This window comes from Phyllobates terribilis, unplaced genomic scaffold, assembly GCF_046119375.1.
Source record: "Phyllobates terribilis strain yellow unplaced genomic scaffold, ASM4611937v1 Scaffold_12__6_contigs__length_324123572, whole genome shotgun sequence".
Taxonomy (NCBI): Eukaryota; Metazoa; Chordata; class Amphibia; order Anura; family Dendrobatidae; genus Phyllobates; species Phyllobates terribilis.
This window is the reverse complement of record NW_027362772.1, coordinates 292579730-292651818: the sequence shown is the minus strand read 5'-3', so window position 1 is coordinate 292651818 and position 72089 is coordinate 292579730. Positions and strand designations below refer to the sequence as shown.

General features: G+C 47.4%; 1 pseudogene; it reads right to left on the bottom strand.

Annotated features, from left to right (window-relative positions):
- Positions 1-32077: 32077 nt before the first annotated feature.
- LOC141171813 (nicotinamide N-methyltransferase-like) lies at positions 32078-56560 on the bottom strand (annotated as a pseudogene).
- Positions 56561-72089: the final 15529 nt, after the last annotated feature.

Here is a 72089-nt window from a genome sequence, read left to right as displayed (position 1 = left end):
ATGGTAGCAGCCAAACTAGTGAGGAAGGTGCAGGAGCCCAGGAAGAAGTGGAGGACGAACTGATGGAAGACTCATCAGATGAGGGAGACCTTGATCACATTTCTGTTGTGCGAGGTTGGGGGGAGAGGACAGTGGAAGGAAGCATGATTGTTACCTCGCCACCAACACAACAGGGACTTGGTGCTCCTGGATGCGCAACACACATGAGTGCCTTCTTGCTGCACTACCTGCAACATGACCCTCGAATTGTGAGAATTAGAAATAATCCTGACTACTGGGTTGCCACACTGTTAGATCCCCGGTACAAAAGTAAATTTGCAGAAATTATTCCTGCCATAGAAAGGGATGCACGCATGCAGGAGTATCAGCAGAGACTGTTGCAGAATCTTACATGTGCTTTTCCACAAAATACCAGTAGTGCACGTAGTGAATCTCACAGTTCCAACTTGCCAACCGTGGGACCGTCAAGTGTTCAGCACTCAAACCGTAACAGAACCACAGTATCTGCTGGTAACATCAATTTTGCGGAATCATTTCACCACTTTTTTAGCCCATCCTTTGCAAGGCCACAGGAGACAAGAAGTCTGACACATAGTCAATGCCTAGAGACGATGGTACAGGAGTATCTCCAAGTAAACATTGAAGCCACGACTGTGTCACTGGACCCTTGCTCTTTTTGGGCTTCCAAATGGCCGGAGCTAGCCACTTACGCCTTGGAGATCTTGTCATGCCCCGCAGCCAGCGTTCTGTCTGAACGTGTGTTCAGCGCTGCTGGTGGTGTGCTGACAGATAAGCGCACGCGGCTCTCCACTGATAATGTAGACAGACTCACGTTCATAAAGAAATAAACGTTCATAAACAAATCATGGATCCGAAATGACTTTTCTACCCCTGTATCATCCTGGGGAGAGTAAAAGCTTGATGATTGGTTAAAATCACCCTACCAACCGTTTTAAGCTTTCAAATTACTAATCATGTTTATCTGTATCTTGGCTGGAAAATAATTTGGGCTTTGTAGCAGTGTGCAGCACTGATTCTATTAGGCCATCTATAATAAGCTCCACCAGATTTAAAATTACTAATCATGTTTATCTGTATCTTGACTGGAAAATAATTTGGGCTTTGTAGCAGTGTGCAGCACTGATCCTATTAGGCCATCTATACTAAAGCTTCACCAGATTTAAAATTAATAATAATTTTTAGCTGCATCTAGCCCGGAAAATAATTTTGGGGCTCCGAGATGCGCAAGACACATAAGTGCCTTCTTGCTACACTACCTGCAGCATGACCCTCATATTGCCAGAATTCGAAGTAATCATGACTACTGGGTTGCCACACTCTTGGATCCCCCAAACTTTTCGATCAACCTTTTAATTTTAATAAAGACCAAAAAAATGGTCATTTTTGAAATTATAAGCATTAGCAGGTTGTTAGAAACTGAAATCAAACAGTTTTCAACTCAAAACTTTATTCTAGGTGATGTTACATTTTCACATAGGACCCCTTGTTCGAAAGGAGCTTCTGAACTCTCTCGTCCATTGAATTTGTCAGGTTTTTGATGGTTTCTGCTTCAATTGTTTTGCATGAGGACAGAATACCCTCCCAGAGCTGTTGCTTAGATGTGAACTGCCTCCCGCCATCATAGACACTCCTTTTAATGATGCTCCAAATGTTCTGAATGGGGTAGAGGTCAGGGGAGCATGGGGGTCACACCATAAGTTTGTCCCCTTTTATGCCCATATCAGCCAGAGATGCAGATGTTTTATGTGCAGCATGAGATGGTGCATTATCATGCAGAAAAATGATCTTGCTGTGAAATACACGGTTCTTCTTCTTGAACCATGGCAGGAAGTGCTGTTTGAGAAAATCCACATACATTATGGAGTTCATCTTTAGCGCCTTCAGGGATCCTAAAGGGGCCGACAATCTCTCTCCCCATGATTCCAGCCCAAAACATTACTCCACCTCCTCCTTGTTGGCGCTGTAGCCGTGTTTGCGTGGGGTGTCCATCAACCAGCCATCCTCCACTCCATCCATCTGGACCATCGAGCGCTGCACGGCACTCATCCGTGAACAAAACAGTTTTGAAATCAGTCTTCATGTAATGTTTGGCCCACTGGAGCCGTTTCTGCTTGTGTGAAGTGGATAGAGGAGGTCGACAGGATGGCGTATGCACAGCTGCAAACCTCTGAAGGACCCTGCATCTTGTTGTTCGGGGGACGTTGGAGGCACCAGCAGCTTCAAAAACTTGTCTGCTGCTATGACAAGGCTTTTTTGCCGCTGCTCTTTCAACCTGACGTAATTGCCTGTAGGAAAGAGTCCTCAATTTGCCCTTATCAGCACGCACACGTGTGTATTGTGAATCAGCTACATACTTCTTGATTGCCAAGACACTTCATCCTGATCATCGCACAATGTTGATTGTAGTCATGCCTTGACCTAAACACTCCACAATTTGTTGCTTCTCAGCAGCCGACACATCCTTTTTCTTTCCCATTTTGGCAGAAAATGTAGGCTGCTTAATAATGTGAGACAGCCTTCTTAAGTAGTCTTGCCTTTCATTGGACACACCTGCCAAACTAATTAGCACAGGTGTCTGCAATTGCTTACAGTGATATAAAGAGCCCTGACACACATCACCATCAATGAGTTTAACTGACAAACAAACAAATTCTTCCCTTATCACTCCTAAACACTTTTTGCATAATAATTTGGAACACAGTGTACATGTGCTTTTCCACAAAACACCAGTGGTTCACGTAGTGAATCTTACAGTTCTAACTTGCCAACCGTGGTCTGTATGGAGTTGTTCAATAAAGGGCCCAAAATTAAGATAACATAGATGGGAGAGGTCTCTATGAATAGGAATTCCTAAGTATTTGATACCCTGTGAGGGCCAGGCAAAGGGAAAGTTGGACTGGATGGAATCCTATATGGATTTGGGGAGGGAGACATCGAGGGCCTCAGACTTCGCTGCATTGATTTTAAAATTTGACCATGTAACAAAGTGATCTATTTCAGCCATAACAGCATGGATGGATATATGTGATTGAGTGATATATACTAGGACATCATCAGCAAATAGAGAGCACTTGTACTCGGTGCCTCCCACCTCAATCCACCTAATATTGGGGTTATGGCGAATTGATGAGAGCAGGTGTTCCGTCACTAGGATGCATAAGAGAGGGGACAGAGAACATCCCTGCCTTGTCCCATTGGTGATTGTGAAAGGTGATGAAAATGTTCTGACGCGCCCCCTGGGCCTTGGGACACCCGGAGCCGGACCCTTTTTGGTGGATGCTGGTGGTTGTAGTCTCTGTGGCGGCAACCCGGTTCCGTGGCTCAGGGCGGTCAAACCAGTGGTGGAACTATTTATGTGGTTTTGATGTTTAAATGTCCGACTACACCACACGTGGATTGCGGTCAGAGTGAACCGCCGCTCCAGGGCAGACCGCTGAGGCTGGTGTTGTGGGTGCAGCAGAGCGTAGCATAACTCCCCACGGGAGGAGTATAGCCTCAGGGCAGTGTATGCGGAGGATGGGGGTGATGGTGCAGGGCAGCAGCAGTAATGACACGGAGTCAGTGATGCAGTCCAGGGCCTTTACTCACAGTTCTTATTATCCAGACCACGTCTGCAGGTAACGGCTGCCCACGTCGTACTGTGCTCACCAGGTGAGGGGCTCAGACAACTCCCAGATAACTTTGGAGTGCTTCACAGGACCCCCTTTGTGTGTCCTTTGTCTGGCCTTTCTTACCAACCCTTCTGTCCGGCTGCCTCGGGCCTCCTCTTGGTAAACTTGGCGCCAGTTTCCCTGACCCTATGTGGTGCCTTCCTAGCGGGTGTAGCGAGGGGCTGCGCCACATAAAATGTCACAGCCTCCTGTTTCTAGCTGAGGGTCATTTCCTGCCTCCACTAGTTTCGGGGACCGGTCTCCCCCTTTGGCCTGACCCCTCCACGCAGGTGGATTCGGGCGTGCGGTGGCGACTCGCCCGTCCGCACCCCTGAGATCCCTACATTCCTCGTTCCTGGAGCCTTCTCCGCTCCTCTTCCTTCCTTCTCCCTCTTCCAGGCCTGGGCCTCTGTTACTAGGCCCGCCTCCGGAGCAGAGCTCATGCAGAGCCCCTGCTCCCTGCCACTTCTGCTCAGACTTCTCTGCACTGAACTAAGATGGTGCCCACCTTTTATACTCCCTTCTCAATGCACCCAGGAACTGCTTCCTCCCTGCTCCTGCACTACAGGGTTCCCCTTCCTCAGTGTTCCCTCCCCCCACTCCAGCCAGGGACAGTGACTGTCGTGCCCATCTCAGGGGCATATTGGTCGCCCTGCCCCACGGCAATGTGGTGTAATGCATGCAGGTGTCGGGTCCTGATCCACACTACATCCTTACCTGATAGTGAGATATCACACCTCTGGGTGAGGTGCAATACCTCTGTAGCAACCGAGCCCTCAGGGTGCTACAGTTCCATTTATCTTCAGCCTAGGTGACGTATTGCGATACAGGGCCGTGATTTTGGCTATAAAAGGGTCCCCTAGACCCCTACCCCAAGCTTTTTAAGAGAATCATATATGGCGTGCCAGGAGACTCTATGGAATGCTTTCTCAGCATCCAACGAGAGTATCTAATTACAAATTTTTAACTGCATCTAGCCCAGGAAATACTTTGTGCCTAGTAGCAGGGTCTGCTAGTCAGCGGATTATCCCGGCTGTTAAGCAAGCTACACCACCTGTAGTTTGGACACTTCATTTTTTCAAAGGAAATGCTTCGGGACCACGGGATACTCAGTGAAGAGCATCAGGAGGCACCCCAAGGCATAGGGGCTCGGACTGGCAGTAGGATGCCTTGCGGTGGACAGCCGAGCTCGATCCTTATAAAAGCTTTTTAACTGTAGCAGCTTTAGTGGACGCTACTGGAGCTGGAATTACGCGGCTGCTGGCATGAGACTTGCCCTCCAATAGATCCTTGTAAATGGATTTAAAGTGTATTTATTCAAATTAGAGAGACAATTTAAATTAAAAAGCTTAGAGCTGCCTCCACCACAGGGGGGCTCGCTCGACCCACCAGCGGACAGGCACCAGTATTGGGAGAGGGGGGCTGGCCGTCAGGGTTCACCGCGGCTCTGGCACAAACCCGGCGACACGGAGGTGGCACGGGCAGGAGCGGACTGAACGTGTCGGCTTCTCACTTTTTGGATTTTAGAAGGGCATGACATGCCTATATCTGTGTCTCCCCCTCCTTTTACTCCTCCACCTCTTTTCTTTTCGCATGACTATATGTACTTGTCACTTTTCCATGTGTTAGTTGTGTCTTCTGAGCAGTTTGTCAGCTTTTGGACACCTTTGAAGGTGTTTTCTATGTGTTTCTATGTGTTTTTGTTTGCCTGCCATTGGTTTTAACGGTGTTCGAAGGTGTTCGACGAACAGTTCGACGAACAGTTCGGCGAACACACGGGTGTTTGACGAACCGAACCGAACTCGAACACTACGGGGGTGGCTCAACACTAGTAACATGGACCTCCAGGGTCCCTAGCATACACAGAGTAGTGATGAATATGTTGATGTTCTTCATCCCCTGTTGCATTTTGGTGATAGTTTTTTTCCAGGATAAATATGAGACGGATGACATCATGAATTCAACAGTTGTCCCAACTGACAAATTTTGACAAATTTCATTGTCTCTTTGAAGGATTTCAGTAGGCAATATGCATCCCTCACCAGCTGCCACTGGAAGATCTCAAAGTAGCCCATGCTCCAGTTTGACTGCTGCATGATATTGTCCTTCACACTTTATGCTGCTTGCACAGATGCTACACATGTTTTGCATTGAATTCAATCTTGTTGATTTTATTATTTGACTTGTATTTGCAAAATTATGATGTTGTTAGGATAACAGAGACATGACTGGACAAGAGCTATGACCGGGCTGGTAATTTACAAGGCTGTAGTCTGTACAGGAATTACCATACAAATAAGGGAGGTAGAGGGATTATCTTATATGTAAAATATTCCCTTAAACACATCCTGGGTGATAATATACTGTATGTGAAGCCTATAAAAATGTAGAGTCCCTGTGGGTGGAGATAAAGGGAGGGAGAAAGAATAATAAAATACTGATAAAACAAATAGATGAGGCAGTAGATCAGGGAGACGTCATAATTGTGGGGAACTTCAGCTATCCTGATAGAAATTGGGGAGCAGAAACCTGCAGGTCCAGTAAAGGAAACCAATAATAATAAGAGACAATTACCTATCAAAACTGGTGCAGTTCCCAACAAGAAGGGGCACATCTAGGGCACATCTAGATTTAATTTTAGCCAATAGGCCAGACAGAATATCAAATGTATGGGACAGAGGTCACTTGGGTAATAGTGATCACAAAATGCACTGCTGAAAAAACTAAAGGGAACACTTAAACAACACAATGTAACTCCAAGTCAATCACACTTTTGTGAAATCAACCTGTCCAGTTATGAAGCAACACTGATTGTGAATCAATTTCTCCTGCTGTTGTGCAAATTGAGCAGACAACAGGTAGAAATTATCGGCAATTAGCATGGCACCCCCTAATAAGGAGTGGTTGTGTAGGTGATGACCACAGGCCATTTGTCTGTTCTCATGCTTTTTGGCTGTTATTTTGGTCATTTTTTCATTTTGTCATTGCTCTCAATCCTAGAGGTACAGTAGCATGAGGCGGTGTCTACAGTACAATCCACAGAAGTTGCTCAGGTAGTGCATCTCATCCAGGATGGCATATCAAGCGAGCTGTTGCAAGAAGTGTAGCTGTGTCTGTCAGCAGAGTGTCCAGAGCATGGAGCAGATAATAGGAGACAGGCCAGTACATCTGGAGACGTAGAGAGGGCTGTAGGAGGGCAACAACTCACAAGCAGGACCATTACCTCCTCCTGACCTCCATCAGGCCACTAACATCCATGTGTCTGCTCAAACTGTCAGAAACAGACTCCATGAGGGTGGTATGAGGGCCCGACATCCACCTGTGGGTGTTGTGCATACAGCCCAACACTCTGCAGGGCAATTGGCATTTGCTAGAGAATACCAAGATTGGCAGATTACACATTGGCACCCAGTGATCTTCACGGATGAGAGCAGTTTCACACTGAGCACATGTGACAGACATGACAGAGTCTGAAGATGCCATGGAGAATGTTATGCTGCCTGCAACATCCTCCAGTATTACCAATTTGGCAGTGTGTCAGGAATGGTGTGGTGGAGGCATTTCTTTGGAGGGCCACACAGCCCTCCATGTGCTAGCCAGAGATACCCTGACTGCTATTAGGTCCCGGGATGAGATCCTGAGACCCATTGTGAGACCATATGCAGGTGCTTTTGGCCCTGGGTTCATTCTGATGCCTGACAATGCTAGGCCTCATGTGGCTGAAGTGTGTCAGCAGTTCCTTCATGATGAAAGTATTGATGCTTTGGACTGGCATGCCCATTCCTCAGACCTGAATCCAATCAAGAACATCAGGGACATCATATCTTGTTTAGTGGTGAACGAACGTGCTCGCCACTGCTCGGTACTTGCCCAAGCATCGCACTGCTCGAGATGCTCGGCGCTTGTCGAGTATTTCCAAGTTGCTCGGCGGGAGCTCGGGTCTCCTCCCTGCATGTTTGGCGCTCTTTAGAGAGCCAATGAAAATGCAGGGATTGCCTGCCATGCACTGTAATGCCGCAGCCATGTTGGTTGTGGGCATTAAAGTGATTGGCTAGCTACACAGCATCATCAGGTGTATATAAGACCGGGCGCTGCCATGCTCGTCACAGTCTACCCAGGAATCAGGCAGAGTAGTGAGAGATGCTGCTGCATCAGGGAGAGAATTGCTTGTCTAGAGTTAGTATAGGTATTCCACAACAAATATCTATACTATCCATCTGAACTAACAGTCCTTCTGAGGACTAATCCAGCTGCATCTCTTCAGTGGTGACAGCAGGGGTTAGGCAGGCTGGCAGTGTATGTGGCAGACTGCAGTGCATAAAGCAAGAGGGTCCATTGAACATCCTGTTATTCTAGGTATTCCACAATGTATATATATATATATATATATATATATATATATATATATATATATAAATAAATAAATATCAGAGCTAGGCAGGCAAGCAGTGTATGTGGCACACTGCAGTGTATAATACAGCACAAGAGGATGCACTCCAGTTCTGTCTGCTGCTGCTGTTATAGATACTTCTAGAAATAGACCCAGGTATCAGGGGTCAGGGATAATTTTTTTTTATCTTAATCCTGATTATTTGCTTAAAAAGCAATCCAGAGAGCACCGTTTTTCTGCTCCATTTTCTTGTTGCCACTGCAGAATACAGCCAGATTCTTTAAATATTACAGCGATAAAAATCCAGATATTTGTAGTGAACGTGGAAAATATTGGCCTCCATTTAAATTTTGTTGCAGTGTGTTAGTGAAGGTATTGACACCAGGTCACTGTGAAAGATAGTAACCTACAGGCCAGCCATTTAAAACTGTGGTTTTCCGTCACACGTATTTCATATAAGTTCACTCCAAATTCAGCCATTTCTGGCCTCCATTTAAATTTTGTTGCAGTGTGTTAGTGAAGTTATTGACACCAGGTTACTGTGAAATATAGTAACCTATAGGCCAGCTATTTAAAACTGTGGTTTTCTGTCACACGTATCACATATCACTGTGGTTAAAATCCAGTCATTTGTAGTGAACGTGGAAAATATTGTCCTCCAAGGCACGTGGCAAGGGACGGGGAAGTGGATGTGATGGTGATGGTGCATGCAGAGGACGAGGCAAAGGCTGCGGGAAAGCTGAAATCGTGCCACAACAAACACCCACATCTTGTCTCTCGACCTTCCTGTCACAATTAATAGGGGACAGCAGAAAACCACTATTGAACACAAAGCAGTTTCAAAAGGTTATTGGTTGAATAGCAGATAATGCTTCCAGTCACTTAGCCACCACCACCACCACCACCCTGTCTTCCACACGGTCAAGGCTCAGTAGCCGTGAGTCTGGACCGCATATTCCTCACCCTGATCCTTCATCCTCCCACCATGCCGAGTGCCCAGAGACAACTGATCCCACACTTGGACACTCTGAAGAGCTTTTCAATTTTCCATTTATAGATTCGGGAGTCTCACCCGGTACACTTGAAGCGGAGCAAGAGGAGAACGCATGTAGCGATGCCCAAATATTTGAGCAGCCACGGTCACACGAAGGTGAAGGTGGGAAAGTGTCACAAGAGGTGGATGATGATGACACACAGTTGTCAGAAAGTCATGAGGAGAACCAGGGTGCGGAAATGGAAGGCTATGTGGTGGATGATATAGTAACTGACCCAACCTGGCAGGGAGACTCACAGAGCAAGGACAGCAGCACACAGGGGGAGGGAGGCATAGCACTACAAGACGCAGGAAGATGCAGTGTGGTGGCCGCAGACACAACGCGGGAAAGTATTCCTCGTAAAGCCAACACAACAGAAGCTGCCAATACACCTGTTAGGTATTTTCGAGTCTGGTTATTTTTTAAAGACTCTGCCCATAACCCCAAAAAGGCCATTTGCACCACCTGCCAGGCCAGCATCAGCAGGGGTAGCAAAACTACCAGCCTGACCACCACCAGCATGATTAGGCACATAGCAGCAAAGCACACGACTAAGTGGGCTGAACCCCAGGGTCCAACAACAGTGTCTGCGGGTGACACCACTGCTTGTTCCACTGTTATGCGTGCATGCCAATACCCTGTCCATGGTGCATACCAAGATGCTTCTCACCTTGCATCTGTCATTGAACACTCTCAACTAGCACCATAAGCAAGCACATCCACGTCCTTGTCCAAGGGCAGCGTTCAGTTGAACCTACCCCAGTCTTTGGAACGCAAGCGCAAATATGCAGCTAACGCCCCACAGGTCACACTACTAAAATCACACATTTTGCAAATGCTTGCGCTCGAAATGTTGACTTTTAGGCTTGTGTAGCGATGAGCGAGCACTAAAATGCTCGGGTACTCGTTGCTCGAGTCGAGCAAATTGGAATACTCGGGTGCTCGACCAGAGCAACGAGCCAATTGTAAGTCTATGGGAAACTCAAGCATTTTTCAGGCGGCTCCCCCTGGCAGTCTGCAGAGGGCCTAAAAATTGCCCAAATCGATGGAAACAGTGCTCAAATGACATGGGAACAGCATGGGGAAGACCCGTGGAAGCATTTCTGACTCCAAGGTCACTGCTGTTAACAACGTTGTCAGAGTATTACGGCACTTTTACGGACTCACAATAAAACATACAAAAATGAAACCAAAATGGATTTTCCAGGGAAATATGTTAAGGAACATCCTTTCCAGGGTAATGACTTGTATAGAAGGCAAAATAAATAACCAAAACAAAAAATACTCCTCCACACCTTGGGCTATGTTCACACGTTGCGTTTTTGATGCGTTTTTGCACTTTTGCATTGATTTTAACCAAGACAAATGCATTCACCAGGAAATGTAATTTTAACATTTTACAACTTTATCTGGCCATGTGGTGTGTGACACATCATCAGACACATGCATACAGTGCTGAAAAGACATGGGAACAGCATGGGGAAGACCTCTGGAAGCATCTCTGACTTCCAGGACACTGCCTAAAAGTGTGCCCTTCATAAGTGATCCTTGGCGCATGCGAAGATGCCTCCCGCCATGCACCTGGCATTGCAGACTTGCAACAATCACCGTCCACGTCCTTGTCCCACTGCAGCGTTCAGTTGTCCCTACCCCATTCCTTGGAATGCAAGCGCAAGTATGCAGGCAGCCAGCCAAACACCCACAGCCTGCAATACTATACTGCCAAATTTTTGACAGCTTCTTGCACTTGAAATGTGGACTATTAAGCTCGTGGAGGCAGAAGCTTTTCACAACCTCATGCCGGCTGCGGCCGGGTGTCCATACTGGGTCCCCAGCCGCCACTATATTTCCCGATATCGCCTCCGCCTTCCACATGCAGGGGTCCCACAACATTTCCCGTGCCCTCCCCAGTGCACTTACTGGGAATGACCGCCTAACCACAAACACGTGGTCAGGTGAATGTAGCCAGGGACGGTATGGAGCCAGTCCGCAACTTTTTTTTGCTGACAGTTGTATTTAGCTCAGTGAAAGGACTGGCATAGAGGGAAACCCTATCTAACCTGCATGTCATTTCTCACAGGATGTCCCGTAATGCAGCTTGTTGCAGAAGCAATAGTAGCCCGTCCAACATCAACTCGCCCTTGTCGGTGGTGCTTTGACACACACACACATTTTTCTTTGCGCATTTAATTTCTTGAATACAGAGTTGGACCATGGCCTGATCTGTAATGTGGTTTGAGAAATAACATGCATAAGCATGGCCGATCCACATTAAAAAAGCAGCCATAGAGAGTCCGGGAACCTTCCCCCACACTTTTCTTAGCCAGGGCTGCTTTTCGGCAGGGTTGGACGGGCCTACCAGAGAACCGGAGATTCCTCCAGCGGGCCCTGGCTTCTCTTTCAGGAGAGTTCATAGCGCCGAGGTGAGGCCATGATGATGATAGAGGCCACCATCTGCTTAGTTTTCTTTTACTTGGAATGCAAGTGCAAGTATGCAGCCAGCTACCCACCCACAGGCTGCAACACTAACCTGCCAGATTTCTGGGCATATTTTTGTACTTGAATTATGGCCTTTTAAGCTCGTGGAGGCGGAAGCTTTTCACAACCTCATGCCGGCGACGGCCAGGTGTCCATACTCGGTCCCAAGCCGCCACTATATTTCCCGGTATCGCCTCCGCCTTCCACAAGCACGGGTCCCACAACATTACCCGTGCCCTCCCCAGTGCACTTACTGGGAAGGACCGCCTAACCACAAACACGTTGACAGGTGAATGTGGCCAAGGACGGTACGGAGCCAGTCCACAACTTTTTTTGCTTGACAGTTGTATTTAGCTCGGTGAAAGGACTGGCATAGAGGGAAACCCTATCTACCCTGCATGCCATTTCTCACAGGAAGTCCTGTAATGCAGCTTGTTGCAGAAGCAATGGCAGCCCGTCCAACATCAACTCGCCCTTATCGGTGGTGCTTTGACACACACACACACATCTTTCTTTGCGCATTTAATTTCTTGTATACAGAGTTGGACAATGGCCTGATCTGTAATGCTGTTTGAGAATTAACATGCATAATCATGGCCGATCCACATTAAAAAAGCAGCCATAGAGTGTCCGGGAAGCTTTCCACACACTTTTCTTAGCCAGGACTGCTTCTGACGCGCCCCTGGGCCTGTGTCGCGCTGCGTTGCGCACGCGGGAGCCTACCCGGAGCCGGATCAGTGGAGGGTTGTAGTCTCGTGGCGGTGACCCGGTCCGTGCCCAGGGAGTCAAACTAGACGGCAGTCTATTACTAGTAAATAGTTGATGACTACGCCACCCGTTGAGTGCAGCCAGGAAGCTGCTGCTGCAGGGCAGACCGCTGAGGCCGGTGGTAGGATTGTGCAGCGTGATAGTATAACCCCCAACGGGAGGGGTATGGCCTCAGGGCAGCCGACGTGGATGATGGGGGTAGCAGGAACCACTCAGAGATGGTACGGTGTAGTTCAGGGTCTTTACTGGTAACAACGACAGACCCTCCCGGAGTACTTGCTAGCAAACGGGGCCTGGTCAGTCTTTGAGCAGATGGGATCTCCCCTGGCCAGGCGTAGTTGTAGGCCTCCCAAACTGACTGTACTCTTCTGGCTACCTTGCTAGAAGCTGATGTAAGTAGCCCACGTCCCTGAGTGTACCGTGTGGTGCTCACCCGTATGGCCGGTGACTCGGGGCCTTCTAATGGCTTCCGCTCCACGATGGCGGTGCTGGTCCCACGCGTGTGACCGTTCCTTCGGGCTTCTGGGCCAGAGGACCTGAAATCCCCTGCCTGACGGATTCTGCTGCTGGGTAGGAGTTAGTCCCCACAGCCTCGGACTCCGGGTCCGGTAAAGAATCTTCTTAGTCAGGGCGAGCTCTGCAGCTGCCAGCCCCTGACTCCTTGTAACTCTGCTGTTTCCTATGCTGCTTCTTGTCTCCACTCTCCTTGTCTGACTCACCCTGCCTCAGCCCCGGGTTTATACAGGGGAAGTTCTTCCCCTCCCAAGACTGGGCAGGAGGTGTGGCATGCACAGGATCCCTGACCAAAGGACCTCCCACCTGCTCTCAGACATAACATTACATTACTGTGGAAAACCAGACCCCTGGGGTGCCACATTCCCCCCTAGTGAAATTTAGTACTCCGGGACTAAACACATTTAGAAAAACATAACAAAGTATAACAATACCAATACTATAAGAAAAACACATAAGATGGTTACGGCGTGTCCGCAACCGGATGCAGTCTTTGAAGAAAAGCAAAGGTGTCCATTTCACCAACACAGGGAGACGTAACCAGGTAGGGGTCTGTCCTACCCCGAGTCCTTAACAGTCTCTAGTCCATCCTGGGTTACGCTCCAACTATATACAAGGATTCCCGGTAAATCCACCAAGGTTTCCTAAAAATAACTAGAAACACAAAATTATACACAAGCAACAATACACAGATAAACATAAATAAAACTATTTTTACACTTCAAATTCTCCAGCGTGCGGGTAACTGGCCTCTAGTGGCCCTAGTGGACCTACGGAGCTGACTGTCTGGCCCTGAACTACAGGGTGTAGGAGCTGTCAAGGGTAAACTGGGCAGCTGTCTACCGGCTCTTTGTCTCACTAGGGGTACGGCAGGCTCACTATAAGCAGAGGGTTGATTCTCCTGTTCTACTCGTGTGGAGTCTTCTGCCTCCTGGACCGGCTGTTCTTCCAGCTCTACCCGTTGCTCCGTAGGTTCTTGGGATGATGGTTGGAGGAAGGTGAGTACGGGTACCACAACTGCACCATTGACTTGAGTCCAAGACCGAGGGAAGTCCCCGAGCACGGTACTAACCATATCTTCCCTTTCTCCCACGGGTCGATGGTCTTCTTGTTCCTCTTCAGGGTTCCTCAGTTGTTCGGGACACTTCTTCAGGTGGTCCCGGGATACAATGGCTGTGGTTTCCCCTCCGTCTTTACTGATGGTACAGACCTTCGGGTTCTCGTGGCTTGAGGGCAGTACGGTGTACGGGTCCTTCTCCCACTGGTCATCCAACTTGTGGAGCCGTCTTTTTCTCTTCAAGACCTGCTCTCCGGGTACCAGGGGAACAGCGGGAGCATACTGGTTGTAAGTCTTCTCTTGTCTTTCCCTAGCCTGACAGAGACTTCGCTCCACGCTCTCTTGTACTCTCCGGTACTGCTGCTGCCTCTCTGTGTCCCAGTCTGTTTCTGGTGAAGTGTCCTCAGGTGTCAGGACTCCCATTTCCAGGTCAACAGGTAACTTACCAGGTCTCGCCCTCATTAGGTAAGCCGGGGTACAGTTGGTGGAACCTACCGGGATGTGGTTGTATAGGTCCACCAGATCGGGCAACTTCTCAGGCCACAGACTGCGTTCTTCCAGGGGCAATGTTTTTAGGAGATCCATTACCACCTGGTTCATTTTTTCACAAAGTCCATTAGTTTGCGGATGGTAGGGTGTCGTCCTTATCTTCCGGCAGCCATACAGATTGCAGAATTCCTGGAAGACCTCCGCTTCAAAGGCAGGTCCCTGGTCCGTCAGCACTTGGTCCGGGTACCCGTGTGGACGGCAGAAGTGCTGCTGGAAGGCTCTAGCTGCTGTTTGAGCCGTTAAGTCCTTGACGGGGACGACAACCAAGAACCGGGAGTAATGATCCACGATGGTTAACGCGTAGACGTAGCCACTTCTGCTTGGGGTCAGTTTTACATGATCCAAGGCTACCAGTTCCAACGGTTGCCGGGTGACGATGGACTGCAGGGGAGTCTTCTGGCTGGCCCGGTCCTTCCTTCTCAGATTGCACGGGCCACAGTCTCTGCACCACTTCTCGATGGTTCCCCTCATGCCTACCCAGTGGAACCGCTCGCGCAGCAGGAACTCCAGCTTTTTCCACCCGAAGTGTCCTGCTCCGTCGTGGTATGCCTCCATCACCATGGCTGCGTCTCTTCGTGGCACCACTACTTGCCAGAGTAGTTCATGCGTCCGGGAGTTGACCATTCTGCGGCACAACTTCCCCTTGTAAAGGAATAGTCGACTCTTCTCCGCCCATAGTTGTTTGGCTTCCTCCGGAGCGTCTGGTTCAAGGCGAGCCTCCGGCCGAGTCAGCATCTCCTTCACCAGTCGGACGGCAGGGTCGCTGTCTTGCGTTTCCGCCCAGTTGTAGTGGGGTAAGGGGTTCAACGTAGCAGCCTGCTTACCCCTTACCCGGTGGGAATACTGGATAGTCCCATGACGGTGGAACGCAGGGAGTTCAACTTCTTCCAGTCCCTCCGGATCTTCTCCTTCGTCCGGCAGGTTGGGCATCCTGGACAGGGCATGCGCGTTAGTATTGGAGCGTCCTGCCCGGTATTTGATTGTGAACTCGTAGTTGGACAGACGGGCCATCCACCTCTGCTCCAGGGCACCGAGTCTTGCCGTGTCCAGGTGTGTCAACGGGTTGTTATCCGTGTATACGGTGAACCGGGAAGAAGCGAGGTAATGCCTAAAGCGCTCGGTGACTGCCCATACCACGGCCAGGAACTCTAGCTTAAATGAGCTGTAATTCTCGGGGTTCCTTTCGGTGGGTCGCAGTTTTCGGCTGGCATAGGAGATTACTCGTTCTCTCCCCTGCTGAATCTGGGACAGTACGGCTCCTAGCCCGATGTTACTGGCGTCGGTGTAGAGGATGAAGGGCTGGCTATAGTCCGGGTACGCCAAGATTTCATCCCCCGTGAGGGCCATCTTCAGCTGGCGGAAGGACTCTTCTTCTAGCTCTTCCCATTTGAAGGGCGGCTTCTGGTTCTTGGCCTTTCGGGACTGGCCTATCAGGAGGTCCTGCATAGGCGCTGCCTTTTTGGTGAAACCGGGAATAAACCTTCGGTAGTAGCCTACCAACCCTAGGAACTACCGCACTTCTTTTACGCTGGAGGGGCTTGGCCATCCCTTAATTGCGGTGATCTTATCGGGGTCGGGAGCCACTCCGTCAGCGCTCACCACGTGTCCCAGGTATTGCACCTTTGGTTTCAGGAGGTGACACTTGGAGGGTTTCACCTTTAGGCCGTAACTCGCCAGAGCTTCGAACACCTCCGCCAGGTGTTTCAGGTGGTCCTCATAAGTTTTGGAGTATACGATGACATCGTCCAGGTACAACAGGACCGTTTCGAAGTTTCTGTGGCCCAGACAGCACTCCATTAATCGTTGGAAGGTTCCTGGGGCGTTGCAGAGTCCGAACGGCATGCAGGTGAACTCGCTAAGTCCCATCGGGGTGGTGAATGCGGTCTTCTCCCGGTCCGCCTCTGCTACAGGAACCTGCCAGTACCCGCTAGTGAGATCCAAGGTAGAGAAGAAGTTAGCAGATCTTAAAGCAGCCAATGACTCCTCTATCCTTGGTAAGGGGTACGCATCCTTGTGTGTGATACGGTTGATTTTCCGGTAATCTACACACATCCTCATGGTGTTGTCTTTCTTTTTGACTAAAACTAGTGGGGCTGCCCAGGGGCTACAGCTATCCCGGATTACCCCAGCCTCCTTCATGTCTCTAAGCATCCCCTTGGCGTGTTGGTAATGTGCAGGGGGTACGGGTCGATACCTCTCTTTTATGGGAAGATGATCTCCCGTGGGGATGCGGTGTTCTACCCCCTTGACTCGCCCGAAGTCTAACGGGTGTTTACTAAACACTCTCTCATACTCTTGAACCACCCGATAGACTCCTTGTTTCTGATGTGAGGGAGTGGAATCAGTACCCAAATGTAGTTGCTGACACCAGTCCTCCATGTCTTTCTTAGAGCCGTTACCTTCCTCCGGGTGAGATGGAGGCAAGGGTTCCACAGATTGTATAGAATTTTGATTAGTGGTATATAATTTGGCTAGCGTGGCATACCGGGGCAGGTACACTTCCCTCTCCCCGATATTTATTATGCGAATGGGCACCCTCCCATGGCGTACATTGACCACCCCCCGTGCTGTCAAAATGGTGGGCCTACTGTCTGAGTAAACTGGTTCTACCATTGCCTGGTAATCTCTACCTCTCAGACCAATAGCTGCCCGGCACCAAATCATCATTTCACTTTTTGGGGGCATGGCAATAGGAAAAGGGTCACACATTCTTACGCTACCAATCTCACCGCCGGAGAGTTCCACTTGTTGCCGTTGCATCAGTGCCCGGATCTCTTTCTGGAGCACCCGCTGCTCGCCGGAGCTGGCGTTCTTGGCAACCTGCTGTAAAAGGAAAATCACCTCTGCAAGACAATTTTCAATTACGTTAGTTCCTAGAGTTATTTTTGGGTGACTCTCATGTTTATCAATATCTACAATGATCAGTCCCTGTGCGGCCAGTTCGACTCTACCGATTTTGAGGGTCACCTCTTTAAATCCGATCTGTGGCACGGGCTGGCCATTGCTGGCGATGATACTCAAGTCGTCGTCAGGGTAGCGGGTAATATCCGAGTCATTCCAGTACTGCTTGAAGAGCACGTACGGGATGGTGGTGACCTGTGACCCGGTATCCAGTAGGGCACTCATGGGAATGCCATCCAGTACCACAGGCAAGACTGGACGTCCTCCCACATATCTGTCGCGCCAGTTCGATGGGCCTGGTGATCTTTTTCCTGGGGGTTGGCCCTCTACCCCAGGTTGTGCCCGTTTAAAGAACAGTACCTTTCCATATGTCCGGGTTGATTGCAACGGCGGCAGATGGGTCGTCCGTCCTCGCTGTATCGGTCACTGGGTCTTCCTCTGGCCGGTGGGGTCCTCCTTGGTCGACGCCACGGGATGTCCTCCGGTCCGGATGCCAGCTGGATCTTCCCTGGGGTGGAAACCTGTAAAGACTGCACAGTTCGGGTTAGCGCAGCAACGCTCTTAGCTAGCTCTTGGACCTGATGGTGTAGGTCTGGAGCCGGGTCATTGTCCAATGCCTGCGCATCAGCTCCCACAGGCCCTGCCGACAAGGGCGCCGCCTCCTGGTGGTAAGTGATAGCTGGGCGCCTGTGGGTAACAACGCCACCCGGTGCTGGTTCTCGGAGCACCCGGATAGCTCTATCCTTGAACTGTGCAAAGTCCAGATGGGGATCCTGTAAGGCCATTGCCCGCAACTGGGTTCGGTGGGCATTGCAATATAAACCCTCTATAAATTGTTCAGTCAATAGCCTGTCCTCGTTTCCCACCCCATCAGGGTCGGTCTGCTTTATGGCCCTCAGGGCCTCTTGTAGGTTTAGTGCATAGTCCCTTATACTCTCATGCGCTCGCTGCTTGCACCCGTAGAATCTAAGCTTAATCTCGGCTGAGGTGCGGGTATCAAAGGTGTCCTTCAGCCGGGTTAGTATCCCTGCGACAGTCTTCCTCCCAGGTGGCCAGGATTTTACTTCCCTTTTGGCTGCCCCGGTTAGTTGGGCCACCAGGATGCTCACTTTTTGCTCGTCTGTGAGGGGGTACACCTGGAAGAGGCTATCCAGCTTTTCTCTAAAGTCATGCAGGGTATGTGACTCCCCTGAGTACTGGGGTAGCCAAGCTGCTCCCGGGATATAGGGCATGGTGAAGGGCATAACTGCAGCAGCGGTAGCGCTGGCGGGGGTTGAGGCAGTGAAGCTCTCCTCCGTATCCGACATCTTCCTCCCCCCTAGTGGACCGTGGCCTACCTTGCGATGATCCTCTTCCGTAGGCCGCGGCTCCGCAGTGGATCGTCAGGGTTGAGGACCTTCCGTCGCGCTCCTGTGACGTCGGCGTCTGCTGGGCTCCTTCCAGGACCTTACGCAACGTCCGGACGTGAGGCGGGGCTTCAGTTCTCGCGCGCTTTCGGAGTCCACGCCCCTCTTCTTCCCGCGCGGCGTCCTCAAGATGGCGTCCAATGGCGGGAAAACTCCACGGATGGCGGGAAGAAGGTAGAAGATGGCGCCGGATGGCGGGAAACTTCACCGATGGCGGGAAGAAGGCTGAAGATGGCGCCGGATGGCGGGAATCTTCACCACAGGTAAGTTTGAAAAGTCTCTTTTTCAGGCACGCAGTACCCGGTGGTTGCGGGCACGAAATCCTGCCGACTACGCCAAAGTTGACGCGCCCCTGGGCCTGTGTCGCGCTGCGTTGCGCACGCGGGAGCCTACCCGGAGCCGGATCAGTGGAGGGTTGTAGTCTCGTGGCGGTGACCCGGTCCGTGCCCAGGGAGTCAAACTAGACGGCAGTCTATTAGTAGTAAATAGTTGATGACTACGCCACCCGTTGAGTGCAGCCAGGAAGCTGCTGCTGCAGGGCAGACCGCTGAGGCCGGTGGTAGGATTGTGCAGCGTGATAGTATAACCCCCAACGGGAGGGGTATGGCCTCAGGGCAGCCGACGTGGATGATGGGGGTAGCAGGAACCACTCAGAGACGGTACGGTGTAGTTCAGGGTCTTTACTGGTAACAACGACAGACCCTCCCGGAGTACTTGCTAGCAAACGGGGCCTGGTCAGTCTTTGAGCAGATGGGATCTCCCCTGGCCAGGCGTAGTTGTAGGCCTCCCAAACTGACTGTACTCTTCTGGCTACCTTGCTAGAAGCTGATGTAAGTAGCCCACGTCCCTGAGTGTACCGTGTGGTGCTCACCCGTATGGCCGGTGACTCGGGGCCTTCTAATGGCTTCCGCTCCACGATGGCGGTGCTGGTCCCACGCGTGTGACCGTGCCTTCGGGCTTCTGGGCCAGAGGACCTGAAATCCCCTGCCTGACGGATTCTGCTGCTGGGTAGGAGTTAGTCCCCACAGCCTCGGACTCCGGGTCCGGTAAAGAATCTTCTTAGTCAGGGCGAGCTCTGCAGCTGCTAGCCCCTGACTCCTTGTAACTCTGCTGTTTCCTATGCTGCTTCTTGTCTCCACTCTCCTTGTCTGACTCACCCTGCCTCAGCCCCGGGTTTATACAGGGGAAGTTCTTCCCCTCCCAAGACTGGGCAGGAGGTGTGGCATGCACAGGATCCCTGACCAAAGGACCTCCCACCTGCTCTCAGACATAACATTACATTACTGTGGAAAACCAGACCCCTGGGGTGCCACACTTCTCAGCAGGGTTGGGCAGTCCCACCAGAGAATCTTTGGGTGGGCCTTGGCTTCTACCTCAGGAAAGTTCATGATAGCTTTAACTTTGCAGCTTCTATGGGGCTCTTGAGCGGGGGAGAAAGGTTAGCCCTCAGAATCAAATCCTCTGGTGGGCACAATGTTTTTCAATCTGAAACAGCTTCTCAGTGGCAGTTGTATTTCACCACAGCCATATTCTTTAGCTTGGTGAAAGGACTGGCATAGAGGGAAACCGTATCTACCCCGACTGTCATTTCTCCGTCACCAGGTTCCGCCCATTGTCACACACGACCATGCCTGGCTGTATGTTCAGCGGTGAGAGCCACAGATCAGACTGCTGTGTTACAGCTTTCAACAACTCTGCAGCGCTGGGCGGTTTGTCAATTAATCATTAAGCATGTTATCTTCAGCACAGCATGTTGCCGCTTGGCCAAGGCAGTGCTGCAGTGCTTTCAGCTTGTGACTGATGTGGTCATTTCGGAGATGGATGAGGAGGTGCATGAGCTGAACAATGTGATTACATTGTTATTAAATTGGTGATGCTGTTTTTTATTCTAAAGAAAGATCCTATTGTTTTTTTTTTTTACGTTTTTTTCTAAGACAAATGCATTCACCGGGAAATGTAATTTTAACATTTTACAACCTTAGCTGGCAATGTGGTGCGTGACGCATCATCAGACACTTCCTATTTTATTTATGATGGAGGGACTCTGAAAGTCATAAAGCCTATTTTTATAGGGACATCAGATGGCCCTTACTATTCTAAAAAAGCCAGCAGTCGGCCCTAGCTATTATTAGAGAGCCATCAGCCGACTATGCTTTGTTGTTCCCATTATTAACAAGTGGGTCTCCTATACTGCTATTGCGTATCCAGTGACTGCAAGGGCTGCCAAAAATTTGGACGCAACCCAATGCCGCTTTGAAGAGACATAGAGGAGGGTCTCGGTAAAAAAAATGTTCCCATTATAAAGGAGCAGGTCTCCTGTAAGTGGTAATGCCCATGCTGTGACTGCAAGGGCTGCCAAAATTTGGGAAAAACCTCACTAAGAATTTAAAGTCACATAGAGCAGGGCCACAGTAACGACAAATTCCCATAAGAAAGGAGAGAGTCTGCTATACAGTTATATGGTATGCAGTGAGTCCAAAGGCTGACCAATTTTAGGAAAAACCCCGCTAAGAATTTAAAGACACATAGAGCAGGGCCACAGTAACAAGGTACGACATGTTCCCATTAGAAAGAAAAGAGATTGCAATACAGTTATAGGGTATGCAGTGAGTCCAATGGCTGACAATTTTAGGAATAACCCACTTAGAATTTAAAGACACATGGAGCAGGGCCACATTAACAAGTACGACATGTTCCCATTAGAAAGGAGAGAGTCTGCCATACAGTTATAGGGTATGCAGTGAGTCCAACGGCTGACAATTTTAGGAAAAACCCCACTAAGAATTTAAAGACACACAGAGCATGGCCACAGTAACAAGGTACGACATGTTCCCATTAGAAAGGAGAGAGTTTGCTATACATTTATAGGTTATGCAGTGAGTCCAACGGCTGACAATTTTAGGAAATACCCCACTAAGAATTTAAAGACACATGGAGCAGGGCCACAGTAACAAGTACGACATGTTCCCATTAGAAAGGAGAGAGTCTGCTATACAGTTATAGGGTATGCAGTGAGTCCAACGGCTGACAATTTTAGGAAAAACCCCACTAAGAATTTAAAGACACACAGAGCAGGGCCACAGTAACAAGGTACGACATGTTCCCATTAGAAAGGAGAGAGTCTGCTATACTGTCATAGGGTATGCAGTGAGTCCAACGGCTGACAATTTTAGGAAAAACCCCACTAAGAATTTAAAGACATACAGAACAGGGCCACAGTAACAAGGTACGACATGTTCCCATTAGAAAGGAGAGAGTCTGCTCTAAAGTTATAGGGTTTGCAGTGAGTCTAACAGCTGACAATTTTAGGAAAAACCCCACTAAGAATTTAAGGACACAAAGAGCAGGGCCACAGTAACAAGGTACGACATGTTCCCATTAGAAAGGAAAGAGTCTGCTATACAGTTAAAGGGTATGCAGTGAGTCCAGCGGCTGACAATTTTAGGAAAAACCCCACTAAGAATTTAAAGATACACAGAGCATGGCCACAGTAACAAGGTACGACATGTTCCCATTAGAAAGGAGAGAGTTTGCTATACATTTATAGGTTAAGAAGTGAGTCCAACGTCTGACAATTTTAGGAAATACCCCACTAAGAATTTAAAGACACATGGAGCAGGGCCACAGTAACGAGTACGACATGTTCCCATTAGAAAGGAGAGAGTCTGCTATACAGTTATAGGGTATGCAGTGAGTCCAACGGCTGACAATTTTAGGAAAAACCCCAATAAGAATTTAAAGACACACAGAGCAGGGCCACAGTAACAAGGTATGACATGTTCCCATTAGAAAGGAGAGAGTCTGCTATACAGTTATAGGGTATGCAGTGAGTCCAACGGCTGCCAATTTTAGGAAAAACCCGACTAAGAATTTAAAGACATACAGAGCAGGGCCACAGTAACAAGGTACAACATGTTCCCATTAGAAAGGAGAGAGTCTGCTATAAAGTTATAGGGTTTGCAGTGAGTCTAACGGCTGACAATTTTAGGAAAAACCCCACAAAGAATTTAAAGACACACAGAACAGAGCCACAGTAACAAGGTACGGCATGTTCCCATTAGAAAGGAAAGAGTCTGCTATACAGTTAAAGGGTTTGCAGTGAGTCCAATGGCTGACAATTTTAGGAAAAACCCCACTAAGAATTTAAAGACACATAGAGCAGGGCCACAGTAACGACAAATTCCCATTAGAAAGGAGAGAGTCTCCCATAGTGTTGGCCTATGCAGTGAATGCAAGGGCTGCCAAAAATTTGGAGGCACTTCAATGCCCCTTGGAAGAGACATGGAGGAGGGCCTCATAAAAAAATGTTTCCATTAGAAAGGAGCGGGCCTCCTATACTTTTAATGCCCATGCACTAAGTGTATGGGCTGACAAACATTTACCCCTGGGGGGTATACATGAACATACTGTATCAAAAAAATTTTTTTACGGGCATCATAAACACCCTTTAAAAAAATTAGATGGGTGTTGCATCACGGACCACTGTCACCTTGGTGATATGGTGGTGGAGGATGAGGAGAAGGAGGAGGACAAGAGCAAATAGCCAAAATCAGGAAAAGTATACCCATGAAAAGGTGCATGGGAATACACCTCTCAAGAAAAGACACTGGATTGGAGTTTATGTTACGCTGCTATCATTCGGTGGTGTTGAGAAGTCTGACCCAATCCAGCCCTTGTTTATTTTTATAAGAGTCAGCCTGTCAGCATTGTCAGTTGACAGGCGGATGCGCTTATCAGTTATAATTCCAAAAACAGCACTAAAAACCCGCTCTGATAAAACGCTGGTGGCAGGGCAGGCCAGGACCTCCAAGGCATAGAGAGTCAGTACATCCACATATCCAGCTTGGATGCCCAATAATTATAAGGCACAGTGGAATCACGGAGGACGTTGGTACGGTCGGCAAGGTAATCCCTCAGCATCTTCCCAAACTTTGCACTCCTTGTGAGAGTACTCCGCGCCTCAGGGCCTGTCCGATGGGAGGGTCTGAGAAAACTCTCCCTGAACTTTGACAGTGTTCCCCTGCCTCTGCTGTATTGAAGTTGTGTCTCTCTCGCCTGTACTCCTTGGTTGTCCAATGAAGTGTGCCCTCTGCCGCCAGCGTTTTCAGATGGGAAATTTTTTAATAGTTCCGCAACAAGGGCCTTCTGGTACAGCCCCATTTTTGTAGATCTGTCCGCCTCAGGAATAAGAAATATAAAGTTCTCCCTGTATCGTGGGTCTAGAAGTGTTACCAACCAGTAATGGCTGTCACCCAAAATTTGGAGAACACGAGGGTCATGGGAAAGGCAGCGTAACATAAACTGAGACATGCGTGCCAGACTACTAACAGGCAAGACTTCCGTGTCCTCACCAAGAGGATGACTGACCATGCTCTCCTCCTCCTCCATCTCCTCCTCCTCTCTGTCCTCTGGCCATGCACGCTGAACAGACGGTATGACAGCTGTGCAGGTAGTACCATCTATAGTGCATGAAACTAGCTCCTGTCTTTCCTCCTCCTCCTCATCCTCCTCTTCCTCATTGTCACCCAATCCATGTTGGGATGAGATAAGACTTGGCTGTGTGTAATCACCCTGTATGGTTCCTTGCTCCATCTCATCGTGCTCTGCCTGCAAAGCATCCTCTTTGATTGCGAACAGTGAGCGTTTCAGAAGACAGAGAAGCCGGATGGTGATGCTAATTATGTCGTCATCGCAGCTCACCATCTTGGTGGAGTCCTCAAAATTTTGGAGGATGGTACATATGTCTGACATCCATGTACACTCCTGAATACCGACGGCCTTGTTGATGCTGTTACTCAACAACTGCCCTCTTCTACTCACAAATCCTTCCCAACATCTGCAGTGTAGAGTTCCAATGCGTGGGGACATCACATACCAGTCTGTGAGCCGGAAGCTGCAAACACTTCTGAAACACTACAAGGGCGGCGGAAGCTGTAGCTGACTTTCTAAAATAGGCACAGAGGCGGCGTACTTTAACAAGCAGATCCGGCAGCTCCAGCTAGGTTTTGAGAAACCGCTGAACCACGAGGTTAAGCACATGGCCAGGCATGGTATGTGTGTGAGCTCGGCTCACCTCAGAGCCGCCACCATGTTCCGGCCATTGTCACACACGACCATGCCTCGCTGTAGGTTCAGCGCTGTGAGCCACAGATCTGCCTGCTCCTTCAGAGCTGTCCACAACTCTTCAGCATTGTGCAGTTTTTCACCTAAGCATATTTTAGCTTAAGCACAGCCTGTTGCCACTTGGCCGAGGCAGTGCTGCAGTGCTTCCAGCTTGTGACTGATGTGGTCATTTCGAAGATGGAGGCTGAAGAGGAGGAGCAGGCTGAGGAGGATGAGGTGCAGGAGCTGTAGACCATGGGGGCAACCCTGATTGACATAGGGCCCGCAATCCTTGGCGTCGGGAGGACGTGTTCCGTCCCAAGGTCCGACTGGGTTCCGGCTTCCACTGTGTTAACCCAGTGTGCCGTCAGCGAGATGTACCGTCCCTGCCCACAAGCACCTGTCCACGTGTCCGTGGTTAGGTGGACTTTGCCGGTAACTGCGTTGTTGAGAGCACGGCTAATGTTTTGGGACACGTGCTTGTGTAATGCGGGGATGGCACACCAGGAGAAATAGTGGCAGCTGGGGATCGAGTACCGAGGTACGGCTGCCGCCATCAGGTTGCGGAATGCTTTCGTCTCCTCGAGCCTAAAAGGCAACATTTCGAGCGCAAGCAGTTGTGAAATGTGAGAATTTAGTAGTGTGGCCTGTGGGGCGTTGGCTGCATATTTGCACTTGCGTTCCCAGGACTGGGGTATGGACAACTGAACACTGCGCTGGGACAAGGACATGGACATGCTTCCTGATGCTGCTACTTGAGAGTGTGCAACGACAGGTTAAGGGTAGGAGGCATCTTTGCATGCACCATGGACAGGTGATTGGCTTGCATCCCCAACAGCGGAAGAAGCAATGGTGCCACCCGCAGACACTGTTCCTGAACCCTGGGGTTCAGCCCACAAAGTCGGGTGCTTTGCTGCCATGTGCCTGATCATGCTGGTGGTGGTCAGGCTGGTTGTTTTGCCACCCCTGTTGATGATGGCCTGGCAGGTGGTGCAAATGGCCTTTTTTGAGGTTATTGGCAGAGTCTTTAAAAAACAACCAGACTCGGGAAGACCTAACAGTTGTACTGGCAACTTCCTTCGTGTTGGCGTTAAGGTGAACGGTTGCCTGCCTTCTGTCAGCGGCCACCACACTGCTTCTTCCTGCCTTTTGAGGTGCTCTGCCTGCCTCCCCCTGTGTGCTGCTGTCCTCGCTCTGCATGTCTTCCTGCCCTGTTGGGTCAGTTACCACCACCTCGTCTTCCACTTCCACATCCTGGTCCTCCCCCTGACTTTCTGGCAATTGTGTCTCATCATCGTCCACCTCTTGTGACACTTTCCCACCATCGCCTTCGTGTCACCGTGGCTGCTCAAATATTTGGGCATCGCTACACGCGATCGTCTCTTGCCCCTCTTCAAGTGGACCGGGCGAGAGGCCCGAATCTATAAATGGAAAAGTAAACAGCTCTTCGGAGTGTCCAAGTGTGGGATCAGTTGTCTCTGGGTACTCGGCATGGTGGGAGGAAGGAGGATCAGGGTGAGGAATATGCAGTCCAGACTCATGGCTACTGAGACTTGACCGTGTGGAAGACAGGGTGGTGGTGGTGGCGGCTAAGTAACTGGAAGCATTATCCGCTATCCAACCAATAACCTTTTGACACTGCTCTGTGTTCAATAGTGGTGTGCTGCGGTCCCCTAGAAATTGGTACCGGAAGGTCAGGCGAGAAGATATGGGTGTTTGCTGTGGCACAATTTCGGCTTGCCCACGGCCTTGTCCTCGGTCTCTGCAAGCATCATTACCATCATGTCCAGTTCCCCGTCCCTTGCCACGTGCCTTGCCCATTTTAAATGGAGGACAGTATCTTCCACGCTCACTACAAATGACTGAGTTTGGAGCGAACTTATATGTGAGCCGTTTGACGGAGAAAACACAGTTTTAAATACCTGGCCTGTAGGTAACTGTTTTGAACAGCAAACCAGTGTCAAAAACTTTGCTGACACACTGAAAGGCCAGAAATGGCAGTATTTTCTGACAACGTATATGAGTCGTGTGACGGAGAAAACACAGTTTTAAATACCTTGCCTGTAGGTAACTATTTTGAACAGCAATCTGGTGTCAATTGCTTCACTGACACACTGAATTTTTTTTTTAATGGAGGCCAGAAAGGGCAGTATTTTGTGAAAACGTACATGTAATCCGTTTGACAGAGAAAACACAGTTTTAAATACCTGGCCTGTAGGTAAGTAGTTTAAACAGCAATCTGGTGTCAATTGCTTCACTGACACACTGCAAATTTTTTTTAATGGGGGCCAGAAATGGCAGTATTTTCTGAAAAAGTATATGTGATCCGTGTGACGGAGAAAACACAGTTTTAAATAGCTGGATTTTTAGCGCTGTAATATGGAAAGGACCTGGCTGTATTCTGCAGTGCCAACAAGCAAATGGCGCAGAAAAACCGTGTTCTCTGGATTGCTTTTTAAGCAAATTATGAGGATTAGAATGCAAAAAAAAATATTCCTGGCCCCTGAGACCTGGGCCTATTTCTAGAAATATAACAGCAGCAGAAGGCAGAACTGGAATGGAGCCTCTTGTCCTATGTGCACTGCAGTCTATTACTGTATATACCCTGCCTGCCTGCCTATACACACTACCTGCCTGATATCTCTTCAGATGGACTAGCTAGTCCTCAAAAGGACTGTTTGTTAAGATGGATATGTGTAATGTACAGTTTTTCTCCCTACACTGCCTAATACACGATTAAATCTCTCCCTGACACAGCAGCACCTCTCCCTACACTGTCTGATCCAGAGTAACTGTGACGAGCATAGCGGCGCCAGGTCTTATATAGACCTGATGATGCTGTGCGGCCAGCCAATCACTGTAATGCCCACAACCAACATGGCTATGGCATTACAGTACATGTTCATTGGCTCTCTAAAGAGCGCTAATGATGAGCGAGTATGTTTTGTTAACCCTTTCGCCGAGTATACTCGGCCGAGCACCGAGTGTTTATAGCATGCTCGGGCTTTAATTTTTCGTCGCTCCGTGAACATGATTTGCGACTGTTTGACAGATTTAATACATGTGAGGAATGCCTGTTTTAACAAAACATACTCGCTCATCACGAAAGAGCGCCAAACATGCAGGGAGGCGACTTGAGTTCCCGCCCGAGCAACCCGGAAATACTCACCGAGCGCCGAGCTTGTCGAGCACCATGATGCTCGTGCAAGTACCGAGTAGTGGGGAGCGCATTCGCTCATCACTAGGCTTGTGGAGACGGAAGCTTTCTGCAACCTGATGTCAGCGGCTGTCCCTTGGTACTCAGTTCCCAGTCGCCACTATTTCTCCCGATGTGCCGTCCCTGATAGACGCATCCGCCTGTCAACTGAAAATGCTGACAGGCTGACTCTTATAAAAATGAACGAGGTCTGGATAAGGCCACACTTCTCAGCACCACCGAATGATAGCAGCGTAACATAAACTCAAATACAGTGTCTTTTTTGGGGAGGTCTAACTCTATTCCCAGGCACCTCTGTCTTCACCCCCAGACATGGGTATACGCTTCCGTCTATTAGCTCTTGTCCTCCTCCCTCTCCGCATCCTCATCCTCCACCACCATATCACCACCATATGTACTATATCAACATATCTACGTCTCTTGCAAGGGGCATTAGAGTTCCTCCAAATTTTTGGCAGCTGTTGCTTGACTGCATAGGCAAACATTATGGGAGACCCACTTCCTAATAATGGGAACATTGTTTTAAGGAGGCTCTCTGTCCTCTACGTCTCTTCCAAGGGGCATTGGAGTACTCTCAACTGTTCTCTTCTTAATATTCCAATGGTCAATGATAAAACCTTCTCCAACCAGAGCTTTCCTGACAAAATCCTCATCATATCTGAAAACAGGGTCTGACTGGGCTGGCGGGGTACCGGGAATTTTCCCGGTGGGCCCCGCCCCCTGCTGCAAAGGAGAGGGGGAGAAGAGAACGAAAAAAAACCCAAAAACCTGTGATTTTAAAGGGGCACGGGCCCTTTAAAAGTGCAGGTACAGTGTATGCAGGGACGAGCGCACGCTTTGTTCATTACCTGAACTGCCGCGGCGCACGTCCTAGTGAAGCAGCTATAGCTGCGCGTCTCCCTTCGCCAGCCGGCGTATGATGTCATTGTCATGCGTCTGCTGTGAAGGAGGCGCGCAACTCAGCCGCCGGAGAAGGAGGACACTGCACGGGAGCGCAGGAAGGTAAGAGGTATCTGTGTGTGTGTGTGTGTATATATATATATATATATATATATATATACATATATATATGAGTGGATGCAGAATGGAATGGGACCCTGGCTGGAAACACAAGGGGGAACCCTGGCTGGACGCGCAAGCTGGACCCTGGCTGGATACACAAGTGGGGGCCTTGGCTGGACACACAAGGGGGGACCCTGGCTGGACACACAAGGTGGAACCCTGGCTGGACACACAAGGGGGAACCCTGGCTGGACACACAAGGGGGAACCCTGGCTGGATACACAAGGGGGGCCCTGGCTGGACACACAAGGGGGGATCCTGGCTGGACACACAAGGGGGGACCCTGGCTGGACACATAAGGGGGGACCCTGGCTGGACACACAAGGGGGTACCCTGGCTGGACACACAAGAGGGGGCCCTGGCTGGACACAAAAGGGGAACTCAGGCTGGACACACAAGGGGGAGCCCTGGATGGACACACAAGGGGGAGCCCTGGCTGGACACTCAAGGGGGAGCCCTGGCTGGACACACAAGGGGGAGCCCTGGCTGGACACACAAGGGGAATCCCTGGCTGGACACACAAGGGGGAGCCCTGGCTGGACACACAAGGGGGAGCCCGGCTGGGCACACAAGGGGGAACCCTGGCTGGACACACAAGGGGGAACCCTGTCTGGACACACAAGGGGGAACCCTGGCTGGACACACAAGTGGGGGCCTTGGATGGACACACAAGGGGGGACCCTGGCTGGACACACAAGCAGGAACACTGGCTGGACACACAAGGGGGAACACTGGCTGGACACACAAGGGGGAACACTTGCTGGACACACAAGAGGGGGCCCTGGATGGACACACAAGGGGGAACCCAGGCTGGACACACAGGGGGGGGGCCCGGCTGGACACACAAGGGGGGGCCCAGATGGACACACAAGGGGGGGCCCAGCTGGACCCACAAGGGGGGGCCCGGCTGGACACACAATGGGGGGCCCGGCTGGACACACAAGGGGGAGCCCTGGCTGGTCACACAAGGGGGAGCCCTGGCTGGACACACAAGGGGGAGCCCTGGCTGGACACACATGGGGGAGCCCGGCTGGGCACACAATGGGGAACCCTGGCTGGTCACACAAGGGTGGGCCCAGCTGGACACACAAGGGGGAACCCTGGCTGGACACACAAGGTGGAACCCTGGCGGGACACACAAGGCGGAACCCTGGCTGGACACACAAGAGGGAACTCTGGCTGGACACACAAGGGGGAACCCTGGCTGGACACACAAGGGGGGGGCCCGGCTGGGCACTCGAGGGGGAACCCTGGCTGGACACTCGAGGAGGAACCCTGGCTGGACACTCGAGGGGGAACATAGGACTATTCTGAAGTGGCCTTCTATGAGCCCTGACCTAAATCCTATTGAGCATCTTTGGAAACAGCTGAAACATGCCATCTGGAAAAGGAAACCTTCAAACACGAGACAACTGGAGCAGTTTGAGGAGTGGGCCAAAATACCTGTCGAGAGGTGCAGAAGTCTCATTGACAGTTACAGGAATCGTTTGATTGCAGTGATTGCCTCAAAAGGTTGTTCAACAAAATATTAAGTTAAGAAGAGTACCATCATTTCTGTTCAGGTCTATTTCATAAGTTTAATTTTTTTTTAAAATTCTGTGGAAGCAGGGGTGAAAAGCAATGTCTGACTTTCATTTGTTCATTTTCATAGATTTTTAATTTATAATTACTTTTGTCAGATTCAAGTTTTTTCTGTGACCATTATAGGTTTTTCTTTTATTAAACGAGGGGTGCCAACAATTTTGACCATGTGTGTATAAAGTATATACAGAGCTCCTGTGTATGTCACTGGTGATCACTGTATTACCTATACACTATATACAGAGTTCCTGTGTATAATGTCACTGGTGATCACTGTGTTACCTGTACACTGACACTATATACAGAACTCCTGTGTATAATGTCGCTGGTGGTAATAACAGTGTTGTTAGTATTGTGGTTTGTATTCATGATCAGTATTGTAGTATTTGGTCACTTTGGGGTGGTAATATGTGGTCTGGTCATGGTATTTGCTCCTTGTATGTAGTATTATTCGGTCACTATGTGGTGGTAATATGTGATCTAGTCATGGTGTAGCGATATTTGTCCCTTTTGTATGTGGTATTATTGGTGTTGATATAGTGGACTGTGTTGTGTATGGCGGTCATTTGGTTCTCACTGATATTAACTAGGAAAATATTTTTTTCCATTAGGCCACAGCCCCTCCATCAGTATTTGGTCAGTATGTTTTCTCAGGAGTGGCTGCCAAAACCAGGAGTGGGTGATAAATACAGAATTGGTGACTTGTTTCTATTAGCCCTTTCTCTGATTGTTCCTCACCTGGTTTTGGCTCCCACTCCTGAGAAAAAATACTGACCGAATACTGATAGTAGGGCCATGGCCTTAGTGATTAAATACTTAGACCAGAGCGGCAGAGATGCACTTACAGGGGTTCTTCGGTCAAAACAAGTAATCACCTCTCCACAGGATCAGTGATAATATTGATTGGTGGGGGTCTGACTGCTGGCACACACCGGCAGAATGTGGAGCTTTTCTCCCCATTAGACTGGAGCGGCATGTGAGATGCGACCACTGATCCATTCATTCCCTCAGTGTCTGTGAGCGCTGCTCTTTTTTGGAACCTCCAAGAGAATGAATAGAGCTGTGGTCAGACGTCCCACCTGTCGCTGCATTTTAAAATGGGGATAAGTGTTCCGTCAGGGATAAAACGTCCCCATTCTTCTGATAGGTGCGTTTTCCAATGTTCGGACACAAACGCTCAATAAGTGATCACCTATCCTGTAGAGCCCATGGATCGGTGATAACTTGTTTCAACCAAAGAAGCCCTTTAATGCAAACATGTACATCCCAGTTATAGTGTCGCACAGTAGATGTGCAGGAGCCGCCGGATAACAGATATTTGCATATTGCTGTAGGTGGGCCCCTAGAGTTAATTTCCCCTGTGGGCCCCAGACACCCCAGTCCGACCCTGTCTGAAAATATGGAACTTTTCTTTTGAAATTGTGTAATATGTTGCATCTAATACACCAGTTAATATAATGTGTCCTCCAGGTTTCAGCAATCCTAAGAACTTCCTGAGATATGTCATATAGTTATTTTGATCTTTACTGATAGAATCCAGGAGCCAAGCACTGATGATACAATCTGCTGGTGGTAAGACGATCGGATCCATCATATTTTCTTTACCCAGGTCACATTTTACGACATGTTGCATTGCTAGTCTCATTTTTTCTTCTTTCTCCTGCAACAGGTCACTGAAACAAAAGGAAAAAATTTGAAAAATAAATGTTCCAGTCACCATCATTAGTTCCAACTAGTGTTGAGCGAGCACTAAAATGCTCGGGTGCTCGAAGCTCGGGCCGAGCTCACTGTGATACTCGGGTGCTCGACCCGAGCAACGAGCCCAATGTTAGTCTATGGGAGACCCAAACATTTTTGCTGCGGCTCCCCCGGCAGTCTGTAGAAAGCCTAAAAAGTGCCCAAAACGATAGTGACAGTGCTCAAATGACATGGGGACAGCATGGGGATCGCCCCAGGAAGCATTTCTGACCCCCAGGTCACTGCTGTCAACAACGTGGTCAGATATTAAGCCACTTTTACAGACTCACAATAAAACGTTCAAAAACTAAAGTGAAAGTGCTTTCCTGTGAAATATGTTAACCCCTTAATGACCTTGGGTCTCTCTGTTTTTGTGTTTTCCTTTTTTGCTCCCCTTCTTCCCAGAGCTAGAACTTTTTTAATTTTCGTTCAATATGGCCATATGAGGGCTTATTTTTTGCGGGACGAGTTGTACTTTTAAACACCATCACTGGTTTTACCATATCGTGTGCTGGAAAATGGGAAAAAAATTCCAAGTGCAGTGAAACTGCAAAAAAAATGCAATTCCACAGTTGTTTTTTGGGTCCTTTTTTTACCACGTTCACAGATTGCTAAAACTGACCTGCCATCATTATTTTCCAGGTCGTTACGAGTTCATAGACACCAAACATGTATAGATTATTTTTTATTTAAGTGGTGAAAAAAAAATCCAAAGCTTGCTAAAAAAACAAAAAAAAAATGACGCCATTTTCCGAGACCCTTAGCTTCTCCATTTTTTGGTATCTGGGGCTGGTGAGGGCTTATTTTTGGCGTGCCGGGCTGACGTTTTTATTGATATCATTTTGGGGTAGATCCGTTGTTTTGATCGCCCGTTATTGCATTTTATTGCAAAGTTATAGCAACCAAAAAAAACTTAATTCTGGGGTTTAAAATTTTTTTCTCGTTACGCCGTTTACTGATTGTATTAATTCTTCTTTTATATTGATAGATCGTGCGATTCTGAACGCGGCGATACCAAATATGTGTATGTCTTTTTTTTTATATATATATATATTTTATTTTGAATGGGGCGAAAGGGGGGTGACTTAAACTTTTATATATTTTTTATTTTTTTAATATTTTTAAAAACTTTTTTTTACACTTTCTGCTTGCTTCTAAAGTCTCCAGAGGAGACTAGAAGCAGCAGTTGTCTGATTGCTTCTACTGCATACAAGCGATGCGCAGATCGCTTGTATGCAGGAGAAATGCTCACTTGCTATGAGCGCTGACCACTAGGTGGAGCTCATAGCAATTGAGACATGACAACCACAGGCGTCTGCTGCAGACCCTGAGTTGTCATGCCCACCCATTGGTGACCCGCGATCACGTGACGGGGTCACTGATGGGCGGGGCTTAGGACTCCCAGAAGCGCAAGATAAATGCAGCTGTAAGAGATTTAATATGTTAACAGCCGCGGGTGGATTGTGATTCCAATAATCAGCTGACATGTGCTCGCTTCAGTGCGAGCTCACCGCCGGAGCCCCTGCTGAACAGGCCTTCCCGACCTGGTGCGTACTATTACTGACTAGGTCGGAAAGGGGTTAAGGCACATCCTTTCCAGGGTAAAGACTTGTGTATAAGGTAAAATAAATAACCAAAAACAAAAATACTCCTCCACACCTTGGGCTATGTTCACAAGTAGCATTTTTTATGCATTTTTGCACTTTTGTATTGCTTTCAACCGTGACAAATGCGTTCACCGGGAAATGTCATTTTAACATTTTACAACCTTATCTGGCCATGTGCTGTGTGACACATGCATACAGTGCTGAAAAGACAAGGGATCAGCATGGGGAAGACCCCAGGAAGCATCTCTGACTCCCAGGTCACTGCCTAAAAGTGTGCCCATCAGAAGTGATCCTTGCCGCATCAGAAGATGCAGACTTGCAACTATCCCCGTGCAAGTCCTTGTCCCAGGGCAGTGTTCAATTGAACCATTCCTTGCAATGCAAGCAAAAATATGCAGCCAACCACCCACCCACCCGCAGGCTGCAATACCATACTGCTAGCTTTCACTTGAAATGGGGCCTTTTAGTTCGGAGGAGGCCGAAGCTGGCCACTACCTCATGGCCGCTTCGGCAGCGAGGTATCCATACTCAGTCCCCAGCCGCCCGGCGGCCGGGTGTCCACGCTCGGTCCCCAGCCACCAGGTGGCGGCCAGGTGTCCATACTCGGTCCCCAGCCGCACCGCGGCCGGGTGTCCACACACGGTCGCCAGCCGCCTGGGGGCGGCCAGGTGTCCATAAACGGTCCCCAGCCGCCCTGATTTCTCCTGTCACCTTCCCCCACACTTTTCTTAGCCTGGCCTGCTTTAGGGCAGCATTGGACGAGCCCACCAGAGAACCAGACTCCTCCGGTGGGCCCTGGCTTCTCCATCAGGGGAGTTGAGAGTGTCAAGGTGAGGAGCATGATGATGATGATAGAAGTTAGCATCTGCTTTGTTTTCTTGGAATGCAAGCGCATGTATGTAGTAGCGGCTAGGCCTGAGGTGGTCCGCGTTTTGGCGCATATCCTACCTCCTCCGAGGATTGCTGGATGTTTTCCTGCTACTATCCCAGTTCTATGACTCCCGTTAAAACAAAGCTTCAGGTGATAAATGATGGATGAGGTGGTGGCAAAGGAGAAAGAGCAGGAGGAACAGGGACCATTCACATCAATATCAGGCCAGTCAACCAGATATGTCTTGTAGGATATGTTTCTGTAACAAAAGGAGCGGTTCGGCTACACAGTTATAGGGCATACAGTGAGTGCAATGCCTACCAAAAATTTCGAGCCACTCCAATGCCCCTTGGAAATGACATGGAGGTCAGAGGGCGTTAACTAAACCTTTTTTTCCATTTATAGCAACTGGGTCTCCCGTGCACTGTTGGCCTAAGCAGTGAATGGAAGGCTTTCCAAAAATTATGAGGAACTGCAATGACCCTTACAAGAGCCCTGTGTGGCACCCCAGGGGTCTGGTCACCACAGTAATAGAGATATTACGTCGGAGAGCAAGTGGGAGGTTTCCTGGTCAGGATCCCTTAAACATGCAACATCCTCCTGCCCCAGTCCTGGGAGGGGAGAATTCTGCCCTTATAAACTGGATCTGGGGTGGGGTTGAGTGAGTCAGAGAACAGTCAGAGTCAGAGTTAGAGCAAGGGAAAGTAACAGCAAGGTGCTCTGTAGGAGCTAGGAGCTAAAGACCAGGGGCTGGAAGCTGAGCAGAGCTCGCCCTGGCAGAAGACAATAGGAACCGGACACAGGAGTCCGAAGCTGTGAGGACTTATATATCCAGCAGCAGAAACCAGCCGGCAGGGGATTTCAGGTCCTCTGGCCATAGAAGCCCGGAGGCTCAGTCACAAGCAAGGGACCAGCACCACCGTCGTGGAGCGGAGGCTAACAGAAAGCCCCAAGTCACCAGCCATACGGGTGAGCACTACACGGTACACTCAGGGACGTGGGCTACTTCTACCCGCTTACAGCAAGGTAGCCAGGTAGAGTGCAGACAGACGGGGAGGCCTACAACTCCACCTGGCCAGGGGAACTCCTGCTTGCTCACAGACTGACCAGGCCTCTTATGCTAGCCAGTACTCCCGGGAGGGTCTACCTTATAATCATCAGTAAAGACCCTGAACTGCACTGCAAAGACTCTGAGTCGTTCCTGCTGCGCTCGTGCACCATTACCCCCATTATCCACACTCACTGCCCTGAGGCTATACTCCTCCCGAGGGGAGTTATCCCATTTTATGCTGCGCACACAACACCAGCCTCAGCGGTCTGCCTCGCAGCGGTGGTACTCCCTGACCGCAATCCACGGGTGGCGCAGTGGGACAATTAACCTCAAAACCTAAGAAAGACTGCCACTGGTTTGACCAGCCTGAGCCACGGGACCGGGTCACCGCCACGGAGACTACAGACCCCAGAGACCCGGCACCGGGTATCCCACACACATGTACACACGGCCCAGGGGGCGCGTCACATGCAGTACAGCATATTACAAACATAAGTCCCATTATTGGGGAGTGGGGGTCCCATAGTATTTGCTTATGCCTTGTAAGCAAAAGCTGCCAAAAATTAGGACGGAGCAACTTGCAATGCCCCTTACAAGAGCCATGCAGTACAGCATATTACAAACATAAGTCCCATTATTGGGAAGTGGGTGTCCCATGGTATTTGCTTATGCTTTCCAAGCAAAAGCTGCCAACAATTAGGACGGAGCAACTTGCAATGCCCCTTACAAGAGCCATGCAGTACAGCATATTACAAACATAAGTCCCATTATTGGGGAGTGGGTGTCCCATGGTATTTGCTTATGCTTTCCAAGCAAAAGCTGCCAAAAATTAGGACGGAGCAACTTGCAATGCCCCTTACAAGAGCCATGCAGTACAGCATATCACAAACATAAGTCCCATTATTGGGGAGTGGGTGTCCCATAGTATTTGCTTATGCTTTGCAAGCAAAAGCTGCCAAAAATAAGGACGGAGGAACTTGCAATGCTGGCACCCTGGTGGTATAGTGGTGGTGGAGGATGAGGATAAGGAGAAGAAGATAAAACAGCCGAAACGGGGAAGCATATACCCATGTGTGGGTGTGAAGCGATGCATGTGAATACACCTCCCGAAATAACACAGTGGATTTGACTTTATGTTACTCTGCTGTCATTTGGTGGTGATGAGAAGTCTGGCCCAATCCAGCCCTTGTTCATTTTGATAAGGGTCAGCTTGTCAGCATTGTCAGTTGACAGGCGAGTGCGCTTATCAGTTATAATTCCCCCAGCGGCACTAAAAACACGCTCCGATAACACGCTAGTGGCAGGGCAGGCCAGGACCTCCAAGGCGTACAGAGCGAGTTAATTCCAAGTGTCCAGCTTGGATACCCAATAATTAAAAGGCACAGAGGAATCACGGAGGACGCTGGTACGATCGGCAAGGTGCTCCCTCACCATCTTTTGAAACTTTCCACTCCTTGTGAGAGTACGCCGCGCCTCAGGTCCTGTAAGCTGGGCGGGTGTCAGAAAACTGTCCCAGAACGTTGACAGTGTTCCCCTGCCTCTGCTGAATTGGAGTTGCATCTCTCTCGCCTGTATGCCTTGGTTGGGCAACGAACTGTGACTTCTGCCGCTAGCGTGTTCAGATGGGAATTTTTTAAGAGTTCTGCAGCAAGGGCCTTCTGGTACTGCCCCATTTTTGTAGACCTCTCCACCTCAGGAATAAGAGAGTGAAAGTTCTCCTTGTAGCGTGGGTTTACAAGTGTCACCAACCAGTAATGACTGTCACCCAACATTTTGACAACACGAGGGTCACGGTTAAGGCAGCGTAACATAAAGTCAGCCATGCGTGCCAGACTGGTAACGGGCAAGATTTCCGTGTCCTCACCAAGATGACGACTGATCATGCTCTCCTCCTCCTCCTCTTCTCCTCCTCCTCTTCCTCCTCCCCCCTGTCCTCAGGCCACCCACGCTGAACCGACGGTATTACACTTGTACAGGTACTACCGTCTACAACGCATGATAGCAGCTCCTGTTCTTCCTCCTCCTCCTCCTCCTCCTCTCCCTCATTGTCCCCCAATGCACGTTGGGATGAGATGAGGCTGGGCAGTGTGTAATCGCCCGCTACGGCTTCTTGATCCATCTCATCATACTCTGGCTGCAATGCCTCCTCTTTAATTCTCTGCAGAGAGCGTTGCAAAAGACAGACAAGTGGGATGCTGACACTAATGATGGCGTCATCGCCACTCACCATCTTGGTGGCCTCCTCAAAGTTTGTCAGGATGGTACATATGTCAGACATCCAGGTCCACTCCTGAGGTCTTATGTGTGGAGTCTGATCTGAATATCGACGGCCTTGTTGCAGCTGGTACTCCACAACAGCTCTCTTCTGCTCACAAATCCTTTGCAACATGTGGAGGGTAGAGTTCCAACGTGTGTGGACATCACACACCAGTCGGTGTGCCTGAAGCTGCAAACGCTGCTGCAACACAGCAAGGGCGGCGGAAGCTGTAGCCGACTTGCGAAAATGAGCTGACAGGCGGCGTACTTTTACGAGCAGATCTGGCAACTCGGGGTACGATTTAAGAAACCGCTGAACCACGAGGTTAAGCACATGAGCCAGGCATGGTACGTGTGTGATCTCACCTCGCCTCAGAGCCGCCACCAGCTTAAGGCCATTGTCACACACGACCATGCCGGGATGTAGGTTCAGCGGTCTCAGCCACAGATCTGCCTGCTCTTTCACAGCTGTCCACAACTCACAAGCAGTGTGAGGTTTATCACCTAAGCTTATGAGTTTCAGCACAGCCTGTTGCCGCTTGGCGGAGGCAGTACTGCAATGCTTCCAGCTTGTAACTGATGTGGTGATATCTGAGATGGAGGCTGAACATGAGGAGGAGGAGGAGGATGCGCAGTAGCTGTACACTGTGGGGGCAACTCTGACTGACATAGAGCCCGCAATCCTCGGTGTGGGAAGGATGTGTTCCGTCCCAAGGTCCGACTGGGTCCCGGCTTCCACTATGTTTACCCAGTGTGCGGTCAGAGAGATGTACCGTCCCTGGCCACAAGCACTTGTCCACGTGTCCGTTGTCAGGTGGACTCTCCCAGTAACTGCGTTGTTGAGGGCACGGCAGATGCTTTGAGACACGTGCTTGTGTAGTGCGGGGATGGCACACCGGGCAAAATAGTGTCGGCTGGGGACCGAGTACCGAGGGACGGCCACCGCCATAAGATTGCGGAAGGATTCCGTCTCCACCAGCCTAAAAGGCAGCATTTCCAATGCAAGCAGTCGTGAAATGTGCGAATTTAGGACTGTGGCCTGTGGGGCGTTAGCTGTGAATTTCCGCTTTCGTTCAAAGGTCTGGGATATGGACAATTGAACGCTGCGGTGGGACGTGGACGTGGACGTTGATGCTGTTTCTTGAGAAACTGCCATAACAAGTGAAGACTGAGAGGAGGGGACATCTTTACATGCAGTATGGACAGGGGATTGCCTTGCACACACAACAGGGGGTTCTATTGCACGCACAACAGTGGAAGAAGCAGTGGTGACACCCGCTGACACTGGTCGTGGACCCTGGGTTTCGCCCCACAAAGTCGGGTGCTTTGCTGCCATGTGCCTGATCATGCTGGTGGTGGTCAGGCTGGTAGTTTTGTCACCCCTGCTGATGCTGGCATGGCAGGTGGAACATATGGCCTTTTTGGGGTTATCAGCAGAGTCTTTAAAAAAATTCCAGACTCTGGAAGACCTACCGCTTGTACTGGCAACTTCCCTCGTGTTGGTGTTACGGGGAACGGTTGCCTGCCTTCTGTCTGCGGCCACCACACTGCTTCTTCCTGCCTGTTGGGGTACTCTGCCTCCCTCCCCCTGTGTGCTGCTGGCCTGACTCTGCATGTCCTCCTTCCACGTTGGGTCAGTTACTAGATCATCCACCACCTCCTCCTCTTCCACTTGCGCACCACGATCCTCCTCCTCACTTTGTGGCAATTGTGTCTCGTCATCGTCCACCTCTTGTGACAAATTGCCAACGTCGACTTCCTGTGGCCGTAGCTGTTCAAATATTTGGGCATCGCAACATGGGATCTCCTCTTCCACCACTTCAAGCGTATCAGGCGACGGGCCCAAATATTAAATGGACCAGTGAACAGCTCTTCAGAGTGTCCAAGTGTGGGATCACTTGCTGTCTGACGACACTTGGCATGGTGGGAGGAAGGAGCATCAGGGTGAGGAGGAGTATGCGGTCGAGACTCACGGCTACTAAGAGTTGACCGTGTGGAAGACAGACCGGAGGTGGTGGTGCCCAGGTAACTGGTAGTATTATCTGCTATCCAATTAATAACCTGTTCACACTGATCAGTTCTCAATACTGGTGTTGTTCTGTGCTTCCCTAGTAATTCGGTCAAGAAGTGGGTGCGAGAAGATGTGGCTGTTGGTTGTGGCACATTTTCACCTTGGCCACGGCCCCCTTCCTCTGCACGAACCATCACCAGAACGTCCACTTCCACGTCCCTTGCCACGCGCCTTGCCCATTGTAAATGAAGTAAAATAGCTTACACTTGCACTATCAATGGAAAAAGGGTAATAAAGAGTAGATTAGAACCGTGGAAGAGGAAAACCACAGTTATTGTTTACTGGGGTATACCACACTTTTTTAAATAGAGATATTTGCGGCTGAACAGTGAGCGACACACTCAAACTGCTTTTAAATTAGATACCAAAGGCCCAAAGCTGGATAGTACAGCGATTTGACCCGTGGAACTGCAAAACCACACTGGGATGTCGGGCCTACACAAGACTATTTTCAACAGATATATTTTTGTGTCACAACAGTCAGGAGACACTACTGTTTTTCTTTACGGAAAAAACTACCAAAAGCTGAATAATAGAGATTTTTTACCGTGGGATGGCAAAACCACAGTTATTGTTTACTGGGGTATACCACACTTTTTTAAATAGAGATATTTGCGGCTGAACAGTGAGCGACACACTCAAACTGGTTTTTTAGATACAAATGGCCCAAAAGTGGATAATACAGAGGTTTGTACCGTGGAACTGCAAAACCACACTTGTATTTCTCGGGCCTACACCAGACTATTTTCAACAGATATATTTGTGTCTGAAAAATCAGGGAGACACTATTTTTTTTTTTTTTACAGCAAAAAATGCAAAAAGCAGGATAATAGAGATTTTTTACCGTGGAACAGCAAAAGCACACTTCTATCTCTCTGACCTACACCAGACTATTTTCAACAGATATATTTGTGTCAGAAAAATCAGGGAGACACTATTATTATTTTTATACAGCAAAAAATGCCAAAAACAAGATAATAGAGATGTTTTACCGTGGAACATCAAAACCACAGTAATAATTTACTGGTGTATACCAAGCTTTTTAAAATATATATATATTTGCGGCTGAACAGTGAGCGACACACTCAAACTGTTTTTTTTAGATACAAATGGCCCATAGAACTGCAAAACCACACTTCTATTTCTCTGGCCTACACCAGACTATTTTCAACAGATATATTTGTGTCTGAAAAATCAGAGGCACACTTCTTTTTTTTGGGGGGGGGGATACCAAAAGGTTAATAAGATGGGTATTTGTACATTGTGAAGGAGGAAAAAAAAAAGAGGACTTAGATAAAAAAAAAAGGATTTTTCCTGGCCCCCGGGACCTGGAGCTAAGTCCAGCAATTTCAGCAACAGGAGCAGCACACAGGACTGTAATGCAGCGTTTGCTGGTATAACCACTGCGTCTCCTATACAGCCTGCCTGCCTTCCTGCCTGATATACCTGGGATGGATATTAGTCCTGAGAAGGACTGTTTGTTTGATCTGGCAGCCTTTACAGACCCTACACTAACTATTTTGCAGGATATATCTCTCACTAAATCAGCAGCGCTGTCCCTACACTGTCTGATCCGGAGCGACTGTGTCCAAGATGGCGGCGCCCGGTTTTAAATACTCGAGTTGACGCTGTGCGGCCAGCCAATCACTGTAATGCCCACAAACAACATGGCTGCGGCATTACAGTGACTGGCTGGCAATCCCTGCATGTTCATTGGCTCTGTAAAGAGCGCCAAACATGCAGGGGGGAGACCCGAGCTCCCGCCCGAGTAACCCGGAAATGCTCGGTGCTTGCCGAACATCCCGAGCAGCGTGATGCTCGGGCGAGTACCGAGCAGTGTCGAGCATGTTAGCTCAACACTAGTTCCAACCAAATGGCTTTGGTATATTTTGTCTTTCAATACAGGTAGAAGAACCTGACTCAACTGTCAGGGTTCCACAGCAAGGACACCGAGGAGATCACACAATATCGTCACTCTGTCAGCATTTTGTCAGGGATTCGCGAGCACACGATCCCGACTACTCACTACGCCGCTATCGGCAAGCGAGCAGAAAGCATATGGCATCACACCACCGGACTCCAATGCATGGAATATGTGAATACGCCTAGTATGGTTACTGACAGCTTCACAATAGCCCAATTATCATTATTTGCTGCCACCATCGACCCACTTTGAAATATAACACAGGCCAAGTTGGACGCCTGAGTTCTGGTAGCGTATATGGCTTTGGGGGAGGGAACGATTACAGGACAAAAGAATCAGAACTATTAAATTTTATATTTAATCCAAAAGGGAGGCAGTTTTTAGGAAAAATATGCAAGATTTTACAAAAAGGGACAATACAATACATACGCAGTTACACAAAATAATAAGTATTAAAGCAGAAACTTAATATAAGATCGCTGAGACCATTCAATATAGGTGGAGGGGAGACACTCCACTTGATCGAACAAGATCCTTTCTATAATAAATATATACTCTCGGCAATGAATACTACTCCAACCTCAGTAGATTCTTTTATGCTGAATGGAGAGACCTACCCACACACCTCTTGTGCTGACATCATGGGGGCTGGGCTCTAGCATTCATATATTTATTAGAATACCTGGCTTTTGAGATAACTCATCGTTGGTTGATGGCAGAAGCCCAGAAGTAATACGATGTTTTCTGTTATGAATTTACCTGAATTTAGTTGTGGTCTGCTATTTCGTAACTTTTGCACCACAGATCCCCAGAGGGGCTCACAGCTCCGGGAAAATAAGCATATTATTCCTTGGCTGACCCTGTCTCTAAAAATATGGACCTCATTATTAGCAAGATTATGAAACTTTCAATATTCCATATTTCGTATCGGCTACGGACAGACTGCCAGACCTCTGTTAAATTCCCTTTGACGTCCTGGGAATAAAGTTTTCTCAGCTAAATGTAAATTGTCGCAGGTCTGTGTCAGAAGCAGTTGGTCCAAGTGTCAGCTCTTGGTCCTTTGACAAATACTATATGGGAGGGATGTAAGGGGCTTCAGGGGGAGAGAGAATTGTTAATATTTTCTTAATACTTCCACGACATCAACCAAGGCATGAGTGCTAAGATACCCTATAGATGAGAGTATTGATCTCATTTGACAAATGTATATATTTTTTCTGTCTTTTTTTAAGTTTAATCAGAAATAGAGTAGCTGAATATATTTTGTCTAGGATTGGCATAAGGGTTCAATTGAGCAAGAAAAATTTGCAACATTATTGAAAGTTGTAAGAGCCCTAAGGGCTCATATAGGAGTCTGTGTATTTTGGCCCGATATTCCAGAAATACAGTTGTGCTCAAAAGTTTACATACCCAGGCAGAATTTTTCCTTTCTTGGCCGTCTTTCAAAGAATATCATTGATAACAAAAAAACTTTTTCTCCACTCATGGTTATTGGTTGGGTAAAGCCATTTATTGTCAAACTACTGTGTTTTCTCTTTTTAAATCTTAATGACAACCAAAAACATTCAAATGACCCTGATCAAAAGTTCATATACTCTGGTGATTTTGGCCTGATAACATGCACAGAATTTGACACAAAAGGGTTTGAATGGCTATTAAAGGTAACATCCTCACCTGTGACTTGTTTGCTAGTAATAAGTGTGTGTGCATAAAAGCTGAGTGTGTTTCTGGGATCCAGACAGACTCTTGCATCTTTCATCCAGCCACTGACGTTTATGGAATGTAAGTCATGGGGAAATCAAAAGAATTGTCAACAGATCTACGGGAAAAGGTAGTTGAACTGTATAACAAAGGAAAGGCATACAAAAAAATATCCAAGGAATTGATAATGCCAGTCAGCAGCATTCAAACTGTGATTAACAAATAGAAAATCAGGGGCTCTGTAAAAACCAAACCACGGTCAGGTAGACCAACAAAAATTTCAGCCACAACTGCCAGGAAAATTGTTCAGGATGCAAAGAAATACCCACAAATAACATCAGCTGAAATTCAGGGCTCTCTGAAAACTAGCGCCGTGGCTGTTTCAAGATGCACAAAAAGGAGGCATTTGAAGAAAAATTGGCTGCATGGTCGAGTCGCCTGAAGAAAGACATTACTCTGCAAATGCCACAAAGTATCTCCCCTACAATACGCCAAATAGCACAGAGACAAGCCTCAAAACTACTGGAGCAAAATAATTTGGAGTGATGAGACCAAAATTGAACTTTTTGGCCACAACCATAAACGTTACATTTGGAGAGAGGTCAACCAGGCCTATGATGAAAGGAACACCATTCCTACAGTAAAGCACAGGGGTTGATCGCTGATGTTTTGGGGATGTGTGAGCTACAAACGCACAGGGAACTTGGTAAAAGTTGAAAGAAAGATGAATGCAGTATGTTATCAGCAAATACTGGAGGCAAATTTGCACTCATCAGCCCGGAAGCTGCGCAGGGGACGTACTTGGATGTTCCAACAGGACAACGATCCAAAACACAAGGCCAAGTCGACCTGTCATTGGCTACAGCAGAATGAAATGAAGGTTCTGGAGTGGCCATCTCAGTCTCCTGACCTCAATATCATTGAGCCACTCTAGAGGCTTTTTGCCAAGAAGAATGGGCAGCTTTACCATCTGAGAAAATAAAGAACCTCATCCACAACTACCACAAAAGACTTCAAGATGTCATTGATGTTAGAGGGGGCAATACACAGTATTAATAACTGGGGTATGTGAAATTTTGATCAGGGTCATTTGGATGTTTTTGGTTGTCATTAAGATTTAAAAAGAGAAAACACAGTAGTTTGACAATAAATGACTTCACCCAACCAATAACCATGAGTGGAGAAAAAGTTTTTTTGTTATCGTTCATGTTCTCTGAAACAAGGCCAAGAAAGGAAAAATTCTGCCGGGGAATGTAAACTTTTGAGCACAACTTCATATAAAGCTATCACACTTGGGCCGAAAGAGCCACGGTCATTCCATGTATTAGCAGTCCATGCTGGGACCTATTGGCACGTATGTCTGATTGAGCCCTTAGGACTTTGTTAAGTATGAAATCTCAATGTACCATCCCTGCAATTTTTTAATTAGGTTTATTTTTTTCAGTATTAAGGGAGATACAAGAGAAAGAGAACAGCAATATATAAATTCCAAAATATATTTTTTATTATTATTATTACTATTTATTTATATAGCGCCATTGATTTCATAGTGCTGTACATAAAAAGGGATAACATACCAAATACAGATATCACTTACAGTAAACAAACTAACAATGATAGACTGGTAAAGAGGGAAGAGGACCCAGCACCTGCGGGCTTACATTCTACAGGAACGGAGAAGGAGACAGGTAGGTTTCCAAATTATTATGTGTGATGATGACTAGTAAAAGAAAAACTTTAATCTGCCCTCGAAGTTAAAAAAAAAACTTTAGGAATCTACAAATATTAATGTATCATTCATTTTCTTGTGATTTGAGATAGTGAATGAGGGAAACATTTTCTTCCCTGACAATTGATGTGTTGTGGTCTCATGGTTGGATACTATATGCACTGATTAAATAGAATTTGTTTATTTGCCTTACAGCAGCAGAAAATTTGGGGATTTTCCACCCTTCAAGCTGATCGAACAGGTGGAAATTTACATTCTATATCTACAAGCCTCAAAATTGAATATGCACCACAAAGAAAGAAAAGTCATGCAATTATGGATATCTCAACATTGATAGAAATATAAAATAAAAAAGATGAAAAGTTGGAAACAAAATGTGATGCTAGTCACTACTCACGGACAGACCGTGAAACAGAGAAGTCAGATGTTCTGGGGTCAGTACCAAAAGAGCACATAGAAAACCAAAGGAAAAGACAAAGGCGTAAGTCAGGTGACATTCCGAGGTCAAAATACCAGGAGATAGCGGATCAAAGCAAAATGACAAGTCAGAGGGATAGTCAGAATATGGTCCAACTGTCAGGCAGTGGAAGATCAGAACTCAGAACAACAGAATCAGGCAGACACTCACCAGGAAGCACAACCTTCGTCTGGCAGAGATCTGAAGCAAACAGCTCTGTGACGAAACAGCTTCTTATCTTAATCAGCCAGACATCTAGATTTGTTGCGCCAAGAGAAATACACTATTGTGTGTGTGTTTACTTGTTGACTTGAGAATGTATTGTGTATTTCTCTGGGTGGTCAAGGACAGTGGCTCACGGTGAAACAATGATGTTTAGCCAATCTCCATAACAGAAAATACTTGAAGAAAGTCCCACACTACCCAGTCCCAGCCCAGCTGTCAATCAAAACACTGACAACTCAGCATGACCCAGCTTCCATAGGACAGCAAACAATCACTCACTCAGTGGAGGAATCGTGACACAAATGCTTCAAAACAACTTGATTTAGTCAGTAACCTTGGCTTCTTCTTAATAAGGTAATTAATGGTCATCTGAGGAATTTTCTGCTACCCTAAATACGCTTAGGCAAAAAATCAAGATCTGCTGCTCGCAGCTCCCTTTACAACTGCCAAGCAAACATGTCCCAGATGTCCATGATGAGAGACAAGTCCAAAGATGTTGCTCGCTATCAGACATTCCATATCAAACTTACAGAGTCAAAAAGTGACCACACAAACCATCATAATCAACTGCATGACCTTGGGCTATGACCCAGATTTCGAGCTACAGGTGTTCCATTAATTTTAGACAACCAATCTCAAAGGCTATCATGGTGCAGAGGAAGAAAGCAATGGAGACTGGAATGAAGGTCTATCTTCTTGAGCTATGAATCCCCTTTTGACTTAAATAGTGGAGAAAAGTTGGTGAATATGTGCTGCTGGTACTATGTCCACAATAAAGATCCAAAAGTGGTGTAAAAATGTCTCTGTGGATTAATTTGCAATGTGTTTCAAAGTTAGCAATTAGTGATGGGCGAGCACTAAAATGCTCTGTTGCTCGGGTCAGCACATTGGAATATTTGGGTGCTCGACCCGAGCAATAAGCCCAATGTAAGTCTATGGGAAACTCGAGCATTTTTCAGGCGGGTCCCCCCGGCGGTCTGCAGAGGGCCTAAAAATTGCCCAAATCTATGGGAACAGAGCATAAATGGCATGGGAACTGCATGGGGAAGACCCCTGGAAGCATTTCTGACTCCCAGGACACTGCTGTCAACAGCGTTGTCAGAGGTATTACGCCACTTTTACAGACTCACAATAAAACATACCAAAATGGCAGAGGGAGGAGCAGGAGCTGGAGGCACTTCTGCCTCTGCTCCTTTCTCTGGAGCTAATAAACTGGGCAGCGTTCCTAGTAGGGGGCATGCTGTTGAAACAGTGTGGCTTCTCCCTTAAAGGGACAGCAGTGCTCAGGACCAGTAAAGGTCTAGACCTCCAGTGGCAGGTAATAAAAATAATGTAAAAAAAAAAATAATGTTAATAAAAATGTGAGTGCAAATGGTGGTGGGAGTATGAATGGGGTGAATGGTGGGGAGAGTGGGGTGAATGTTGGGGACAGTGGGGTGAATGGTGGGGTGAGTGGAGTGGATGTTGGTGGAGTGGGTACTGACGGCTTGGATGAGGATGGTATGGAAGTTGGTAGTGGTGGTGGTGGTGTAGGAGAGGGGGTTGGCCCTTCTGCCCCCCCAGCCGTAAGACCCCAGAACTTTTCGGAGGTTGCGGCTGAGGCTCCAGGGGGTTCTCGAGGGGCTTCCTCACCTCTGGACTCTGGGGATGGCATTTTGCACCATCGTCTCCTAGCGGCCCTGAAGAAAGGAGAGAGGTCGATTAATGTAGAGGACAGGTAGGTGGATCTATCCTTCTGGATAGACAGGTATGGCCTGGCCACCTTCCAAGAAAAAAGAGGGGGGGGGGATCCATATGGTCCCTCCCAACAGCCTGTCCGAGGGTAGCTAGGATGAATGCAGTCCGTCTTCGGTGGAGGGGCAGTGAAGCGTGCCCACTAAGAGCTAGGGTGGAGGAGCTCCTCCTGAAGATGGACTTCAGGGCAACTTACATCTTCGCCCTGATACATCATTTTGGAACCCCGTTTTTCGATGTCAGCTTTGTTCGGCTGGAGGGCTTGGAGCTCTTCTTGTCAAACTATGAGCTGCTGAAGGGAGAACCCGGCTGCTGAGATTTTGCCATGCAGGCGATATCTCACCAGAATGGTATCAAGAAGGTGACAGTCCTAACAAGCAACGAGTCACTTTCTGGGGTTGACATCTTGAAGTGGCTTTTCCGGTAAGGGGAAGTCACGGAGGTCCCTAAACAAAAAAAACGGGACGAGTTTGGCATTTGGTCAGGGGGCTGGACCTTCATGGTAAAACTGAAGTGTTCAGGTGGTACAGTCACCCTGGAGAGGGATAGGATCCTGATCTTCTACCAGGGGCAGCTGAAGGTCTGCCACAGGTGCAGTGATCCCTGCCACTTCAGCGCGGCCTGCAAGGTGCAGAAATGTGCCCTGTGTGGGTCATCTTGGTGCGTCCCGTAGTTACATTAGGTGTCACCTGTGTGGTGAATTAGGTCACCCGTACAGCCGCTGCCCCCGTTCCTTTTCCAACACTGCCTCTGGCCAGGTGGGGGTGAACCGTGGGGAGGCTACTGGTGTGACCTCTGCTGAAGCTGGGGGTGGGGGTAGGAGAGGAGTTGAGGGGCTGGTGAGGAGTGACATGGCAGCTCCCCCCTGATCCCCCTCTCCAACCGGTTCCAGGCTCTCAACAACTCTGCTGAGAAGGAGGTTGGGGGTGAAGGGCCGGGGGTAACACCTGGGGTGCTTTTGGGGGATGGCGGAGTCCATCCTCCAAAGGACGTTAAGTACTCTAGTGGAGGGACTGCTCGGGAGTCCAGAGACAAGGAATCCAACATGGTTATATCTGTATCCCTAAAAAGGAAGGGAAGAGGGTTGGCCTCTTCTGGGTCAGACTAAGATGGGAAGATTAAAAAGAAGGGGGGGTGGGGAAAGGAAAGGCCGTCTAACTTAATCACCCATGATGGTGGAATCTACAAACATCGCTAACCTCTTGTTAGAGAGGGCTCCTCCGTGGGTATTCTCCTGCCGGGGGTGGTTTCAGCCTTTCTTCCAGGAATGGGAGACAGGAGGGCAGGTGAAGGACCTTCGTACACCTCATGGACATCTTCCGGTTTATGCTACCCCGGTTTTAAAGGTGATCCGCCGGTGTGGTCTGGGAGTGTGGGAGATCAGGACCATGTCGAGGAAGTTTCTTAACAATAGGGTCCGGTTGACGCACTTTCAGAAGCCTCTGGCTCTCAAAGATTGCCCAAGCCGGGATCTGGATGTGGGGCTCGGGTTATTAAACACTAAATGGATCCCCTTGAAGTTTTCAGACTTGGCTTGGCGCTGTTTCCATGGGAGACTGTATGTGAGGGACAACCTGAAGTACAGGAACTCTGATGACCAGGATTGCCCCCGTGAGGAGTGTGGTGGCATGTTTGAAAGCATGGAGCACTTCACGCTTCGGTATCCTTTTAATCAAGGGGTCTACAGTGAAGTGGGTACTTCCATAGGCTGGTCCAGGCTGGCAGGCCTCTCCTATGCGGAGTGGGCCTATGGGGCATTCAGGACCCTTGGTGGCCGAGATCGGGGCACTGGTTTTCTAGTTAGTTTAGTCACTAGTTTCTATACCTGTTTCCATGGGAGACTGTAAGTGAGGGACAACCTGAAGTACAGGAACTCTGATGACCAGGATTGCCCCCGTGAGGAGTGTGGTGGCATGTTTGAAAGCATGGAGCACTTCATGCTTCGGTGTCCTTTTAATCAAGGGGTCTACAGTGAGGTGGGTACTTCCATTGGCTGGCCCAGGCTGGCAGGCCTCTCCTATGCGGAGTGGGCCTATGGGGCATTCAGGTCGCTTGGTGGCCGAGATCAGGGCACTGGTTTTCTAGTTAGTTTAGTCGCAAGTTTCTACACTTGGAACGCATGATGTCTAGTGTCCACGCAGCAGAATGTCCTCCCCCAGGAAGAAGTGATTAGGAACATCCTGGGTGACCTGGCAAAAGTGCACTCTTTTGAGTTTAAGAGGCTGGGTGCAGGGAGAGCCATCCTTCTGTGGAGAGTGTTCTCTTTTAATGTACCCTAGGGAGAGTTAGTTTCTGCATGGGTGGGATAGGGAGAGTCTAGTTTTTTTTTGTTTTTTTTTAATCCTATTTTTTTTGTTTCTTTGTTTTGGTAGGGCCAGTTAGATGGGTAGGGACAGTCAGAGACAGGTCGGGACAGCTTTAGGGATAAGCAGTTAGTATTAGCTTTGTTAGTGGCCCGTCTCATGCTGCACATAACACATCTGCATCTCTGGCTGCTATGGGCATAAAAGGGGACAAACTTATATTGTGGCACCCATGTTCCCCTGACCTCAACCCCATTGAGAACCTCTGGAGCATCATCAAAAGGAGTGTCTATGATGGAGGGAGGCAGTTCACATCTAAGCAACAGCTCTGGGAGGGTATTCTGTCCTCATGCAAAACAATTGGAAGCAGAAGCCATCCAAAACCTGTCAAATTTAATGGGCGAGAGAGTTCAGAAGCTCCTTTCGAACAAGCGGTCCTATGTGCAAATGTAACATCACCTAGAATAAAGTTTTGAGTTGAAAACTGTTTGATTTCAGTTTGTAATAACCTGCTATTGCTTATAATTTCAAAAATGACCATTTTTTTGTTCTTTATTAAAATGAAAAGGTTGAAAACTCTGCTGTGCATAATAATTTGGAACATGCATTTTGAGTGCAGTTTGAGTTTTTTATTATTTTAAAAATATACTGTTATCATAGGCAGTTTCTACAAAAACCTTTCAATTGTACTCTAATAGTTATTTGACTGGAAAATTACAATGACTGCAGTTCATATAGGTAATTTGGGAAAATCTGAGAAAATATTATTTGCATAATAATTTGGAACACAGTGTAATTGCGCTGAAAATGTTGCCATTTCTGGCCTTGATTGAAATTTTGTTACAGTGTGTCAGTGAACTTATTGACACGAGGTCGGCACTGATAAAAATAGTTACCTACAGGCCAGCTATTTAAAACTGTGGTTTGTCCGTCACACGCATCACATATAATTGTGCTGAAAATTCTGCCATTTCTGGCCTCCATTAAAATGTTGTTTCAGTGTATTGACACTAGTTTGCTGTTAAAAATAGTTACCTACAGGCCAGCTGTTTAAAACTGTGGTTTGTCCATCACACGGATCACATATAAGTTCGCTCCAAATTCAGCCATTTGTAGTTAGCATGGAAGATAATGTCCTCCATTTAAAATGGGTAAGGCATGTGGCAAGGGACGTGCAACTGGATCTGATGGTGATGGTGCATGCAGAGGCTGAGGTCGTGGGCAAGCCGAAATTGTGCCACAACAAACACCCACATCTTCTTGCTCGATCTTCCTGTCCCAATCAATAGGGGACCACAGAACACCACTATTGAACACAGAACAGTGTGAAAGGGTTATTGGTTGGATAGCAGATAATGCTTCCAGTCACTTAGCCACCACCACCACCACCCTGTCTTCCACACGGTCAAGTCTCAGTAGCCGTGAGTCTGAACCACATATTTCTCACCCTGATCCTCCTTCCTCCCACCATGCCGAGTGCCCAGAGACAACTGATCCCACACTTGGACACTTCAAAGAGCTGTTCACTTTTCCATTTCTAGATTTGGGCCTCTCCCCCGGTCCACTTGAAGCGGGGCAAGAGGATATCGCATGTAGCGATGCCGAAATACTGTATTTGAGCAGCCACGGTCATACGAACGTAAAAATGGGACAGTGTCACAAGAGGTGGATGATGATGAGACACAATTGCCAGAAAGTCAGGAGGAGGACCAGGGTGCAGAAGTGGAAGACGAGGTGGTGGATAATATAGTAACTGACCCAACCTGGCAAGAGTACATGCAGAGCGAGGACAGCAGCACACAGGGGGAAGGAGGCAGAGCACCTAAACAGGCAGGAAGAAGCAGTGTGGTGGCCGCAGACAGAAGGCGGGCAACCATTTCCCATAACACTAACATGAAGGAAGTTGCCAGAACAACTGTTAAGTCTTCCCGAGTCTGGTTGCTTTTCAAAGATTCTGCCGATAACCTCAAAAAGGCCATTTGCACCACCTGCCAGGCCAGCATCAGCAGGGGTGGTAAAACTACCAGCCTGACCACCACAAGCATGATCAGGCACATGGCAGCAAAGCACCTGACTTTGTGGGCCAAACCCCAGGATCCAGGAACATTGTCTACGGGTGACACCATTGCTTCTTCTGCTGTTGTGAGTGCAAGCCAATCCTCTGTCCATAGTGCATGCGAAGATGCCTCCTGCTCTGCACCTGTCATTGCACACTCTCAACTACAACCATCAGCAAGCACGTTATTGTCCCAGCGCAGCGTTCAGTTGTCCATACCCCATTCCTTGGAACGCAAGCGCAAATACGCAGCCAACGCCCCACAGGCTACACTACTAAATTCCCACATTTTGCAAATGCTTGCGCTCTAAATGCTGCCTTTTAGGCTCATGGAGACCGAAGTTTTCCGCAACCTGATGGAGGCGGTTGTTACTCGTTACTCGGTACCCAGCCGCCACTATCTCTCCCTGTGTGCCATTCCCGCATTACACAAGCACGTGTTCCACAACATTAGCCGTGCCCTCAACATTGCAGTTACAGGGAAAGTCCTCTGTGCCTTATAATTATTGGGTTTCCAAGCTGGACACGTGGAATGAAATATCTCTCTAAGCCTTTGAGGTCCTGGCCTCCTCTGCCAGTAGCATTTTATCAGAGTGGGTTTTTAGTGCTTCTGGTGGAATTATAACTGATAAGCGCATCCGCCTGTCAACTGAAAATGCTGACAGGCTGACGCTTATAAAAATGAACAAGGGCTGGATTGGGCCAGACTTCTCAACACCACCGAATGATAGCAGCGTAAGATAAACTCAAATCCAGTGTCTTTTTTTGGGAGGTGTATTCCCATGCACCTTTTCACACCCACACATGGATATATGCTTCCTGATTTTGGCTATTTGCTCTTGTCCTCCTCCTTCTCCTCATCCTCTTCCTCCACCACCATATCACCAGGGTGACCGTGGTCCGTGATGCAACACCCATATCATTTTTTTAAAGGGTGTTTATGATGCCCATAAAAAAAATGTATACAGTATGTTCATGTATACCCCAAAGGGGTAAATGTTTGTTAGCCCTTAGTGCATGGGCATTACAAGTATAGGAGACTCGCTCCTTTCTAATGGGAACATTTTTTTAGGTCCTTCACGTCTTTTCCAAGGTGCATTGGAGTGCCTCACAATTTTTGGCAGCCCTTGCATTCACTGCAAAGGCCAATACTATGTAAGACTCACTTCCTAATAATGGGAACATTTTTTCATGAGGCCCTCTACGTCTCTTCCAAGGGGCATTAGAGTGCCTCCAAATTTTTGCCAACCCTTGCATTCACTGCATAGACAAACAAAATGGTAGACCCACTTCCTAATAATGGGAACATTGTTTTCAGGAGGCCCTCTGACCTCCACGTCTCTTCCAAAGGACATTGGAGTGCCTTCAAATTTTGGCAGCCCTTGCATTCACTGCATAGGCAAAAACAATGGGAGACTCACTTCCAGATAATGGGAACATTTTTTTTCAGGAGGCCCTCTTCTACGTGTCTTCCAAGGGGCATTGGAGTAGATGCAAATTTTTGGCTGCCCTTGCATTCATTGCATAGGCAAACAGTATGGGAGACCCACTTCCTAATAATGGGAACATTCTTTTCAGGAGGCCCTCCTCTAAGTCTCTTCGAAGGGGTATTGGGTGCATCCAAATTTTCAAAGGGGTATTTATTGATGTGTATCCAAATTTTGAGCAGACCTGCCACTCACTGCATAGGCAATAACAGTATAGGAGACCCACTCCTTAGTAATTGGAACAATAAAGCATAACCGACTGATGGCTCTCTAACAGTAGTGAGGGCCGACTGCTGACCCTTTAAGAATAGTAAAGGCTGCCTGATGGCCCTATAAAAATAGGCTTTGTGACTTTCAGAGTCCCTCCTTCATAAATGAAACAGGGTGTGTCTGATCATGTCTCACACACCACATGGCCAGATAAGGTTGTAAAATGTTAAAATGACATCTCCCGGTGAATGCATTTGTCACGGTTGAAAGCAATTCAAAAGTGCAAAAGAGCATCAAAAACACTACGTGTGAACATAGCCCAAGATGTGGAGGAGTATTTTTGCTTTTGATTATTTATTTTGCCTTATATACATGTTATTACCCTGAAAAGGATGTACCTTAACATATTTCCCAGGAAAATCCATTTTGTTTTTGTTTTAATAGGTTTTATTGTGAGTCCGTAAAAGTAACATAATACCTCTGACAATGTTGTTCACATCAGTGACCTGGGGGTCAGAAATGCTTCCAGGGGTCTTCCCCATGCTGTTCCCATGTCATTTGAGCACTGTTCCCATCGATTTGGGCAATTTTTAGGCCTCTGCAGACCGCCAGAGGGAGCCACCTGAAAAATGCTCGAGTTTCCCATAGACTTACATTGGGCTCATTGATCGGGTCAAGCACCCGAGCATTCCAATTTGCTCGACCCGACCATCGAGCACCCGAGCATTTTTGTGCTCACCCATCACTAATTTTTACATCGCTTTTGTGTCTTTATTGTGGATACAGATGTGAGGGGTGTGTGGAGAATGTCTACTCCACTCCCCTATAGAACAGTACTGTTTGAGTAATAGATTTTATTAGAAAAGGGAATTATAAAATACAGCTATTAGATGGCAGAAGAGTCATCAGAATTTCACACTTGCATTACGTTACCCTTATGGTAGTTGAGGGCACATAAAGGGTTAACCTAGGATGGGCCGCCCCCCAGAACAAGGGGGAACTGAGGGATCTCTGGGAGTTAAGTTCGGCCATCTTAGTTGAGTTGTTGTTCAGTGACAGTGAAGAGTGGAGACTTGTTAGGAGGACACAGGAACAAGTAAACAGAAGGGTGTGTGTGGGAGCCGGTGTAAAAGGAAGCAAGTGCTCTCAGCAAAACTTCAGGGGCGACAGTGTTCTCCTGGACATAGGCGAGTTGGGGGATCTACAGTGAGGAGGAGATGCTTGAGGAACCTTTCTAAGAGAGGTGGTGGGAACAGCCCTAGTGCTGGATAGGCCCGAGAGCCGCAGTCAGATGGATGGAGACAGAGAGGTCTGGGCACGAATTGTAATTTCTGCTATCCATTGTATGCCGGTTGTTTGACAAGTAAAATAGACTTGGTTTTTATCAAACTGTCCGGTCTCCTCCTTCTGAAGGCTAAAAAAGTCGGCACCCGGGCGTCGGGTCAGAATTGAGTATGGAGTTTCCCCCCACAGAAGTGTCACAACAACACACACACACCCAGGAATTCTCTGAGTCGCCAATGTCTGTAGTGGGCCAGGGTGAAGATCCAAACACTGAAACTGACATGTCACTCGCCACTGACAACCACCTTGCCCCCATTGCACAGATGCAGTACCAGCACCGCCGATTCACCAACCTTTCTCTACTATTTGATTATCACTTTGGATTCTCCAACCTGTTGGTGTTGAAACAGCTAGAATAATTTCCTTCTAAAACATATAACTTCTGTTGTGGATCACACAACCTTACAAAGTGAGCAGTGATCATATCCTTCAATCCGATAATACTTTATCGGATAAAACCCTCTAGCCCCTGCCTCCCTGTCTATTTTCTACCACTTTTGACTTAGACTCAATGATACCCAGAGATTGGTCTGGAGACCATGTGGGCAACGCTATGAAAAAGTATTCAGCAGCCGGACCTCTCTAGTGTGGTATAGTGGTGCACTAATAGCTCGACGATACATCGATGTTGTCAAGGAACCAGTGGAATGATCATTTCTCAAAAAGTGTCACAAGAACCATATTTCAATACAGCTACCTGATATCTCTAGTAATACTGTACCTCACCTTTTTCCTTCTATGTCTCCATGAAGTTTGGCAGCATGGCCCCAATCAAATGCTCCTGTACGTTTATTCACCCATCTTTTCAGCTCCATGATGCATCTTGTCTCTGCTCTTCAGCACTATGATGTCTTTGAAAAACTCACAGGCTGCAAACAGATGATGAACCATGGAACTAACACTGTAGTCAATCAAGATGTCTCCTTTAATATGACCTGCAGAAAAAAAAAAGCCTGAATTTTGAAAATCTGAAATGTTAAACCCCCATAGATTTTGTAATTGTCGCCATTTATATTTGTCATTTGTGTTATTCAGGACAAAACCGGTCGTCCACTGAGACAGGTCCATGTAACACATGTGTCATCAGTAACTCATGGATCTATTCGATGATAAGAAGAGTTGAAAAAAAAATGGGGTGCACCCATCTGTATAAGGTAGATATATTACTATACCCACCTGACAGTATCATATAGGGGGTCACTAACAATTGTGGCATCAAAATCAGGCAATTCCAGCATCAGAAATGGGTCATCAGAAAATTACCTCATGTCTATAGACTCATAATCTAACTCTATTTTGATTATTTTTTAAATTCCAAAATCTTGCACATTTCTCTTTGGCCACTAAGGACATAGGCTGCAATAAAATTAATTGAGGAGAACTTTTCTGTTCATGGTTTGATCTGGGCAAAGGTCAATGTGAACGGCGGCGGAAGAGGTACTGTAATATACAGTATATAGAGGTATTTTGAGTCTTTGTAACAGAGGAGGAGGAGAGCTGGGACATCACCTATTGTGAATGATGAATCATGTGTTATCTACTGTATATAGAGGTGTTATCAGTCATTGTACAGGAGGAGGAGGTGAGCTGTGACATCACCTATTGTGAATGGTGGATCCTGTGTTATCTACTGTATATAGAGGTATAGAGGTGTTATCAGTCATTGTACAGGAGGAGGAGGAGAGCTGTGAAATCACCTATTGTGAATGATCGATCCTGTGCTATATACTGTATATTGAGGTGTTATCAGTCATTGAACAGGACGGGGGGTGAGCTGTGACATCACCTATTGTGAATGATGAATCATGTGTTATCTACTGTATATAGAGGTGTTATCAGTCATTGTACAGGAGGGGGAGGAGGTGAGCTGTGACGTCACCTATTGTGAGGTGGATCCTGTGTTATTGGGACATCACCTAATGTGAATGATGAATCATGTGTTATCTGCTGTACATAGAGGTGTTATCAGTCATTGTACAGGAGGGGGAGGAGGTGAGCTGTGACGTCACCTATTGTGAGGTGGATCCTGTGTTATCTACTGTTTATAGAGGTGTTATCAGTCATTTTACAGGAGGAGGAGGTGATCTGAGACATCACTTATTGTGAATGATGTGTTATCTACTGAATAGAGTCCTTTGGAAGTGAATTGAGCTATAGGGTAGATTGCTGCTAAAAGGGAAAAAAAAACTCTTTAAATCTTCTTCCTTAGAGAGTGTGAACGAGCTGAGTGTGACTGGAGTGTAAATGCAAACGGAAGTAAGTGTGTGACTTGTTTTTCAGTGACTTGGATTCAGGGAGTTTGGAAGGGAGAAATTTGGACTGAATTGTTGTCTGTATTTTATCAATTCTTTACATTTCTTTTTACTTAACATTTCTGTCTAGTGCAATGAGCTCCATTATTGACAATGCTATCCAGTGTACATCTTGCCACATGTATGCAATCCGTGAACAGACGGTCGTGGAGGCTTACTGCTGCGCGAGATGTGTGCACGTTGTGCGTTTGGAAACCCAGGTACTGGATCTAAATGAACAGCTGGCAACACTGAGATCCATTGACAATATGGAAAGGAGTCTGCTGTTCATGGAGCAGTTGCTCACTGGGGTAGATGTGGGGGATGGGGGGGTGGGGTAGTAGGGAGCTGCAGGACAGTGAGGCATCTAGCTGGGTGATAGTTAGAAGGGGGGTAGAGGGAAGAGTGCCAGGGAGGCTAGTCCTGATCTGGCACAACCCAATAAGTTTGCAAAGTTGGCAGATGAGGGGGTTGTCGGTACAGGGGTAGTACTGCTGCAGACAGGCATGTCCTCTGAAAGCCGGAGGAGTGTCAGCTCCAGTAAGGGGGGAAATAGGAGAGCAGGGCAGGCCAGGCAGGTGCTGGTAGTGGGGGACTCAATTATTAGGGGAACAGGTAGGGCAATCTGTCACAAAGACAGGGATTGTCGAACAGTGTGCTGCCTACCTGGCGCTTGAGTCTGGCACATCGCTGATCGGGTTGAAAGATTACTGGGAGGGGCTGGTGAGGACCCAGCGATCATGGTGCACATTGGCACAAATGACAAAGTTAGAGGTAGGTGGAAGATTCTTAAAGATGATTTCAGGGAATTAGGCTGCAAGCTTAAAGCAAGGACCTCCAAGGTGGTATTCTCTGAAATACTGCCTGTACCACGTGCCATGCCAGAGAGGCAATGGGAGATTAGGGAGATAAATAAGTGGCTCAGGAACTGGTGTAGGAAGGAGGGGTTTGGGTTCCTGAAGAACTGGGCCGGCTTCTCTGTTGGCTACAGATTCTACGCTAGGGACGGTTGGCACCTCAATGGGGAAAGTGCAGCTGTGCTGGGGGAGAAAATGGCTAAAAGGTTGGAGGAGTGTGTAAACTAGGGATTGGGGGAAGGGAATTTATTTTATAGGTGGGAAAGATAGTACAGATAGTGACCTGGGCACAAATAAAGGAATTGGGGGTGGGGTTAGAAGAGTCAATATAGTAAGTAGGAAGGCGGTACAGAGAGATACATAAAATGCATGTACACTAATGCCAGAAGCCTCACCAACAAAATGGAGGAATTAGAATTAATTTTGTTGGAAAATAATTATGACATGGTGGGGATATCTGAGACATGGCTGGACGAGAGCCATGACTGGGCAATTACTTTACAGGTCTATAGTCTGTTCAGAAATGACCGTACAAACAAGCGAGAAGGAGGTGTGTTTATATGTAAAATCATCCTTAAAACCCATCTTGCGTGAGAATATATGTGAATCTAATGAAAATGTAGAGTCCCTGTGGGTGGAGATAAGGGGAGGTGGAAAAAATAATAAATTACTGATAGGGGTTTGTTATAAGTCTCCAAAAATAATGGAAGTAGCGGAGAATATCCTCATAAAGCAAACAGATGAAACAGCGGCGCAAGGAGAAGTCATTATTATGCGGGACTTTAACTACCCTGAAATACATTGGGGGACAGAAACCTGTAGTTCAAGCAAAGTTAATAGGTTTTTGACAACTTTGAGAGACAATTACCTTTCACAACTGGTTCAGGACCCAACAAGAAGGGGGGCACTGCTGGACATAATATTAACCAACAGGCTAGACTGCATATCAAATATACGAGTTGGGGGTCACTTGGGTAATAGTGATCACAAAATAATAAGTTTTCATTTATCCTTTAATAAGATGTGTAGTAGAGGGGCTACAAGGACACTAAACTTCAGGAAGGCAAATTTCCAACGGTTGAGAGATGATCTTAGTGCAATAAACTGGGACGATATCCTGAGAAATAAAACTACACAAAGCAAATGGGAGACATTTATTAGCATCCTGAATACGACCTGTGCACACTATATACCCTATGGGAATAAACATGCTAAAAATAGGAGGAAACCACTATGGCTAAATAGAGCTGTAAGGGGCGCAATAAGTGACAAAAAAAAGTATTTAGAGAAATAAAGCAAGTAGGTAGTGATGAGGCATTAAATAAATACCGAAAAATAAATACATTTTGTAAAAACCAAATCAAGGCAGCAAAGATTGAGACAGAGAGACTCATTGCAAAAGAAAGTAAAAATAATCCCAAAATATTCTTTAACTACATAAATATTAAAAAACGAAAAAATGATAGTGTTGGCCCCCTTAAAAATAGTCTGGGTGAAATGGTGGATGAGGGTGAGGAAAAAGCCAATATGCTAAATGATATTTTTCAACAGTATTTACATAAGAAAATGGCATGACAGAAAACATGATTAGTGATAACAAAAATTCTCCATTAAATGTCACTTGCTTAACCGAGCAGGAAGTACGGCGGCGTCTAAAAATCACTAAAGTTGAAAAATCCCCGGGCCCAGATGGGATACAACCGCGAGTACTGCAGGAATTAAGTAAAGTCATCGATAAACCATTATTTTTATTCTTTAAAGATTCCATAATAACAGGGTCTGTACCACAGGACTGGCGTATAGCAAATGTGGTGCCAATGTTCAAAAAGGGGACAAAAACCGAACTTGGAAATTATAGGCCAGTAAGCTTAACCTCTACTGAGGGTAAAATCCTGGAGGGTTTCCTAAGAGATGCTATACTAGAGTATCTGAAGAAGAATAACTTCATGACCCAATATCAACATGGGTTTACGAGGGACCGTTCCTATCAAACTTATCTGATCAGCTTTTATGAGGAGACACGTTCCGGACTGGACCGAGGAAATGCAGTGGATGTTGTGTATATGAACTTTTCAAAAGCTTTTGATACAGTTCCACACAAAAGGTTGATACATAAAATAGGGATAGGGGAAAATATATGTAAGTGGGTTAATAACTGGCTCAGTGATAGGAAACAAAGGGTGGCTATTATTGGAACACACTCAGACTGAGTCTCAGTTAACAGTGGGGTACCACAGGGATCAGTATTGGGCCCACTTCTTTTTAACATATTTATTAATGACCTTGTAGGGGGCATACAGAGTAGTATTTCAATATTTACAGATGACACTAAACTCTACAGGGTAATCAATACAGAGGAGGACAATTTTATTTTACAGGAGGCTCTATGTAAGCTAGAAGCTTGGGCTAATAAATGGCAAATGAGCTATAATGGGGATAAATGTAAGGTAATGCACTTGGGTAGAGGAAATAAAATGTATAATTATATGCTTAATTGTAAAACACTGGGCAAAACTGTCACTGAAAAAGACCTGGGTGTATTGGTGGACGACAAACTCACGTTTAGTGGCCAGTGTCAGGCAGCTGCTGCAAAGGCAAATAAAATAATGGGATGCATTAAAAGAGGCATAGATGCTCATGAGGAGAACATAATTTTACCTCTAAGTCACACTTAGAATACTGTCTACAGTTCTGGTCTCCGGTGAATAAGAAAGACATAGCTTATTTACTTTGGAAAAACTAAGGCTTAGGGGTGATCTTATTACTATGTACAAGTATATGAGGGGACAGTACAAAGACCTTTCTACTGATCTTTTTACTCTGAGGCCTAAGACGGGGACAAGGGGGCATCTTCTACGTCTGCAGGAATGAAGGTTTAATCATAATCACAGACGGGGATTCTTTACTGTAAGAGCAGTGAGACTATGGAACTCTCTGCCGCATTATGTTGTAATGAGTGATTCACTACTAACATTTAAGAAGGGCATGGATGCCTTTCTTGAAAAGTATAATATTACAGGTTATATATACTAGATTCCTTGATAGGGCGTTGATCTGGGGAACTAGTCTGATAGTATTATGGAGTCAGGAAGGAATTTTTTTCCCCAATGTGGAGCTTAGTGTTCGCCACATGGGTTTTTTTGCCTTCCTCTGGATCAACATGTTAGGCTATGGGTTGAACTAGATGGACTTAGTCTTCCTCCAACCTTAAAAAAACTATGTATATAGAGATGTTATCAGTCATTCTACAGGAAGAGGAGGAGGTGAGCTGTGATATCACCTATTGTGAATGGTGGATCCTGTGTTATCCACTGTATATAGAGGTGCTATAAGTCATTGTACAGGAGAAGGAGGTGAGCTGGGGCATCACCTGTTGTGAATGGTGGATCCTGTGTTATCTACTGTATATAGAGGTGTTATCCGTCTTTGTACAGGTGGAAGAGGAGGTGAGCTGTGACATCACCTATTGTGAATGGTGGATCCTGTGTTATCTACTGTATATAGAGGTGTTATCAGTCTTTGTACAGGAGGAGGAGGAGGTGAGCTGTGACATCACCTATTATAAGATGTGGAGCCCAGAGCCATAACTTTTTTCATTTTTCAGTCAATATGGCCATGTGAGGGCTTGTTTTTTGCAGGACAAATTGTAATTTTGAACGACACCATTGGTTTTACCACATCCTGTACTGGAAAACAGGAAAAAAAATTCAAAGTGCGGTGAAATTGCTAAAAAGTGCAATTCCACAATTATTTTTTTTGCCATGTTCACTAAATGCTAAAACTCACCTGCGATTATGATTCTCCAGGTAATTACAAGTTCGTAGATATCAAACTTGTATAGGTTCTTTATTATTTAAGTGGGGAAAAAAAATCCAAAGTTTGCAAAAAAAAAAAATTGTGTCATATTCCAAGATCAGTAGTGTCTTCATTTTTTGGGATCTGGAAAAGGATGACGGCTTATTTTTTGCGCACTGAGCTATTGTTTTTACTGATACCATTTTGGAGTAGATATGATCTTTTGATCGCCCGTTATTGCATTTTATTGCAATGTTGCGACGACCAAAAAATGTAATTCTGGCGTTTTTATTCTTTTTCTCATTACGCTGTTTAGTGATCGGATTATTTTTTTTTATATATTGATAGATCAGGCGATTCTGATCTTGGTGACACCAAATATGAGTATATTTGATTTTTTTATTGTTTTATTTTGAATGGGGCGAAATAAAACTTGAAACTTTTACAGTTAGGTCCATATATATTTGGACAGAGACAACATTTTTCTAATTTTGGTTCTAGACATTACCACAATGAATTTTAAACAAACCAATTCAGATGCAGTTGAATTTCAGACTTTCAGCTTTCATTTGAGGGTATCCACATTAAAATTGGATGAAGGGTTTAGATGTTTCAGCTCCTTAGCATGTGCCACCCTGTTGTTAAAGGGACCAAAAGTAATTGGACAATTGACTCCAAGGCTATTTCATAGACAGGTGTGGGCAATCCCTTCGTTATGTCATTCTCAATTAAGCAGATAAAAGGCCTGGAGTTGATTTGAGGTGTGGTGCTTGCATTTGGAAGGTTTTGCTGTGAAGTAAACATGCGGTCAAAGGAGCTCTCCATGCAGGTGAAACAAGCCATCCTTAAGCTGCAAAAACAGAAAAAACTCATCCGAGAAATTGCTACAATATTAGAGGTGGCAAAATCTACAGTTTGGTACATCCTGAGAAAGAAAGAAAGCACTGGTGAACTCACGGAAGACAACAGTGGTGGATGATCGCAGAATTATCTCCATGGTGAAGAGAAACCCCTTCACAACAGCCAACCAAGTGAACAACACTCTCCAGGAGGTAGGCGTGTCAATATCCAAATCTGCCATAAAGAGAAGACTGTGTAGCACCCTGAGGATTCGGCTGCTACAGGAGTATTGCACCTCAGCCAGAGGTGTGATATTCCACTCCCGGGTAAGGATGGAGTGTGGAACTGAGCTCAGATAGCTGCATGCACTACATACATCCCATTTCCGGGGGACAGAACTACTGTACTCCCACTAGAGAAATGTGCAGGTACGACAGCGTCTGTCCCTGGCTGGAGTGGGAGGGGGGGGTGGAACATCCCAGTAGTGTAGGGGCAGATAGGGGGAGCAGTCTGGGTAGTGCTAGGAGCTCATTGGGTGCTGGTCACCTGAGCTCACACATAGAGGGAGTATATAAGGTGGGAACCATCTTAGATCAGGGTCAGTCTTTGCAGAGGAGTCTTTTGTAGAAGGCTGGTCAGTCAGTCAGTCAGTCTTTAGCAGAGCAGTGGAGGAAAGCAGAGGAGAAGAGCAGCCCCAAGGCCCAGAGAGAGAGAGGAGAAAGAAAGACCCAGAGGGGGAGAAGAAGGAACTCCAAGAACCCAAAATTAGACCAGAGGGTGAAGAGTTGGCACAAGGGTACCGGATCCCAAACTGGTGGAGGGCATTAATCCTCAGCCAGAGACCGGAGGTCGTGGGCAGGATCTGCCACGACCACCCACTACATCCACCTGGAAGGCAAACCGAGCATAGGGTCAGGGAACCCAGAGACAAGGGTTTTACCAACAAGAGGCCCGAGGGAGCCGGACATAGGTGGATCCCTGGTGGGGAAGGCCAGAGAAGAGGACAAGTCAGAAAGGGAGCTCAGGACCACGCTCCAGAACTACTTGGGGGTTGGCCGAGTCCAGGACCTGGTGGACGCAGCACGGCTCGGGTGGTCATTCAAGGCCGGAGTGACCAGCACAACAGCAGTAAGTAAAAACCCTGAACTGCACAACCCGACTCTGAGTCTCATTACTATCCTCACTGCACCTCCACAAGCACCATCCTCTGCACCTGACCCCCTGAGGCTATACCCCTCCCGTTGGGGGTTATACTACCAGAGCTGCACAAACACCACCAGCCTCAGCGGACCCTGCTGCAGCGGCGGCCGTATTGACCGCAAATCAATGGGTGGCGTAGTCGACACTAAAGAACATCCAGCAACATCTGTAGGACTGCCACACACTGAGCTTGACACCCTGGGCACGGACCGGGTCACAGCCGCTCGGAGACTACAACCCCCATCTGATCCGGCTCCGGGTATTCCCCTAAAGAATATGGCCCAGGGGGCGCGTCAACTTTGGCGTAGTCGGCAGGATTTCGTGCCCGCAACAACCGAGTACTGCGTGCCTGAAGAAAAGTTCACCGTTACCTCAAAAAGAAGTCTCCCGCCGGTTCCGCAGGGTCCCCGCCATCGGACTCCATCACAGGTCGATTCCCGCCGGTTGTCCGCCATTTGCAGCTTTTTCCCGCCATCTGCAGAGTTTCCCGCCACTGGGAGATGATTCCCGCCATTTCCAAAGATTTCCCGCCTTGGAAGAGCGGACGCCATTGTGGGCGTGCCAGAGGATGGCAAGAGGCCGCCTCCCATCGTGGGCCAGGACGAAGAATGGCGCCAAAAGCGGAAACCGCGCCTACCAACAGAGACTGTGATGCTAGAAGTGTCCATCAGCGTGAAAGAACTGCCCCTGGAGCTGACAATCACCAAGTTGCCCCGGGACCGCCCTCGAAGTGGGAGGAGACAGAACAAAAGAACGAAGATGGGTGCCGCCTGGAGCAGTCTGGAGAGAGCGCACCCGGAGACAAGAAGCCTGGAGAGGAGTCCAGAGAAAGCCTACCCGGAGATGGAAGGCGAGACAGGCAGCACCGACCCAGTGGTCAGGAGCCTGCTGCAAGCAACAAGCCCACTAGGCTTAGTGGAGATCCTAGCACAGCTCCCCCGAGATCGGGAGTGTGCACAGACCGCGCTGGAGGGCCTCGCACGGAGGATGGCCCAGGTGCAACGGGAGACGTTGGCGGAGTGGAGCCGAGAGATGGCCCAGCAGACCGAAACCCGTCAGCGGAGCACGCCACCCGAGACGAGGAGACAGACCGCCTCTGAGGATGGCGCAGGAGGACTCAAGGCCGGAGACGGCGCCGAGAAGGGAGCTGAACGGACGGAGGCAGGTAAAGGGGACGTCTCTACCCCGAGCCGGGAAACCGCGTGCCTGCCCCAGCTCCCCGTCGCAGAGCCCGAAGTTCCCCCTGCCGTGCCCGTCGCTGCAACGTCACCGCCACAGACTAGGCCTCAACCGGAAACCGCGGCCGCGACCCCTGTGACGTCACACGCCTCGACCTCGAGCGTGGCCAAGCAGGAAACACCATCAGCCTGGTCGCAAGGCCTAGTACCCCCGGGCGCCGCAATACCAACAGCGCCCCCTACCTCCGCGGAGCCCCCGGCCTGGTCGCAAGGCCGAGTAACCCAGGGCGCCGCCGTTCTCACGGTGCCCTTTGCCTTTAGGGTGCCCCAGGCCTGGTCGCAAGGCCTGGTTAACCCGGGCGCCGCTGCCATCAACGCGCCCTCAACATCTAGAGTGCCGCACCTGGGTGAAGATCTGTTCGCCCAGCATACGTGCCCGGATGGACAGCCCTTCGTATGGCCCCAGGAGTACATTCAGCTGGAACTCCAGAGAGCAAGGCCCATGTGCGAGCCCCTGATCCCGGCTCCGAAGCCCGTAAAGAGGACCCCGCCCCCGCTGGAGGAGACCCAGTTTGAGTGGGACCCCACCGGAGAAGACCTCATGGGGTTCACTCAGGAGACTCGGGCAGCCGCAGCGGAGCGTGCAGAGTGCTGCCGGCAGCAGCTCGAGGTCTTCGAGAGGGAGCGGAGAGAGAGGCGGGTCCGGGAACAGCAAATGCAAATAAGAAGCGCGGAGCAGAAGAGCCGGACCAGGAGGAATCCCCGTGCAGCTCATGGTCCCCCTTCCACCGGGACTGTGATAAAATTCAACATGCAGCACGGATGGGGCTTTATCAGAGACCACCATACCCCCGGCGACGTCTTTGTCACGCGCAGAGACGTAGAAAGTCATCTGCCGGAGGGACACAGGGGTCGTGACCTGTATGTAGGGGACGAGGTCACCTTCACCCGGCACAAGTGTGCCAAAGGACCCTACGCCCTCCATGTGCATCGCCTGACGGAGGAGGAGCTGCGGTGTGAGGAGGAGCAAGAGGACCCGGACGGGTCTGAAACTATCCACCAAGAAAGAGCAGGAGGACGCCGTCGTTGAAGTACGGTAGAGAGAGACTGTAAATAGTTACCCGTCAGGGTACAGTGAACTGTTGCTATTATAGTCCCCGTTGGGACCAGCGAATTGAACTGTTACCCGTGTGTCCCTATTTCCTAATACCTGGCCGAGGACTGAGAGCGGCCATTTCCCTTGTATATAGTTGCGCTTCCTAAAGCGCCCCCTACTGGTTTTATAGGACCAGAAACAAGACAAGACAAGAATATTTATGAAAAGTTTTATTGCTGATATATATATATATAATGTTTTATATGATGTTTGATATGTTTTATATGTTATGTTGATATGAAAAATTGTATGTTTGGTATGTTTTTATTTTTCTTACAGCCCGAGGACGTGCTGTGATTTACCAGGGGGGAATGTAGCACCCTGAGGATTCGGCTGCTACAGGAGTATTGCACCTCAGCCAGAGGTGTGATATTCCACTCCCGGGTAAGGATGGAGTGTGGAACTGAGCTCAGATAGCTGCATGCACTACATACATCCCATTTCTGGGGGACAGAACTACTGTACTCCCACTAGAGAAATGTGCAGGTACGACAGCGTCTGTCCCTGGCTGGAGTGGGAGGGGGGGGTGGAACATCCCAGTAGTGTAGGGGCAGATAGGGGGAGCAGTCTGGGTAGTGCTAGGAGCTCATTGGGTGCTGGTCACCTGAGCTCACACATAGAGGGAGTATATAAGGTGGGAACCATCTTAGATCAGGGTCAGTCTTTGCAGAGGAGTCTTTTGTAGAAGGCTGGTCAGTCAGTCAGTCAGTCTTTAGCAGAGCAGTGGAGGAAAGCAGAGGAGAAGAGCAGCCCCAAGGCCCAGAGAGAGAGAGGAGAAAGAAGGACCCAGAGGGGGAGAAGAAGGAACTCCAAGAACCCAAAATTAGACCAGAGGGTGAAGAGTTGGCACAAGGGTACCGGATCCCAAACTGGTGGAGGGCATTAATCCTCAGCCAGAGACCGGAGGTCATGGGCAGGATCTGCCACGACCACCCACTACATCCACCTGGAAGGCTAACCGAGCATAGGGTCAGGGAACCCAGAGACAAGGGTTTTACCAACAAGAGGCCCGAGGGAGCCGGACATAGGTGGATCCCTGGTGGGGAAGGCCAGAGAAGAGGACAAGTCAGAAAGGGAGCTCAGGACCACGCTCCAGAACTACTTGGGGGTTGGCCGAGTCCAGGACCTGGTGGACGCAGCACGGCTCGGGTGGTCACTCAAGGCCGGAGTGACCAGCACAACAGCAGTAAGTAAAAACCCTGAACTGCACAACCCGACTCTGAGTCTCATTACCATCCTCACTGCAACTCCACAACCACCATCCTCTGCACCTGACCCCCTGAGGCTATACCCCTCCCATTGGGGGTTATACTACCAGAGCTGCACAAACACCACCAGCCTCAGCGGACCCTGCTGCAGCGGCGGCCGTATTGACCGCAAATCAACGGGTGGCGTAGTCGACACTAAAGAACATCCAGCAACATCTGTAGGACTGCCACACACTGAGCTTGACACCCTGGGCACGGACCGGGTCACAGCCGCTCGGAGACTACAACCCCCATCTGATCCGGCTCCGGGTATTCCCCTAAAGAATATGGCCCAGGGGGCGCGTCAACTGCATGAGAGTAAATACAGAGGGTTCACTGCATGGTGCAAGCCACTCATAAGCATCAAGAATAAAAAGGCTAGACTGGACTTTGCTAAAAAACATCTAAAAAAGCCAGCACAGTTCTGGAAGAACATTCTTTGGACAGATGAAACCAAGATCAACCTCTACCAGAATGATGGAAAGAGAAAAGTATGGCGAAGGCGTGGTACAGCTCATGATCCAAAGAATACCACATCATCTGTAAAACACGGCAGAGGCAGTGTGATGGCTTGGGCATGCATGGCTACCAGTGACACTGGGTCAATAGTGTTTATTGATGATGTGACACAGGACAGAAGCAGCCAAATGAATTCTGATGTATTCAGAGCCATACTGTGTGCTCAGATCCAGCCAAACTGATTGGTCGTCGTTTCATACTACAGATGGACAATGACCCAAAACATAAAGCTAAAGCAACCCAGGAGTTTATTAAAGCAAAGAAGTGGAATATTCTTGAATGGCCAAGTCAGTCACCTGCTCTCAACCCAATTTAGCATGCATTTCACTTGTTAAAGACTAAACTTCAGACAGAAAGGCCCACAAACAAACAGCAACTGAAAACCAATGCAGTGAAGGCCTGGCAGAGCAACAAAAAGGAGGAAACACAGCGTCTGGTGATGTCTATGAGTTCAAGACTTCAGGCAGTCATTGCCAACAAAGGGTTTTCAACCAAGTACTAGAAATGAACAATTTATTTACAATTATTTAATCTGTCCAATTACTTTTGCTCCCTTTAAAAACAGGGTGGCACATGTTAAGGAGCTGAAACTCCTACACCTTTCATCCAATTTTAATGTGGATACCCTCAAATGAAAGCTGAAAGTCTGAACTTCAACTGCATCTGAATTGTTTTGTTTAAAATTCATTGTGGTAATGTCTAAATCAAAAATTAGAATAATGTTGTCTCTGTCCAAATATATATGGACCTAACTGTATGTATATATATATATATATATATATATTTTTTTTTTTTGTTTTTATAAACATTTTTTTTACTTTTCACTTGCTTCAATAGTCTCCATGGGAGACTAGAAGCTGCGATCATCTGATCGCCTGTGTATAGCAGAAATGCTCACTTGCAATGAGTGCTGTCTGCTGGGCGACGCTCATAGCATCCCGGCAATGTCTCTTTCAGACCCCGGGTTTTCATGCCAACCCATCGGCGACCCATGGTCATGTGACAGGGATGCCGATGGGAGGGACTTATGACGTCCTTCCACCACAGCCATGTTAAATACCGCTGTCAAAGATTGACAGCAGCATTTAAGTAGTTAACAGCTGTCATGTGCCCCTAATAGCCATGGGTGGAATCGTGATCCACCCTTAGCTGTTTGGGGGAACATGACAGCTGTACAGATCAGCTATCATGTGCCAGGTAATATGCGGGCTCAGCGCTGGAGCCCGCATGGAGTGCAGAGATACCACTTAGGATGTATGAGTACATCCTAGGTGGTAAAGGGGTTAAAGGAATTTCATTTAAGTGCTGAAAAATGTTCAGTTCTGGGTGGCGGATGGTTATAAAGTTAGACACAATGTAATTTTGTTAATGAAATGCTATTGGCGTCAAATCAATAAAAATGAAACCATAATAAAAGTATGAAGGAAACAAACAAATCAACATAAAGTTAGAGTCAATGTGATTTTGATAATGAGATGCTGTTGTTGTTACATCAATAACAAATACTCCATAATTAAAGCATGATAAAAATAATTAAACATAGGCAAATTCATGCCCTCTGAGAAAGTTTATTTTAAGATTTTCCATGGGAAATATCAAGAAATCTTTTTCAAAGACCATTTCAGGATTATCTAACAAATCGTTCTCCAGATGTTCCCTGGAATCAAAGTCTTCTTCATGATAAATCTTATATGTCCTGGAATCCATCGTGTAATCTCGTATCACAGACGAGGAGGCTCTTTCTATACCGGAGCTCAACGTCTTAATGTAATCAGCATTATCAGTTTAAGAAGAGGATTAGTAAAAATATATTATAATATCATAAGTTATTAACTACAGGAGACTGTCACGGGAACATGGATTAGCATAAATTCAAACAAAACAAATATATAAAACCTTATTTAATTGTTAAAGGAACAATAGAAAAAAATAATCCGCAGGTAATTGTCTCTTTAATAGTCTAATGGATTCTAAAAAAAAAGCATGTGATCTATCATACTATGTAATCTGGTAAAATGGTATAATTTCTACAACCCCTGGCAAAAATTATGGAATCACCGGGCTCTGAGGATGTTCATTCAGTTGTTTAAAGTTGTTGAAAAAAAGCAGATCACAGACATGTTACAAAACTAAAGTAATTTCAAATGGCAACTTTATGGCTTTAGGAAACACAAAAAGAAATCAAGATTAAAAATGTGGTACTCAGTAATGGTATTTTTTTTCAGACCAAGTAGAGGGAAAAAATTATGGAATCACTCAATTCTGAGGAAAAAATTATGGAATCATGAAAAACAAACACACAAAAGAACACTCCAATACATGTAGTACTAAATGCATGTATACACCGTAAAGCACACACAAAACAATCATAACGCATAATGGAGTATATCACTTAAAAACATTACTCATACATTAAAAAATATAAATGCAGAATTTAAAAAAAAAAAAACATATTAAAAAAGTAGTTAAGTGAATAAATACATTTTACAAGCTAGGGGAGTGCTTGAACCTATGATGTTGACCCATGCATTCTTTGTCATGACCCTGCTGCTGCTGTTTTAAACCATTGAGCCATGGGTGAATTTGATTGCTTTATTTTTGGTGATAGTTTCACAAGAATCCATGAGATCAAAAAAAAAAATAATAATAATGGATAAAAGAAACTCCAAAGCTCTTACATTAGTTTAAAAGAAGGAATGTTCAATATTATGAGAAATTGCAGTTCGGTGATCCCTATAAAAATCACACAGCAATTGATGGGTCAAAACGAATGGAAAAAACGGGGGTTAGAAAAAAGAAAGCAAAGCAAAGACAATCCACAACGAAGGGATGAAACCCCTCCATAAAAAGAGCGGATGTTTGTCAGTAACATTCATCATTACAAAATACAGAGAAAAAGGAGGTGGGTTATTCAGAGGAACAAAGCAGAATCTAGAGATATATCTCAATTAATTGAAAAAATCAGTTGTTTTGATGAGTCCATGTGGATTTATAGTGTTCAACTTATGAATCTAGAAGATCTCTTTCCTGTTAAGAGTCTGGACTCGGTTGGAGGTCTCATGGGGGACATGGTCAATAGGGATCACCCTAAAAGAGATCCTTTTATTGTGATATATTGCATAATGCCTAGAAAGGCCATATTGTAAAAATCCTTCTTTTATATTATACCTGTGCGAGTTTATTCTTTTATGTAGCTGTTGTGTTGTCCTTCTCACATATAATTTCTTACATTCGCATAAAATGACATAGATGACGAAACTGGATTAGCAAGTCAAATGATATTTAATTTGGAACTCATCGGAATTTTTACTGTCTGATGGAAAAGTTTTTGCATTATGAATGATGCTGGAGCAACATAGGCATCTCGGGATGCCACATCTATAGGAGCCTTGTCTCGGCTTTTTTACAGAGGGATTAAAATCCTCTTTTTTATTTAGCCGACTAGAGGGCCAACTTATTTTTTAATGTCTGGGCCCTTCGGAAGGTTATCAGGGAATTGTTGGGAAGAAGCCTC